This window comes from Perna viridis, chromosome 13, assembly GCF_037379345.1.
Source record: "Perna viridis isolate PV_CMFRI_1.1 ecotype Kerala chromosome 13, ASM3737934v1, whole genome shotgun sequence".
Lineage (NCBI taxonomy): Eukaryota > Metazoa > Mollusca > Bivalvia > Mytilida > Mytilidae > Perna > Perna viridis.
In genome coordinates, this window is record NC_142457.1 from 32,167,522 (window position 1) to 32,239,610 (window position 72,089).

A 72,089-nucleotide genomic window follows, 5' to 3' on the forward strand; every position below is an offset into this window, starting at 1 on the left:
TGGCACAGTCATTTTGAATTAACATGTGGGTTTAAATAGGCTAACAAACCATCTAGCTTCTATCGTCGTCATAAATGTAGTAAGAGTTTCTTTTCAAGTTTGTGTTGTGCACATAAGTAAAACAAAATCATTAGGTATACCAAATATAGGGGTAATAACAAAATGGTAAAATCTAAGCAGTAGTTAAAAAGGAGTAGAAACAAAGGTTTTACAGATGGTAATAACAGGGTAAAAACTGGAAAGTTTCAACCACCGCAATGGTCCTAAATTGGTACAGGCATTTCAAAATGAAATATGGGTCAAACCAGGTTTCATGGCTTGCTAAACCTCCCGCTTTCATACTGGTTTATTATATCCGGTATATTTTAACATAAATAGGCAATAAATGTTATTTCTATAACAGAAGTTACAGTACACGCCTGTCAAGTATTTAATGTTCATTTAAACAATCTCATACAACTAAGCCGTTAGAACGTGTATACAATTATTTTGCCAATATTAGTAAATGTCGTGTTATTTCTAGGTAATTTCCTTTGTGTAAGAAATTCATGTCATTTATTCTAGACTTGACTTTTCATGAGCAACTCGGCGGGTGTTGCTAGAAAAGCAGAGGACGGTTACCCTACCGGTGCACCTGGTCCATGCTCCCAGTTTCTAGTGGAGTACGAGTTGCTCATTTGCTTTTGTTACTTTGTATGTATGATTTTAGTTATGTTCTTCGTTGTGTATGTCTGTTTTCAATGTCCGGTCTTTGTCAATGGATTGCATTCTTTTGATTAACGCTATAATCTTGGTGCCCTTGATTACTCTTTTGAGTTATAAATTATATAAATCGTGATAAAAAGTTTCAGGCGACCATTTCAATGCATATTCGTTAGTTATTGGTGTAACTGTATTGACATTTGATTTCTTATGCAATAGCGGATTTTAAACGACCCACCACGACTTTCATTTAAAATGTTCAAGGCATTATTTATAAAGTGGATTAAACTGAGAATCTCAGAATGTAATTGGTCATCTTTTTCTTTTTGTTACATATTTCAACATATAACACGTATCTTACCACTCATTTGTTCTGCAATACATTTATGTACTATTCTGTCTGAGGATCAGACAAAATATGTTTAAGGTGTGGCACATGTTGTGCATTACCCAAGTGTTTATACCTTATAACCTCCAGGGATACCCATCAAAGTTTTCGTAAAGTTTGCATTTTTAAGATATTGATAGGTTAAATTTAGTTGAAATACACTGAAAAAATGGCGGGAAAATTTTGCCACACATTTTCCTTATTTAAGCAGTCAAAACGTATCTACGTCACAAATGTTTCAGGATAAATTTAAAAAGCTTTTCAGTTGTATTCTCGATGAAACGAATATATTAGAGGCAAAAACAATAAATTGAGAAAAATAATGTCCATCCATTGCCTGGTTCTTACACATAATGGTACTTAAAATTTACCTGTAAGAGGATTAATATAAAATCTTGGCATTGCTAAGACGACTTCTTACACCTCGACCTTGACAATTCGAGGCTGAAGCTCTTTTTGACAAATAAACCCTGATGCTTCCAGGCTAAACAATGCTATGTAAAGAAATCCTAGTAAAAACTTCAAAATTCAAGCGATGGGGTTCCATGTCAAAGTCTGATGAGTTCATCGTTATAACTGTAACTTTTATGTGAAATTCATTTTTTATGATGAATACAAAATTCATACAATGGTTTGATCGACATGACTATGAAACGAAGCAAACTTTTTTTTATTGATAAAATATACGAAATTTGCAAGCAAATTGTGGAAAAATATTTTTTTATTGATTAAAAGAAATGATTGCTTTTCAAAATATGTGATATGCAAAATCAGGTATTTAAAGTACGTGTATGATGATGAAACTGTTGCTTGATGTTTACATGTACAAAAACATTATTGTTTGTAAACTTGCGTGATCACCATTACATTTAATGACACAGTTTATCATTACATATCACGTTTGTTTGGAGGGGATGTGGACATTTTTTACTTGATGAGAATAATATAGCAAGCACCAAGCAATTATTCTCTAAAATCCAAGTACAAACTTGTTTAAGCGACCAACTGTATTCACTAATGACGTATGTTAAAAGACTCATAAATGTAAAAGAAACATGTAGTGCATTCTATGTAAACTTTCCCTTCACTTAGAGCCCATGATTATAGTCTCCCTTGAAAGGATACTGAGGACAGGCTTGCCTGTTACTATATTATTGTGTGTTTTCAATGTTATTACACAAGAGTTAACATTTTTTTGCCCTATTCAGAACATTATGTTTCGCGCTTTGTTGCTTGTAAATTAAATTCCACTTGATGTTGTTTTCTTCAATCCCCATTAGTTTTTTGTTTTTTTGTTTTTTTGTTTTTTTTGTTTTTTTTTGTTTTTTTTTTGTTTTTTTTGTTTTTTTTGTAATTATTCTAATAATGTACGTCCACGACGAGTATCTGATATTTTGCGAAAATCAATTGTAGTTTTCAAATTATATAATCATATGTACCTTGCGACTTTGCACTTACTGCCCTACTCAATCGGATTTTACTTTTCAAATGCATAAATGCATTGTACATTGTGCTATAGATAAGATGGTATCGTGTCATAAAGTTATTCTTTTGAATGTAACATGCAATCCTATTTCTAATTCCGCAGTATAATGTAAAATTGAATTGTCGTTATAATTATTTTGTACTGACAGAATATTTGTAAAAAATATAAGATTAATAGAAAATCCGTTAGGACATTTAAATAAACTATTATTGAGCACTATTTTTTCCAAATTGCTTTTCGTTGTTTTCAATGCATTTACAATGGTTTTAAGAACACAAACTGCCCGAATTTTACAGAACCAACATAATCTGTATGTACGTTCAGTACTTCACAACACTCTCATTAATTTTTTTTAAAGTCTCTATTTCACTTAATCCTGTAAATCTTCTTCACAATTTAAATCAACTTAGTTACTTTTACATGTACAATATTTATGTATGAAGGAGAATAAATTATATTTTATGTACATGTACAAATTTTATTTATTTTATTTTATTTATTTTTTAAGTCATAAAAAGAAAATGATTAAATTAAAAATTATATAAAGAGGTGTCAGTACATGCAATCTGACATGTACACCCAAGTAGGTTACTTCCGACTCTACAAAATTTTAGAATGGTAATCGGAAACATAACGTTATTTTTGCACTGGAAAGTTGATTTTATCCCAAATAAATTTCGCTGGGTCAAAGATTCAGCAAATGCTGTTGGTTGTATAGCGTGCAAATCAAAAATTGTATCACTAGATCACGAACGACATTAAATCACGTGCGATGCTTTTAATAAATTTAATGAATGAACGTCGTCACAGTTCCCCGAATACACCATGACCCACATTCACGGGTATGATTATGCCGGGGGACTGTGTAAACGCTTTGATGCTTTACACCGTCCGTGAGGGACCTTAAATGATAGACAATGTCTTTAAGAAACCCCTCTGTCTGTCGTGTATTACAAATATCACATATAAGTACAAAACCGGGTCTAACGGTATTGAATATATATGTTAGCACGAAAACAACAATTAAACCAAGTATAGGAACAGTCAGCTGATGGTCAGCGTCACTCATATCGTGCAATTGCGTTGTTTTCAATGCATTTACGCGGTTTTTAAGAACACAAACTGCCCGAAATTTACAATGAACTGTTCCCAAGCTAATCACTTTACAATTTTTAAAGCTGAAGAGTTGATACAAAAATAAATCAAGGGAAACAAGATTCTAGCCGAAATGTAATACAGGGACAAAAACCAGAAAGGGAAAAGAAACACACACAACAGAGAACATAAAATAATCAAAATAATACGTACAAACCAATAAAAGTAAATGAGCAACTCGGACTGGGAGCGTAGACCAGGTGCACCGGTAGGGTAAGCATCCCCCTTTCTAGAAACACCCTCCGAGTTGCTTATAAAAAGTCCAGTCCAGTGCAGACAACAGGAAAAAATATCAGTTTTTTTAACTTTGTTATATTACAAAGTTGAAAAATACAATTTGGAATGATTCAGTTTGGTGAAAGAAGCAAAGGAGAAAAGGTATCCGGAATAATGCATTTTTGGTGTAAATGAGAAGTTTTCCCTATTATTGGGCTATACCGAAAAACATCTTCAGGTTTATATTTCTAATCTATTAAGCCAATTAATGTTAGTTAAGACACAAATTGGAAATAGCTGAGTGAGAACAAAAACTATGTGTTCGGTTCAAAATTTTGGAGGAAGATGGCGCTTAAATGTCGGTAGTGGGAGTTTATATATTTCAAACCACAAACGTGATGACTTTTCATTCATTGTGAACTTTCCTTTCATCTGTGGCAACATCCCTTCGGCTCCTGCGTATGGAGTTTTCATATCACAACTCATACGTTATGCCAGAGCTTGTCGTAACTACGTAGACTTTTTGTATCGCGCTTCTGGGACAGGGTTATGTTGCTGCAAGATTGAAGTCATCACTACAGTTTTATGGTCGTCATCATGAACTCGTGAATCGTTATGGTGTATCCATCTGCACCATGAAACTGATTTGTTCATCGTATCATAGTATTCCTTTCCTCTTTCGTGTACCCTGGACTCGAATTTTTATGAGCAACTCAGTGGTTGTCTAGAACAGTAGAGGACGCTTACCCTACTGGTGAACCTGGTTCATGCTCCCAGTTGTTAGGGGAGTCCGAGTTGTTCATTTGCTTTTGTTACTTTATATGTATTGTTTTACATGTAGTAACTTAATGTTCTTTGTTCTGTATGTCCGTTTTCCACGTTTGGTCCTTGTTCCTGGATTACTTTCTTTTGATTTGCGCTAGAACCTTGGTTCCCTTGATTACTCTTTAAAGATTTGCACCTCACAAAATGTTCATTCAAATATGTAGTAAAAACTGTGATATTATGATTAAGCCAATAAGTTACAAACCAATTTAGTAAGTACCGGTAGACAAACCGTGTCTTATTAGCATAATAATCAACTTATATTGAAAAAAAAACGCATGTTCAAGTTAAAGGAAGTGGAATTGACTTCATTAAATTTGTCAGGCGTAATAAATGTTAAATTAAGTAACTATAAAGAAAACCTATTAACTTACGCAAGGATTCTCTGTATGTTAAATAGTGCAAACATTTACATATAAAATTAGGAGATGTGGTATGATTGCCAATCAGATAGTCATCCATCAAATTCGGAGCAACGAACAATTAAACTTCTACAGCTCACCACATGGTTTTCAATGATGGGCAAAACCCATACTATTAAACAAGCTGTAAAAGGCCCCGAAATAAATAATGTGAAACTATTCATCAAAAAACGAAATCAACCTTATATATATATAAAGAACGTGAAACGAATAATAATAATGAACATGTAAAAGATGGACAACCACTGGACTTCAGTTTCCTGGACAGGGGTTTGTGGCGGGGTTAAACATGAATGTGAGCGTTCATCCATCCCTGACAAAGCTCGAGATAACAACGTTTTATATTCATGTGTTTGCACGGACGATATATAAACGCTTTCGGAAAGAGAGACGAAACATTTGATTTGGATAATATTGCATTTATATTAAGTTTCAATACAAAATGGTTTGTCTAAAATATCAGAATGACTTCTGGGAAATATTTAAGTGTCAATGGAAACATCCAAAGAAAAGTAATATTTAAATAAAAATGTAATAACGTGTAAATCACCGGAAGTGAAATCGAATTAATCCATAACTGTTATAAAATCTGATGTTAAGAACTCATGCTTGATTGCTTTTATATTAAAATGCGTGTTATTTCTATATTTTCTAAAGAAATCATGCAAAGTAATTGTATTGATTAACTAAGTTCATTAGAGAAAAAAAATTAAAAGAAAAAATAAACGTGAAGCCACTCCATCATACTTGCAAGGATTATTAAACCAAAAAATGTGTGAATTTTACTATCAAAGAAGTTTTCTGGATCAAAATTAGTAATAAATTTTTACATCTTTTATGTTTTGTATTGGTTAATTCTATGAACACAATTCGGTTTTTCACCTAATATTCGTTAAACATAATGTACTAAAACGGGAATAGATATTTCTACATACTACTCTATTTTGCCACTAAAAAGCTCGCTGGAAATACAAAGAATTGCTTTCTACATATATCAAACGATAAAATTATACGGCATATATGTGTCTTATATATCAGTAGTGGCATGCAATCAATGGTACATAACGGCATATTCTCAAACTTTTAGTTTTTGTCAAAACCTAAATCATTTAAATCTTCAATGTCAGTGTGAAAGACAATATTAATGTCATAACAAAGATGCAACCTTGTTTTTGAAAAAAAATATTTTTATACGTTTTTATGATGTTTCACAAATTTAAACAGTACTTTATAACTTTTGAATATCCTAGTATAAATTATTTTGAACGGATGTTTAAAAATTGATCATTATTCACATTTACATGAATGTATTAGTGGAGAAAATACCGTAAAGCGAGTCATTTTGTGTGTTGCTACTTTTGACGTATACCGGTGGCTTGTCTTAAGAAAACGAATTCTGTGAAATATTGTCTTTATTTTAAGGTATTTAGTGTACCCCTTACAGTCGGAAACTATGCTTTATGTTTAACTGTATATACACAAGCCAAAATAACCAGCAATACGGTATTCTGTGAAGAACCAAAAGAAAACGTTACTAATCTTTACAATATGATTGCTGCAGGAAACGGATTTTTTTTTTAATGAACCCTGCTGGCCCTGTTTATGTGTCTGCAAAATTGAAATACTATTAACCAACACAGATAAGAGATACGTATTTGAAGAAATATTCCTGTCATTGTCCAAACACGCTGGAATTGTCAAACCAGAAAGAAGTATTTTACTTATTGAATAATGGTCAAAGACATTAGAATTAACTGCTTTTTTTCTCTACTAATTTCAAAATCCCTAAAACACTGAGTCTCCAATCTTTGTATTGCACATGGTAGAACCTTTTTGTGATGGATTTGACTCCCTGTTTCGATTGTTTGGCTTTGAGTACTTCTTGTATACAACTAATTTTTCATTTAAGATCTTCCTATGAATTTAAATTTGATACTGCTGATAATAGATTACTCCTTGAAACACGAGTACAGTTCATCGAAATTTGCAATATGATAGGTATTTTTGTATTTAACAAATACTGGTTCGATGCCACTGCCGAAGGACCAACAGTCTCCGCGAGGTATATACTCACAGATTAGTCAGACAGGTATTTTTGTATTTAACTTCTAAGGTACACCGGAGCTAAAAGCCATTATTCTGACGTTTTAATGCGCCATCGTGAGAAATAGAAATAGGACCAAGGAAATGACAAAAACATTTTATATGTTATCTGAAAATGTTTTATATTTTGCAAAATATCTTAGACGAAGAATTTTCATTATGTTATTGATAAATCGTTTTGCTCAAATTACCTTGATACTTACAAAATTCAAACAAAGATCATTCGTCATGCCCTTTTACATTGTACCGAATTGATCAACTAACTTGCAATAGTTTCTTATATTATACGTCACTGTATTATCACGACAAAAAGTTCGTTAAAAAAAACGAAGAAGAATGTTTATTCGAATAACACAAATAATATAATTTTAGGTTACTCACCGGAAGTTGGTTCGAGTAAATGAAGAATTGTTGTCAAATCTTATTTAACAAAGTCATATTTATAATCACATTTTCCTCTCTGTTTGGAAGATGTCATACGAGATCATCTTATTGATTTATTTATAGTACATTTCACATGACAATTCAAATGTTACTCCTATCTATCTGACAACTAACGAGATTATTTTATTTAAACATTCCTTATGATTTGATTTATATTTAATTGATGTATTTATTAAGAAAACTAAAACTCTTAAACATACACTTAAAACAGTCTTTTATATTCATTAAATTTACTTTGTATAAGCAAGATATTGAAAAAGATGATATAATAGATATACACGCCATCACAAAGCAAAACAAAAGAATTTTTGTCCTGTTAAAAGCTATTTTAAGATTTGTTTGCACTACAATCTTGTACAAAAAGACACTTTGTAATAATTTGCGTTTTGTTTATCTGAATGTATTGTGCGGATGTTAAAGTTATTTTTAAAGCTATCTGAGTGATAGGAAACTAAATTTTAAATTCATCAACCTTCCAGAAAGCCATCTCTCATCAGGTATGCCTCAAGGTTCAATACTTGACCTCTGTTATTTGTTGTTTTCATTAATGATAAAGCTGATTATATTAGTTTTATATGCTGACTTTTTGAAGGTAATGCATTATATAACTACACTGATCGCAATTGTACGCAAATAGCAATGGTCATTAGTCGTGATTTAAATGAGTTGAACAAATGGGCAAAATATTGGCCCCTGACTTTCTATAAGATAAAACTAAGATAACTTTATTCTCCACAAAACAAAATAGAACAGCAAAATACCGATGTATATTTTCTCTTCTAATGAACTTGATTCTTATAGAAAAAAAATCATCATAAACACCTAGGTATTACATTTACTAGTAATGCAAAGTGGTCAGTGCATATTAAACTTATAAATATTGTACAAGAGTAATCAAGGGAACCAAGCGAAAAAAATCTTGATGTATTACGGAAATTGAAATTCCAACTGAATCGTAACATCTTGGAAAAACTACATTTATCTTATATTCTTGACATTTTTCAAATATGCCCCTTAAGTATGGGACAACTGTTATGTTTTACGCACTAGAAAATTAGAGCAAACCCAAACAGAGGCGTCAATAACTGTAACTGGGCTACTGTTGTTTACAAACTTTGAAAACACATATAAAGAAGAAAATTGGGAGACACTAGAAGAACTTCGAAAACGTAGGAAATAACAAATACTCTATAACATCGAATAGCATGCACCTGAATGTATGTGTAGTAACATATTTTGCATATGGGCATAGAAAGCTAAAGCTACTGATAACCAAATAAGTTGTTCACCAATGTTTGTCATTTGTATGTTTTTAGACCATGTAGCCATATCGACAATCCTTATTTAGAGTAATATACATGTCCTCCAAGACTCCAGAAAAATTTCTATTGAAAATTAATGATTTCTCATTGATAAACTTTGCATCTTACCCATCAGGAAAGATAAAGCTTGATATTTTTTTTTAATCTTGTTTTTGGATATTTTAAGATGTGCATATTCAAGAAGTTAACCAGTAATTTTAAATTAATTTAATGTTACTGGTATATGTATGGAAAAGGGTATCATATGAATCAATTTATAAAAAAATGTTTTATTTTCTGTCTGACTTTCCGTAAAAATACAATATATACAAATGGTGGCTAAATAAAAAATCCTTGTAAATAATTAATAGATTTACCTATTTATTTATATTTTATATTACACATTTTCAGCTGATTATTATTTCATTTTGTTCAGAAAGTTAAATAATTTGCATTATCAAAAACTGTGTTTGAGAGTTGTGACGAAAATTGGTTTGAAAAAAAAATTAATGTTTCAATTGTTAAAGCGGCAGTAAAATTGTAACATCACGAATAGGCCTGCAGCAGCGCTAAGCTTGTCGTAAAAGGCGACTAAATAGTGCTCAGAACCTTAGCCGGGGGATACGGCGCTCTGACCACAGAGCAACTGGGATGTGTGCTCCAGGTGGTGGAATGGGGTACCCCTGGCGTGTTACATGCTGGGGTTGTCAGGCTATAATACGGAAAACCTGACCGCAAACCATAGTGGTGCACCGTGTTGGGAAAAATGCCACGGTCTTCGCACGTTAAAGAACCCTACTGTGGTATTCTCTAGGAGAGGAACCATAGGGCTCCGCCACAGGAGGCTAAATTGCCCAACCCTACCCACCTCCCCTATTTCCAGTGGCAATCAACATTTGTCGACCCCATTGTCCTTGTGTCTCATCCCTTTTTTCATTTCATCATCATTTCATGTTCATTTTATCATCAATTTCATGTTCATCGTCTGAATATAGCTGAAATATTGCTGCTCGGACGTTAAACCCCAACAAACAAACAAACGTATTTTATTACATGTGTATTAATTGAATTCCTATGTAATCCGTTTTGACATAAAATACGCACTTTAATTTATAGAAACAAAACAATCAGCTTTACAAACTATAAATACAATAGCAGCCAGAAATGAAATGCATTTATTATCGTTTAATATCTAGAAAATATCTGGACTCCATGTACATCTTTAAAAAAAATGTTCCGTCAATAAACGTTAAATTGATTTTATTTTATTGCACAAGGAGGGCTGTTCTGTGGAACTATTCTATTTTCAACATTTGTGTTACTGGTCAAAGTATCAGACTTAAGGATGGAAAATATTTTAAAATTTTATAAGTTATAAGCGTAATCAAATGAACCAAATTCTAACGTAAATCAAAAGAAATGTAATCCAGAGACAAAAACTCAGACGGGGAAAACAGACATGCATAACAAAGAACATGCACATCGGCCGAGTATCAGACGCATTGAGCTATATGCAAATTTACAGTTGTATGCCGACACCTACTGAACGATGGAACCGAAATAGTGTATGTATGTCCTACTGATCAAACTGATATCCAATAAGTCTTGTAGTTTGTTCCCTGCGATCTTGCGGTCAAGCACAGAGCTTATTGAAATTAGGCTGATATTCAAATTCAATAAAGAATAAATCAAAATAAGCATTGGTGTATCCACAAAAATAGATAAAAAACGAATATGTTGAAACACAGCAAATGCACCAGCGAATAACCTAAATACAATAAATAAAATATCAAATGCAGCACATCTCCGTATTAACGTTGTAAGTATGGCAGTTAAAAAAAACAGGCAGGGGTTGATTCGTCATATATTAATATAATCAATAAACTTTTCAAATGCATTTGTTACGTCATAAAAACAACTCTTCTTATTGTCATTCCCTCAGATCGGTTATATATCGTGTACTAATTTTGAATATTTATTGTGTAAAAATTCTTTCAAAAAATTTTCCTGTATCTTTCTGTAGTAGAACATAACCAAATTGTAAGTGTTAATATCTCCATTGGACAACTATTATTTGACTTTTATTTCTTAATACAGTTTCTATGAGGCCTTCAAACAGCTTTCGAATAAAAAATGTTTGGAATTTAGAAATGCATGAATCACTTATCATAAGTTTGTGCCTGGTTTTATGGCAGAGCTACACGTAAATATTTATATAGTTCAATTGAACTTGTATAGAAAACCTTGCTCCGGAAATAATTAGATTATGAAACATTTTTAGATACTTAATGCACGTCTTTGGAGCGTTTCGTAATATTTTACCTGCAGTTTGACACATGTTAAGAGTGTAATACTAAATCAAAAGGTTAAAATTACGAAGGGACCGGTTAATAATGATGATAAAGAATAAATATTTAAAAAATTACAGTTGTACACAATAAATGAACAAAATGTAGAAGAGATATATGATAACTATACTTTATTTTTTATTATGACATAAACTTGAATACAGATGTACGAACTTCCACAATATAATTATATAAAACTGCATCACTGGATTTGCAAAAAAACAATAATGGAAAATTAGAAAAATGAAGATTTTGACAGAGTTATCTGCCCTTGAAATTTTCATTTTCAGTGCATTTCAATGAAATTATAGCTCAATTTTACAAAGTAATATGTAAAATCTTATCTTTTTTCCTTGATTCTTATGGTGCAAATAGTCAAATAAAACTTTCCAAATGGTGGGTTTTTTCATACTTTGTGTCACCCACTGCCTTATTCTAACAAAGACTGACACATAAGTTAGAAATTAGCATCTATATTTCATTCTTAATTACCGTTAATCAGCTTGTTTATTGGACTAAACGAAAAACGCCTCGGGCAGTGTCTTATGGATTAAAGCAACCGCTACTAACAGCCTAGGTGTACAGGTAAAGATGAAAGGATCGCCATGATACTTTATCTTGTCCAGTGAAACCTGTTATTTTATCCGTCCAGCCTATTGAAGATTTTGACCTGAGCGTTTACTTACATTTTTTTTTTTGCAAGAAGCAAATCTTGTCATTTCATTCAGCGAGAATCACTAATTACAATTGAATTATTTTGGTTCTCCCTTCTTTTTAGATATTCAGAGAGAATAAGCGAAAAATTACTGAAGACAATACAGTTTCACCCCATACCCCAACCAGAGTTCCTATTCACGACCTTTGCAATTGACAAAGTTAATACAAACGATTCTTACCATCCAAGTTATGAAACATTAGAAATAACTAATTTGTTCATGTGAAAACCTACTGATTTCAATTTAAAATGTTTCAATTTGATATTTAACTGTTTTATATGCGCAGATGTTCCCTAGTCTCTTATGTTTGTTACGGTATTTCGGGACAACGCTAGTTTAATTTTGTTCATGAATCTGTGTTTGTTATAAGTCACAAACACACACAACAAATACGCAAATATTATTGTTAAATATCAGCTTCCGATCCAGTAGTTGAAATGGCGAAATAATCCATTGAGATTGCGAAATAACCTAGTAGGTTAAAATTAAAAAATATTAAAATTGGACTCCGTTAACCTTAAAACTTTGCACACTTCTGTTTCAATGAAGTTGGTGTATTTTAAGGCAAGCTTGTAAAAAAATCGAAGAAGTTCCCTTTAAGTGTTCTTTCTTTTCTTTTGCCTTTGAAAGACGTAGCTATGTATTTGATTTGCTGCATTATAATGTTGTTATGGCTGATGTCTCTACCAGACTCCCTAGAACACACACTGTGCACCTGCATTTAAGAAATCACTTCCGAACCTTTTGTTAATCCTAAGATTTTGTCATCATTGTTTGAGACTTTTACGGGATACTACTCAATCGCTGTCGGGCAAAACATACTTTAACAACCAAGTACATGATATAGTTCCTATTCCAACTTTTTTTTCTTTGTGTGTGTGTGTGTGTGTGTGTGTGTGTGTGTGTGTGTGTGTGTGTGTGTGTGTCTTGTTTCCTCATCTTCGATTGTTATGTTAACAAAGGAATATAACAAAGTTACCAATCTTATTTACACAAGTCAATATTCAACAAATTATAATCAAATTTTACCGTAACTGTATTTCATTACCCGGGATGCTATATTGAACGTGTAGTTGGTTTTTGTTACATGTTTTCACACGATGAAAAATAACAGCTAACGGCAAACCAAGGGGCTTCAATGAATGTCGAGGAAATTCTAACAACCTAAAAACCTAAATAGACAGAAAAGCGAGCAGCTCAAATCCCACCAGATATCGACTTCATAACATTTGGCAGTTTCTGTCTTTTGCAAGACACCTCCATCTTGTACGAGTTCAAATCCAATAGAATGGACAAAAAAAAACGATAATGTGCATTAAGGCAGTAGTCATTCTTGTAACATATATGCCATAACAATCAACCAGGTCATAATGATTATTTTTGCATTGAACACAGAAAAAAAGATATTACTCAATTGAAACTTAAATTCTTTTGAACATACACAATTATACATTGATGTAACGAAAATTGAAATGGTTAATATGTCAAAGAGACAACAACCCCACCGGGTTGATAAATGTCAGCACAAAACTATCCATGGGTCTTCAATGGACGAATGGGAAACCTTCACACCACAATTATGCAATTATACAGTAAGTTTTATATTCCATTGTCTCCACATCCCCGGTCAAAAATTTCTTTTCCAACTTTATAACTATCTCATGAGAAGAAGGATTTCAAAGATTATGCTTTTCAATTGTTTTAATGTTCAAGCATTATAACAGGAAATTATTACTTATATTATAGGAATAATGGCATTTGTATTGTGATTTTATCACGGTACTAATATTAACCGTGATGAAGTCACTATTTAAAAAAAAAGTAATTTATTACTTTTATCCGTAATTTGCTATTTATAAAAGAAAATGATGTTCGTTATCTGAACTTTGATATTACCCAAAAGCATTATTGGAATGGAGACTATTATATCGGATGACCACTAATCGCCATGACTTGTGATACGGTCCAGTCAAAACTTAGCACGTGCGTCAGATGATGAAAAGATGTAACAGGGCAAGGTTGCAACGCCACAAGATTAATTTGTTGACATCTGTTGTGCATTATTATCAGGATTATTTTGAGGATTCTATAACTTCTACAATGGTGATTTACGATTTGGCCAGTTCTCTTGAAAAAAAGTCACCCTTGTGTATGATGTTAGAAATGCTCAGAGTCCAATGGAACGATAAATATTGTCAGTTATCTGGTTACCATACATGTGCTATGTTTGATGGTGAAATAGTACTTTATAGTAACTATTTTACAAGACAAGATAAAGATCAGCTGCATAACTCGTAAAAGAATTATGGTTTTTCTACATTGTTTTTCTTCAGCATGAGAGAGGACGGTTTACATGTACATGTAAGACTGCAACAAATCTAAATAGTGGTTTTATTTTATTGATTTATTATTCCATTTCAGGATAGATGTTAAAGATATTTGAGATATTGTTGTACATGTACCGTATTTCTTTTGTATTTGTTTTAAAGTATTGTTTATTGCAAGTACAAATTTGCCAGTCGTTGGAACGTCATAGAAAAACGTGTTTTTTTTTACCTCCTCAAAAAGGGGATTTATACGCGGGTAATTGCACATATTTGTTGTAAACTGACCCGATAATTTTTTGTATCAAGTCAGGTTGCCGATCTTATAAGCATTATCTGCAAGTACACATCAGGGAATTCTGCTCAAATTACCGATAAGTTGTGTTTATAGTGCTGTGTAATTGAAATGCATTTAGCCAAATGCGTAAATAGCGCACGTCAGACAAAACCCTATATAAAACTTCTGCTGCACAGTAATAACTCCCTTTTACATGTAAATTTGTACAGTAAATTGGACACTGGCTTACTCATGTGTATAGATACGTGAATTGTAAACATTTGCACGTCCCATTCTCTGTTGAATAGGAAGTATACCATATGCAGATACCGTAACGTTGAAAAATGAAACGAATTGTCACACAATAGTTTATTTTCGTGGTCTATACAATGACGAAAATATCGGGATGATACCATTGTTACATGTATCTGACGTGCAGCAGTAAGTACATTTATATGAAAGTGTAACCAGGTAGTTTGGGTCAAAGTTCATACACCTGTCATCGTCTGAGGTCATTGTATACCAATCATTTACACATTCAGTTTCAGTGGCACAACTGAAATTATAGACTTAAGGCTTAAGTTTTATGGTCAATTATCTTGATATTTAACATATAGTGTTAAAAAATACAAGCGTTTGTCCTAACTTTATAACATTAAAAAGCGATATTAAAATCTTTAAAAGATTATTTTTTTGTAAAATCAATTTAACATGTGACAGTCACTGCATACATCGGGTGTTCAATGAATTTCACAATGAATCCTACTGAAAACCAAATAGTGTTATATGATAGCTCTAAAATTGTAAAAACAATCAATTTACATCATTTACAATACATCCCTCCAGAGAAGCAGGGGCCGCTTCCCCTACCAGTGCAACTGGTCCATGATCCCAATTTTCAGTTGAGTCCGAGCTGTTCATTTACTTTTGTTGTTTTGTACGTCTTATTTTTCCGATGCTGTCGGTATAGTTTCACTTTTTACCCTTTGATCCTAAGGACGCTCTTCCATGGAAATGCAAGTCACCTGATACCAATTCTGTTTCCCGATTGGTCAAATACTGATAACATAGTGGTGTTCAAAAAATGCTATAGAAAATTTGAATTTGCGTTCGAAAAAAAACTTTAATGGAAATTTGAAATTGCGTGCTATGTGTTATTTTCTTGAAAGAAATGTAGAAACTTAGAAGCAAAATTTTGCTGCGTCGGCTCTTTTTTAGTACTTCTTGTTATTATATGTAACAACTTTTCACTGTGATGGCGTGAACTATAATTTCTTCTTTGTTTACTTGATTTATATGTTTTTAATTAGTTTTCTCACCTGTAATTGTTGTTGTTGTTGTTGTTGTTTTTTTTTTTTTTTTTTTTTTTTGTTTCTCCAAATATATTTTTGTTGAATATAGAATGTTCGAATTTATTTAGACCCAAGATACGTTTCACATGATGTTTTCTACTTCTTTCAAATTTTGGTTAGAACAGATTTTTTATTTGTTTTTGCTAAGATAGAAAACAAACCCTTTTCTGATATTTCTGGTACCGTCAGCGTTGTTTACAAGCTGTGTTTTACAGAACCGTTTTGATGGATCTGCACATATTATCGGTTTCTGTGTGACTTTACATATAAAAAGTGGGCCAGTACATTCCTCACATGTAATGGCTAAAAATGTTTAGAAATAGTTCAGAAAATGAGAATTAAGTATTTAAATTCTCTTTAAGTATTTAATGTCTAGGTATTTTTATGATGGTAAAACAATCGCAAATATACGTATGTTGTTTTTTTTACTCAACGAGACGCCTCTTAATTTAAATACAACATAAACAAATGATATTGCTGGCGTCTCACAACTATATTTTTTTCTTTATAAAAAGTATTATTTCTTTTCGAATACCATAATATATATTTGAAATTAAAAACAAACATATTTCATTGCGTTAAATGATATGTCAGTAAAAATATCATACTATTTCAATGAAAGTATCAAAAAGTATCAAAACGTGAAAAAAGTGTAATGTGAAATTAATTTGAACTGAGCCTTAAACATTTTACATCATCATTTTCATGTCGGATTAATGGGATTTTAGTGGCAAGCTAGCGCACGATTCACACGAATTTCGTTTGTGCCTCTGCGTATGAAATAGTGAAATAATAATTCTATGGTTTACGGTACATGTAACACTTGTCAGTTTTTGCACGTGTATCAAATAAACTTTTATTTATCTTTAAACATGAAAAAAAAGTCTTAAAGTATTTCTTACAACTTTACTTATTTTTTTTTCATTTATGTTAACCGTTTAGAAAAAAAAAATTAACGTACGTTTGAATGTAGTCATAGGCGGTGGCGGCGGCGTTGTTGTTGTCGTAACTTTTTCCGTTGTCATCAGTGACGTGGCAGCATTTGTACTTTGAATACTGCCATTTGTTGTTGTGTAAATCCTTATTGTGGTTTTAGGTTCAAACAAATTCTCTAGGTATAAGAATCTTGTAAATCAATGTTAAACAGCTTTCGGAAGTACAATGTGTATGACCTAAATACCTTAGCGGAAGGGTTAACGGCGGCACACCGCTTGAAGGCAAGTTTATTCTGTTTTTTGTTTTTAATAAATGTAGTCATATTAAAATAAAAATGTCTGAATAAGGGGATAAAGCTTTCCGTGTTGTTCACATTTCTGGAAGTATCTCAGTTTTACAGCAAGTTAGCTACAGCTGCCAAATAATCTATATATTTTTAACAGATAGCTAAAGGCACTATTTTAATGTTTCAAATTTAAACCAATAAAACTGAAAAAAGATGAACAACACATCATCTTGATTCGTATTGACGAAGATCGTACCTGATAGAAATCTTTTACTGTAATTTAAATTGATTTTTAATAAGACGTTTATTCTCTATCTCATCAGAAAACTGTGTAGATCTGTAGCATAGTTTTAGAAGTATATTAACAGTACAATGCCATTATCTTGTTATTGTCGTACTGCTTAACCTGTAAAAAGAGAGCCCTTTGGTTTTATTTAATTGAGCCAATTGAACCAATTGTTCGGATTACCCAAGTTCAAAAACTTATGAATTAATATTACCGGACTTTTCAAAATTTCTGGTTTAGACAGACTTTCTTATTTGTCAACATACTATTACAATAATTCGTTGAACAGCATCCTGCAGACAGTTCTCTTTTTCCAAATATAAATTGGTCGCAAATCTATAAACAACAAAGATTAATATAAAATAAATATACACCGTTTGTAAAACAATATGGTGAACACTGTAACTTAAAATGATTTTATTGAAGATTTTGATTAATTGAGGAGGTGGATAGCACTTTAACCCGCTTTATCCACCAGTTAAATATGAAATGCCTCGATCAAGTGGCTTATTTCATATTCCTGGTTTATTTTTGACTGCTTGACTGTGCTAGTTTAACGTATTGATTGCTAAACTTCTGTCCGATTTATTCTTACAAGTTCCATACTATTATCATTACCATTACTTACCGTTTTAGGTGCGCATCCTAATGAGTATAACTGGGGTCCATTAACTGTGAATAGGCTATGGCCCGTACATATCTGGAAAAAAATAAAATCAAGACCAGTTTCCTTTTAAGTTGTGACAGGGTTTGATTTTAACCAATATGAAATTAAGACAAAATGTTTTCGTATGAAAACGATAAAATTTAAAACTGTTCTGTTATTTTTAATAAGATATTCACAGATTATTCTAACATTTAATTTGATCATGAGTTCATAATTGTAAATAATGTTGTGACGTCATAACATACCATCAAATTTACTTTTCGTGAAATTCGTGATGTAGATGAACGACCTAATTAACAATCAGTTTTATGAACTAGGACTCTACGTACTATTCTGTGTTATATTAACTAGGACTCTAAGTGCTATTCTGTGTTTTATTAACTAAAACACTAAGTACTTTCTGTGTCTTATTAACTAGGACACTAAGTACTATTCTGTGTTTTATTAACTAGGACTCTAAGTGCTATTCTGTGTTTTATTAACTAGGACACTTAGTACTGTTTTGTGTTTTATTAACTAGGACACTAAGTACTATTCTGTGTTTTATTAACTAAGACACTAAGTACTGTTCTGTGTCTTATTAACTAGGATACTAAGTACTGTTCCGTGTTTTATTAACTAGGACACTGAGTACTGTTCTGTGTTTTATTAACTAGGACTATAAGTGCTATTCTATGTATTATTAACTAGGACACTAGTACTATTCCGTGTTTTATTAACTAGGACACTAAGTACTATTCTGTGTTTTATTAACTAGGACTCTAAGTGCTATTCTGTGTTTTATTAACTAGGACACTAAGTATTGTTCTGTGTTTTATTAACTAGGACATTAAGTACTGTTCTGTGTCTTATTAACTAGGACACTAAGTACTAATCCGTGTTTTATTAACTAGGACACTGAGTACGGTTCTGTGTTTTATTAACTAGGACTCTAAGTGCTATTCTGTGTATTATTAACTAGGACTATAAGTGCTATTCTGTGTCTTATTAACTAGGACACTGAGTATTATTCTTTGTTTTATTAACTAGGACACTAAGTACTTTTCTGTGATTTTTTAACTAGGACTCTATTTTGTGCTGTGTAATATTCAGGCTGGCACATCATTATTTTCTATTTGGTCAATTTGTACTTCAATATATTTAATACATATAAAGTATTTATATATACGAAAAATGTAATAAATCTAATTAAAAATGAGAGTTGCAGGAAAATGGGAAGTGTATACCATTCAGTTATTGTAGTTCTTACCTCATCTCTTCGACATTCTACGATGCTGTTACAGCTCGGCAAATCAGAATTACTACATCGATAACATATAATACCTGTGAACAAATTTACAATTGGATGATATAGCTACAATACTTTCTGTTTAACAGATTCCCATATGACAAAATTAAGTCTTAATACTTTATGGATATAATTGGCTGTAGCATCATCAGTTTTCAAGCATTTTTTCCCAGTGTGATACACATTTGTTCATAATATCTGCGATGTGTACTTTTTGATAAAGCTTTAATCGGAAAATTGACTTGATACAAGAAATTTTCGGGGCAGTTTGAAATAGGCTTGCGCCAATTATCTTCTTCGGAATTCCCTTTTAAAGGCCAAATGAAATTACGTTTTACCATGACGCTGTAACGGCGGGCAAATTTGTGCTCGAAACCGTTAATGTAATCAATATTGTAAACAGATATAAATGAAATGCTGTACATGTATAACAATATCGCATATCTCCTAAAATGTTTTATGAAATAATGTAAATCAATCAATACTGTACTTTTTCTAAAGCAACAAGTAAGATGTTTGCTATATTCTTCAAGGGCTTTGTATCGTTTATTATCTTACCTAGGATCAAAGTTCATCTTATGAATTATGCAACTGATGTTAATGTATTTTAAGCTAGTTACAATAAAGTACTATAATGAAATAAAACATAACCAATGAATAATAATCAGATAATTGACAGTGTTTATTTATCATCATTTGAACTTCAAGTTCAAGCTAGTGTAGTTTTATTTCTTACATTTTAACTGCACAGTAGTGACCTCATCTTTACGGTTTTATCAAGAGGAATGAATGAAAAACTGGCTCGGACGTCGCCTAGTCTAAAAAGACAACAGACCGGACACAGTATTGTCTTGTAAGACTGCGGTGTCCAAAAATGGGTTTAATATCACGCTCATATCTGGTATGGATCGTGCCCCGACGATTCCAAAAAAGTGTAACGTATTGCACGTTCTGCTGACCATCTATTCCAGTACAAAATTCTGACTATTTTAAAGTAATCAAACCCTGTTTATCACTTTTAATGATATATTTGACTACAACGATAACGAACTACAGTATATAACATCAAAATGTGGAATTAAAACATGCATCATTCTAATAACCGACTCATTCCTCACTAGTACCCTTAATAACAAAACCTTTTACACAAGAAGTAATAATGACTTAAGCAGCAAATCGATCAACTTCATCTTCAGATTATAATGCAACTTATGTGGTTTAATGTATATCCTTGAAACACAAGAACGTTTGATTAGAGATTTCCACTAAATTGACGAACGAACGGACGTACCGATAGGGATCGTCTGTTTTGTTATGTTAAATCACCTCAATTGTAGTAGAAATAATGCTCAAACTAAGGTTTAACTCATTTCGATTTCATTAAAATCATAATCAAGATTAATGTAATGCCTCTACAAACTGGGTCATTTATTTAGACTAAAAATGAGTTAATATGTAATCAAGGGAACCACGATTCCAGCGGTAATCAAAAGAATGTAACCTAGGGACAAAGACCAGACATAGAAAACAGGCATACACAACAAAGAACATAAAGTAACTAAAATCAAACATCCAAAGAAACAAAAGCAAATGAGCAACTCGGACTCCTCTAAAACCTGGGAGCATGGACCAGATGCACCGGTAGGGTAAGCGTCCTCTGCTTTTCTAGCAATAGCCGCCGAGTTGCACATAGAAAGTCAAGTCCGAGATAGACAAAAGATGAAAGGGAAACTATCACACGTTGAACAAATCAAATTTCATAGTGCAGGTGGATACACCGTAGCGATCCATAATTTCTGTGTGATGACTTCAATCTTGTAGCAACATAACCCTGTTCCAGAAGCCTATTTTTTAGATTTCTAGCACGATACAAACAATCTGCGTAGTTTCGGCAAGCTCTTGCATCACGTATGAGTTGTGATATGAACACTCCATACGCAGGTGCTGAAGGGATTTTGCCTCAGATGAAAGGAAAGTTGGCAACTCTGAATGAACATTCATCACGTTTGTCGTAAACTTTTGTCAATAGTTTTCCTTCACCATCGATTTTTAAGTGTAGGTCAAGAAATGAGGCTGACCTGACAGTGTCTGTCGTATCCGTTATCTCAAGTTCTTTGGGGTAGATGCGATGTATCAAATCCCCAAAATTAGGATTGTTTAAAGATGATACGTCATCTATATAGCGGAAACTAACATTAAAGGACCTAGCTAAACGATATTCTTTCTTTCGGATCAGATCAGCTATAAAATCAGCCTCATAAGAGTGAAGAAATAGGTCATCAAGTAAAGGAGCACAATTTGTTTCCATTGGAATGCTGACCTTTTGTTGAAAAACGCGTCCACCACACTGAACAAATATGCTGTCGATTAAGAATTCCAGCATTTTGTAGATATCTCCTTCTGTATATTTGGAAGATACTTTGGAATTATATTTTACAAAGTATGAGGAATCTCTACTAAAACTATATATTTGTATATAAGTGTACCATCTATTTTGGATAAACAACGATGTATAATGTTATTAAGTCGGGATTTTAACTGAGTATAGAAGTATACACTGTTGAAAAATCATAGGTTTTAATGTTATTATATTCTGATAATAGTCTTGAACTAATTGTGTCCAAAAGATTTTTCGATTTTTTCAGGATCCACATTGAATTTATACCACTACGGGAGTGACAAGTGTTGTGGTAGAACTGTAGACCCTCTTTGTGAGTATAGAAGTTTAAAGTTTTGAAAGACGTTTGGTGGTACATTTTGCAGATCCAGCTATGTAATGATATCATACGTATACCGTTCATTTGGTTACGAAGAAATACGTATCGCTAGTTTTATTGAAGGGGAGGAAACTTTAAAATATTAATTGTCGCCCATTATTCTTTAGCTTTATTTATTTTCCTTATAGCGTTCAAAATATTTCTTATATTCTACTACATAACCAGAATAAAAGAAATAAACTTAATGCATTTTGAGTTTCTAAACTGTAAATTGATATTTTTTGTAAAATATTAGCAAAAGCTACACATCATTTAAACATCATAAAGGCAATGCATGTAAACATTATTAAGGCAATGGTGGTGCACGACAAAAATCGTCCGTGCGAGACCCGACATGGAAGTCAAGAACGTTAAAACCCCCGTTAGTAGTGCTACAATAAAAAAAGTTTAGAAAAGTCGAATTATTTCGCACTTCTTCCGTAGACCTACTTCAAAGACAGTGTAAGAGGGGAAACCGTTAGAAATATTATAAAAGAGATAGTGGAAAAACCCTGCCAGATTCACTTGGAGTCTGGCAGTATAGGCCTGAGCGTCTACATATCAGCCCTGCCCGAGTTCTTTGGTCAGATATCCCGAAGGTTGTGCTCTGCTACCAATCCAATACCAATTGGTTCTAATAACCACTAACATCGACCATGAGAGGCCTGTATTGGCCTTCAAGGTCGTTAAAAACTCCCAATAATCAAATTACTATTACAGTTACTGATGTCCAATAGCCATTGACTATAGCTTATCTGCACTTATGACATAGACATGTAGTTCATATCTCGATTATTGTGTTCTGTCTATAAAATCATGGATTTGAGCAAGTTACAGTCATTCGCACTCAAGATGCATTGCACAATGTAAAAATGTTTAAAACTGGTGTATTTGACAGGGGTATTTTGTAGAGTTTTTAGATATACATACCCCTGTAGAGTAGACTGGGTGAATTACTTCTTTTGTACTGAATTATTTCACGAAGGATGAATATCACCCGAGACAAAGTCTGAGTATGGTGATCTAGTGCATGTATAGCACTGCAATCAATATTTGTTATATTATACTGAATATCAAGTGTGTGTTCGGACAAATTCTCAAGAATTTGTCAGAATGTATTTCCATAAATTAAATTTTCTTTCTTTGTCTTCTTTGTTGCTGTCACCAAGGAGAAAATAATTTAAGACATTACATTTTGGGCGAAAAGTATAATCTGCACCTGTATAGGGTTATTTTATTGGAGCGGAAATGGCCGATGATTTTCATTTACAATAAAGATCTTATAGTTACCGGAATCATTTAAAATAACAGTAGCATTGAAGGAGATAATAAAGACGATAACTCTGATCTACCGTCTATGTACTGGATTCCTAAACCCCACATGAATCCATACAAAAAACGCTACATAGCTGTATCTTCAAAATTTACTACCAAATCTCTTTCAAAAATTTAAATTCTATACCCTAAGCTGTCAAAGAGAGTCTCCAGTACTACCACGAAATGTGTTACTCCTGTAGTGAAATTAGTTCAAAGTGGATCCTGAAAAATTCGAAAAACCTTCTGGAAACGGTCAATTCAACATTATTATCAGAGTACAATAGGATTAAAACCTATGATTTCTCCATAATCAGTTAAGACCCGGCTAAAATAACATTATATATTGTTTTTACACCAAAAAAGACTATAAAAAACAAAATACCATTTATTCTTATATTAATTCTCCGCCACTTTTGGCAGGCAGTGGTTATTCGTTACACAGTTTCAATGAGAAACTGAGTTTTCTGTGAAAAATATTGGTTCAATAAATATTTTGGAGTAAGGAATACATTACTTAATAATTATATCTACTGTATTGATTTAATGCAAGGCTGTACTTTACGCCAAATACAATTTTGGAAACGAATATTTAAACCAGAAATTTTTTTTCGCTACAACGGAAAACATTTCGTTATACGGAATAATGGATATCGACATTTCTTCATTCACAAAAAAATGAGACCAATGATTTCAAATACTTTAAACTACCATTCTTCTTGTATTTAAGTATATCTTTGCCTAAGAACCAATCAGAGGCTTCCGATTATGCCTTTCTCAATCCCAAATATTATTTGATTGGAGATCCTTCGGTAGGCCTTGTGCAAACTATATTCAAAAATAAAAGTGCGTATGATAGTTGCCCACAGAAGATACTAACACTAAAAAATTCTTTATATTCTTCTACAGTAAATTACGAGAAACATTTCCGCCAAAACTTTTCTACTATAAGCGGTAGAAAAAATAATAAACAATATATGTAGCACATCGTAGAAAATGAAAATATGGGGTTGCTTTTAGGATGAACCAAATGTTACAGTTTAATTGGTTATCTTCAGATATAATGAATCACCTCTGCCTGGATTTTAGAAAGAAACATACTTAACAAAACCATTCTGTTAATAATCCGTGCAATGTTAAAATATTAAAATACGAATGTCCTCTGATATCACTATCCAGAGGGTTGAAAAACGCAGGTAGATTGAACCATTGAACCAAGTACGTTCAACAAAAATAATCAATTTAAGAGAGTGTTCCCCTCAATATTTAACATAACAATTATTCAAATCAGAAGGGAAAAAAACATACCATTACATACAGAAACAGATATTATGAAAACTACTAACTCCAAAGAGAACATATTTGAAATAAATACGTGAGAATGGTCTAGATGTAGGTTATCAGGTCAACTTAAATTCCAAATATAAGTCTATATATGATTAGAGTCTTACATTCCGGAAAATTGTCAAACATCTTATCTTTACATACAAATGACTATATCGTTTTCGCTTTCTAAACTAAATATAACATTTCCATTTCTGTGTAAAAGGAAATTATTTTCTGAATAATTTTCTTTACTTAATTTTGTTGTACTTTCAGCTGCTTTGTATGGCTTCTTTCTTTCATTCATTCTTTCTCTCTTTCAGGGAATCAATTTCCGTTTTCCTTAATTTTACAACTTTTAGTTATATACAGAATTAAAATTTTTATTTTATTTATGTGAAATACATGTATGCGTAAATTATGTGAAATAAATAACTGTCTATTTGGAACTTTTGGCTACATTTACCAGTCCATATTATATTCAGGAACTGCCTATGATAGAAGTAATTCGTGGTGTAGAAAAACCAACTGAAAAAAACAATTCTTTTTCGGTCTACATATGCTATATTTTCATGCTGGATGATTACATTTGTTTGATTTCCACTACAATATTGGCTCCCTTGATTATTCTTATACGTAACAAATTTCGCGAGTGCCAAAGAATGCAGTGATTAAACGAGAGTTCCGTACACGAGTTTAATGCGATTGCGTTCTTCGACGCGGGGAACATATTCACGATTATCACAAGAGTGAATGTCAGCGTCTTTTATAATGTTGCTTCATAATTGAAATGTGTATAATGGCTAACTATTAATGGCGGCTAAAAACATAATGTAAACAAACACCTGTCATCAATGGTGAATGCAACATGGATACACACATCAAGTAACATGTACACTTAATTAGTTGCATGTTCATATAAAGTGCATGAGCAATAGAATGAAACTAATGGAAAGTTATTATTGACATAATGTACATGGTTTTAGCTTGAATGATTTATAAATTTGTTTCAGCACATGAAACATCGCCAGATGAATTATTGAACTACAAATGTTTTGTCTAGACTCTTTCCATATATAATTGATATGAACTTTTTAGAACCATTAAAACAGGCTTCAATTATTCTATGTTTTAGTCGATTAAGTAATTTTACAAGAAAAAAAACTTTCTTTTTAAATGCACTGTAAAATAACTAAACAACACATAAAATAGTTTCTGTTCATATAATTGTTATTAAAACAGACTATAAGCCGTAGTTTTAAGGTAAAATTCTTTTGATTTTTTTCTTAGCAGATCCACTTGGATAATTGTCAATATGGTGGTAATTATTTCCTGCATAGGTGATAAAATCAAAGTCAACATTTCGTGTACATTTCTCAGGCATACCGATATGTGCTTGCATAAGACTATGTGTAACTGGAACAAGTTGACAAGCATTTGACATTATTTTTGATTGCTTGTATTTCAAGTAATGACACCTAAAACAGATGAATTACTACGCTCGTTAAAGCGAGAATAAGTTTAAGCTATTAACATTCCTGTGGTCACACTGATTGGCATAATTTTGGTATTTTTCAACTTCTTTTTTGTAATTGTTGTATTAACGAACACAATGGTTAGCTAATGTGACGAAAATTCGGGACAAGATTGTACCATCTTTTTTTTATTAAACTATAAAAGTAGTTTATCCACATAGGCTGCTCTTTGAAAAAAACGTATGTAATATGACTGATAAATAGGAAAAAATGGTGCATATTTTAAAAAAAAAACCGGAATTATGCTTGTGTCTGAGATATCACAGGTTTTAGCATTTAATTGTCTTGTTTTATTAAAATTTTGACTTGCCTAGTCTTTGTTTGTCTCTCTTTGTCATGATATAAATATTCATGTCCATCACTATCCCGTCCAATGCAAATACCAGGAATGTTAGATAGAATAAACAAAGTAATGCACATAAGCTTTGATATCTTTAAATCGCCGTTTTCGGCACTATCTGTCCGAATGAAATCTATTCTTTATTCATTCACATTTTGTGTAAGATACAATGTACATGTTCGATTCGATTTAATTGATTAATTTGATAGTTATGTATTGCAATAACATTGGATGTTTTAACTTAGAAGCCGTTTCGTTTTGTTTATATACTGTATCGAATACAGTATTTATATTGGATATAACTTCCGGTGTTAACATTGTCACGTGTTCAGAAAGGAATCCCAATCAATGACAAGTTAGCGGGAATATCAGCGAAAGTGAAAATAAATTAGTTATTTTACAGTGTGACTTACCGATTTTTTTGTAAATGGGGAAAATTCGTAATTTGTTCTCATCTATATAATAATATCACAATAAAATACGTCACCTGCTATTTTTCTCAGTTTGCTTCTGACAAAAGTACATTGCCAATCGCACAAATGCTATGTATTTTTTCCCACAAATTCTTAATCGTGTAATATATTTTAAATAAACATGTTACGTCTTTTGCAAAAATATTGTCTATACATACTTTTTATTTAACAGAAAAAAAATGTGCCATTTAAGGAGATGGACCTGAAATGATGGATATAATTCTTGAAATCAGTGGTATGTTTGCATCATATTCAATATAACCAAAGCCTATCAAGCTTTCATTTAAAATCAGTCCATGTTACTTTGACGCTTATATGAGATTGATGTAAAATGCTGAATACAAACGTTTCAATGATTTGTAAGAGTTGTGTCCCTTACCCTAGGTCTACCTCTTTAAAGTCAATAACATCAAATTAATTCAAGAACGATCACTCCTTCAAAGTGCCAATTTTATGCTATATTTGTGATCAAGAAAGAGCAACAACCGAATGACAAACTAAATATGTACATGTGGTTTGTTTCCCAATTAGAATTTATTAAGGATTTTTATACGCTGAATCAACTGATATTTATAAAGACTCCCACTTCATACTTGATAATTTACATTATATATCTACGGTTAGGTTTTTATATGTCATACGTTTTAGGCAATTGGATTTAATTTAATATTTGAAACGAGTTGAAGTACTTTGAGATTCAAAATAAACGATAAGGTTAGACTATGAGATATCACCACTTTGTCTTCTGTGCTGTTGTGACAACTGATTTTATAATGGCAATTTTGAGCTGCCTATTTGTATTGCAATTTACAGAAAGAGTAATCAAAGGAACCAAGGTTATAACGGTAATCGAAAGAAAACAATTATTCGTAATGGAAGCGGGAAGTTAATCTATAAGATCTGGTTTAATCCACATATTTCATCGGAAAGTCAGAAATATTTCGGTATTTCAGATGTTCTAGACTTTCGTAATTTTTGCCTTAATATGGACTTTCCTTCTTTTGACTACTGCCTGCAGACTTGTCCATCTGCTTTGATTTTTTATTCCCCTTTATGTGGGAAAATGTCTATAGATAAGGCGATAATATGCTAGACCACAGACCCGTAATTATTGATAATAATCATTGATTACATCGAAGACCATACATTTTTAATCACATTTTTGTTGTAGCTTAGACCATAAAATTCATGACGATATAAAGAACCACTCTAATTGTAATAAGGGCACATGAAATATAGGGGAACGAAATGTGATTTATTTTCCCGCTAATCTCCAAACCTCGTGGTAATGCCTAAATGTTTTCAAGAACACCAGAATCCTTGAAATTAGCTTCTCAAATAATTCTTTGTAGTGTATATTTTATTTAACCTGTCTTTTTTAAACTTTCCCAACTTTCTAAAGTTTCTTCTAATACACCTCACTCTGAGTTATTGATGCAAGTGATATTATGGCAAGACATCCAAGTTTTGGGTGGAATTTAATGTCGGTCTATATAGTACTCTTTTTTTTCTTACTCAGGTCAAATTTCATTATTTATATTGAACCAAATAAGTAATACAGGTAAGGGGATTCTAGAAATGTGATACGGAATCGGAGATTCGATATATGTAAAACGGGTTAAGGGATTTCGTATATATGATACAAATCAACGGATTCAAGATATATGATACAGGTAAACAAAAAGTGATTTATTTTATTCGGGTAAAGCAATGATTTCTTGTTTTGTGATGCTGGTTAAAGGATTCCGAGATAAAGAATTCGAGATATATGGTACTGGTACGTGAATTAGATATATATGATACGGGTTAGAGGATTTGAGATATATGATACAGGTTAGGGGATAGATATATGATACGGTTAAGGGGATAAGGGTAACAACAAAATCAGTGAACACCGATCTATAAACAAGTTTAGTCCAAAATAAATCTAGCAAAATAGATTTTATATCATCCTGAAAGCTGGTACCGTAATAATACTGACTTGGTACAGGCATTTCAAACGACATAGTGGGTTGAATCTAGATTTTACAAAACGCTTAGTCCCCTCTTGAATATTCAAGTGGTGATTAAAAAGCATTTACATGCTTTGTGTCACAATCAGTAAATCAGCGTTACATCAGCATAAAAAACCATTTACCAAAACAAAACAATCATTACTTATTATTTTGAAAGAAACTGAGTATTTTTCAACCAAGCACTGATATCTAAAAACGAATTTGGTAAGAGGCCTTTTGAGACGCATTGCCTCATACCCATATTGCAGGAGTCTGTTACGCAGACGTTTATAGCGTGCATGGAAATCAGAGTAGTTAGTACTTGCTTTAGCGTCGCGAATCAATTGTGAAATATAAACACCATATGCAGGAGATGAAGGTAAATTGCTGAAAAGATGAGGAAAAATTATTATTAAAATCAAAGTCGTCTCTTTTATTATAAATCTAAATGCAGAGGTGACCACTGTTGTCAAATATCGAGATTTCCTTTACCTCGAGCTCTGGTGGAACTATTGAACGTACATGTAACCATTTAACAAAAGAAAGGTTGTTGATGGATAAAACATCATTTAATATATATTTATGTAAAGTTAAATGATTTAACATATTTTTATTCTTAACGAGATTCTGAAGTATGAATACAAAAACAATCAGCTACAATTGAAATATATGCTACTGATTAGGGGATTCGAAATATATATATGAGATATATGATACAGGTAAGGGGGTTCGAGATATCTGATACAGGTTAGGGGATATGTGATATATGATACGTGTTTTTCGTTATTAATCAACGGATTTGAGAGATCAGACACAGGTTAAGAGATTCGAGACTTATGATGCAGGTTAAATAATTTGAGATGTGTGATACAGTTAAAACTATAAGATTTGATTAAAGTGCGAGATTCATTTCGAAGTACAAAAATGTCATGTTTTTATTATATTGATAAGCAAACTATTGTTATCTCCATAAGCCGTACAATAAATATGTATTGATTATAAGATGTAAATTAATTGTCTATATATTGATCAGTTACATGTTTTTCAAGCACTGCAATATAGATAATGTCTGGGTGTAATCATTTGCACTTCTACTGCATTTAAATATTAGTGTTTATAAGAATCAGGTTGTGTATAAAAAATAGTGTTTAGTAACTCATGATCACAGCTTTGACATTGCTATATAAATATTTATACCATTAGTTTAAAGGAATAACGGAAGATTGTCACGATCGTTTTAGTAAAATGTGTAATACTTCTAATACTAAATACATAAACATTTTAAGGTCAGATACTCGAGTAAAAAGCTAAATTTTCAAACTTTCCAATGAAAAATGACCAAACATTACCAGTGATGCTCAAATAAACAAGTTATCATTTCAGATAGATAAGATTTCCATGAGTAAATTTATTTTGTCAGATCGGGGAGGAGCTGTTGACATACTTATTTCGGATTTTTACCATTATAACTAATTTTTATAAAGACTTGTAATTTAATTCTCCAAGATTATTATCATAACTTATTATGACACTTTTGTTCCAAAGCCAATTACCTGATGGCAAAAAACAACGGTAATATGCTTGATTGTTAAGTACTTTATGAATAAAAGATGTACCGAACGAATCATTAAATAGATTAGCATTTCAATTTTTTGTTATATTTCATGCTTAGTCAGAGAAAAAGAGTGCATAAATTTATATCTATACTCTATACTTCGTTTTAATCAGAAAGTTGAGATAAAACTTTATTAAAATGGAATCGCGAATATGTTACGTGTTGATGTTTTTTTCATCAACAAAATTTAGTTTATCTCAATTTGAAAAAAAAATTACTCAATATAGTTTACTGAGATTCTCTCAAATTGTGTCGGAAACACCGTTCTTAAGCGGGCTTGCTGTATCTTCAGAAATAGAATGTGCCTTTGCCTGTACGGGAATCGGAAGATGCTGTTCTGCATCGTTTGACTTTGTGACTCGTGAATGCGACCTTTTTAGCCATTGCACTCCAGTAACAATAAGTAACGTCGACAATAGTGTGTTACTAAACCATTCTGCAGGTAAGGAAAATTTAATGCCATGAAAATTCTGTTTACTTGGGGATCGTGTTGTGTAAAAACATTTTTTTGTTCTGGTTGGTTTGTTTGTCTTATTTTTTTCTTTTTTTTTCTTCTGTTTTGTTTGTTGTTGTTGTTGTTGTTTTTTTTTTGTTTTTTTTTGGAGGGTGGGGTGTTTTTGTTATTTGTAATGTTTATTCTTTGTTTTAGTTTTTGTTTTCGTTTTCGTTTTTGTTTCTTTTTTTTTTCATTTATTTATTTATTTATTTTTGTATTTTTGCTTTTTGTTATATTTGGCGCGGGGTAGTTTTTCACTTATCTTGTTTCAGAGTCAGTGCGTTTTTTTTTTTGTTTTTTTTTTTTTTTTGTTTTTTTTTTTTGTTTTTTTTTTTTGTTTTTTTTTTTTTGAGTGGCGTCGTCAATATCATTTATGGTTAGATATTTTTCTTTTGTCTATAACTTCTAACTTAGAATTGACTTTTAAAGCAGAACATTGCTTTGCATTTGAAAATAAGACTAAAGTTTTGAAAGTCGCTGATCGTTCAATATTCTATGCCATTGATTTTCATCTGCTTTAAACATCAAGGGCAAATTCAATGCTCTACTTAATTTCAAATCAATCATTGATTTCCCCATTTTCACCATAAACCCTGGCGTAGATATATGTTTGGACTTGGTTCAAATTTTTTTTAAAAAATCACAAATTTTAGTGAACTGAAATTTGGTCATTTTAGGTCGATGTAAGGAAGATGATTGATAATTCACGTTTTTTCACATTTCTGTTTCCTTTTTTTTTCCTTTTTTTTTCGAAAATGAACTATAATGTGTCGGTTTTTTAGCTCATCAGAGTTTGCGTTGTAATTTTTTTATATGTATCGACTCTAAATAAAGCTTTTGAACTTTGAACTTCGCTGTGCAACTCAACAATTCGTAAACGGGCTAAAAGTGGCAAACTTCGAGTGACCCGACATGCAACGAACTGAAGCGACAAATCGGGTGACGCCTTAACCGTGATAATCCTGTTTCCCAGTCAAGACAACCAGGCGTTTTTATATTACAGGAAGGCCGATGACAACCGATCATTTCATCTTTTACTGTACACTTCACGCTCTCATACGAGTAAAAATACACACGTAGAATACATATGAATTGTATTAAAGAGGTACATTTTGATCTCGTATGAAGCTAGAAATGACGGTTTTATGGCACATATCTGCAACATAAGGTGACGATGTAATATATATTTATGCATATCTTGTACCAAAGTACAGTACTGAAATTACAAGTGCAAGAAGTCGCTAACAATATTAGCGATTAAAGTAGCACTCGAGCTGAGAATCATTTAAAATGTGAAACATGGTTAGAGAGCTTACTTATTTTGATTTTTAATATTTTGTTCAAAATGATAAAGTAAACAAAAAATAACATGGGGGTTTTCATAGAATGCTTGTTCATAAGAGATTAAAATATATATAGAATGCACTGTAGAATTTAAAATTAAGAGTGATAACTCAGTACATGACACTGAAATACTGGAATTTCAAAGTGATTAACTCTTAAGAGCAGACAGATTGGAATGAATAACTTAATAACAAAAACAAAAATGTTTAACATTTTTAGGTGTATCACATGTTGCCGAATTTGCATGATTTTTACAAATTTGCTACTTAAAAAGAACTCTTTCGTGAATGACCGATTCGAAGTATTTTCTATTATCAAAAATAATTTCCATCGAGCATTTTAATTTGGTAGTGTGTAAAGCGAATGAATATATATTCTAGTGTTGGGCTTTAAAAGGTATAGTTATCTAGAAATCGTACGCTTTAATTATAATAAAGAAATATATTCCGTCATTATCTCACTGCTGTGTCTGTTCTTACTCTATAAATTTCCTGGAAAAAATTATCCTGTAAAAATTTCAATGTAACGGACAGGTGCATAAAGTAATGCGTTCTAATCAAATGTCCTTGTTTCGATTCGCTAATTGTCACTAGTGTATGAGCGTTAGGAGAACAAGATGAGTTCTCCTTTCAGCAATATAAAGTCTGCAAAGTTGGGTTGTATCTACATAGATATATCATATCAAAGGACCAAAAGAGAGCGATGCTATAAAATGTTAACAAATATAATACGAATTTAAACGATAAAATAAAACCTCTGTTTGTTGTTGATTCATATGCGATCTTTATTTGATTTAATTAATCCATCTGCGCCATGAAAACTGATTTATTCAATGGGTCATAGTTTTCCTTTCCTCGTTTGTCTACCCCGGACTTGACTTTTTATAAGCAACTCGGCTTGTGTTTCTAGAAAAGCAGGGGATGCTTACCCTACCGGTGCACCTGGTCCATGCTCCCAGTTTTTAGCGGAGTCCGAGTTGCTCATTTGCTTTTGTTACTTTGTATGTATGATTTTAGTTACTTTATGTTCTCTGTTGTGTATGTCGGTTTTCCATGTCTGGTCTTTGTCCCTGGATTACATTCTTTTGATAACCGCTATAATCTTGGTTCCCTTGATTACTCTTTCACTTATTTCATACCAGATTTTATAAATATCGGACATAGGTATCATACATTCATTAAATTCACTTTATATTTATTTTTATTCATAAGTGTAACAGACCACCTGACCAGATTTAGTTTTTCCTTCGGTCATTGTACTTTGGAGAAAAATTGTATAAGAAATTTGCATTTTGCAAAGTTATCATTCTAGATCTTAGTGGAAATTTATTAATTTATTGTACGTTTTTTTTATATAAAACAGATCTGTATGTAAACTTAAATGAGCAACTCGGCGCTTACTCTACCGGTGCACCTGGTCCATGCTCCCAGTTTTGAGTCCGAATTGCTTATCTACTTTGTACATTTTACATTTAAACGTATGATCAGCAAATCATTATTGAGCTCAAATATTCAATGCATTTAGAGTAAAGGTTGAAGTGAAAATAATGATAGAGAAAGGAGCTTCATATCCTGTTCTAGAATCGCTTTAACGTAATGATGAAGTCAAAAATTGATCAAAATAAATTCATTTAAAGTTATCTTGATTGGATTATGTTTAAAATCAACCCGAAGCTCTGAACTGTTACTTATAGTCATGTACTGACCAGTAGAACTAAAAACCAACCTAGTCTTAAAGAAGAAGATTATGTTACCGGCAAGTCATGAATATCGAAACTTATCTGTTAAATGTTCATGAAAATTAAATTAAAAAAACAATATTTTCCTTTTCTTTACTAATCAAACGAATTACATGATTAGGGAATTTGAATTTCTCGCGTGTATGGACGCCAACATGGTCGGTTTGTAAAGTGAAGGTAAATAGGTAGTTGATTACGATGTCCGAAGAAAGCGCCAATTTTGGACTTTTCACCAATAATTTCAATTTCAAATACACAGGAGAAGAGATTGAGGCAAAACAGATAAGCAAATGTAAGAAGATCGTTCGTGTTATCGGTCAAAAACTGTTTGAAAATTTCTCTTTTATCATTTGTGCAACCATAAGTTGACAAGATTAACATGTTTTGGTGATTAGAAGAACAAGATCATAGAAATATTTACGGAATATTTTTTGTTTACATATTAACAAGCAGTATTTGTATCAGTACCAAACCGACTTTGTGACGTCTGGAGCTAATTGTAAGCAATCGGTAAAAATCAATTAATTTGTATATGATCAACATTATCGATCCTTTAGATAGAAGAGTTTTGCAAGATTGCTATTCACATATATCTCAAAGATTTCGAATTTTGTATAGCTCTGTGCATTTTACAAAGACGCATTTTGCATTGAAGGTTATTTATTTATTTATTTATTTATTTATTTTTTGGTTACATGTGTGTGATTTTTATCAAAAGAGCCTACCTTAATGTAAAGGTGGTCTTTCCCTTTAAAGAGAATATACATTCATCACAAATCACATGTCAAAATGGGCAACTTTTTATCAGCACTATTAGAACCAAATACATTTGTACTAAGGAAGTTTAAGAATCAAAACAATAATTGTAAGATGTACTCAAAACCATAATTATTGAAATGGGAATGCCAATCCATCAAGAATAAGTTCTACCAAAAAGAAGCTATATTATGGTATTCCAAAATTATAACACAAAGAATGAACGAAAATGGCTCCCTGTGACTATGTTGACCGCTATAACTTTGCTTCCCTTGATTACTCTTTGACTATATCGTGCCGCATATCGGGAATGAAGTGTCGACTAGGTTGGACAGAGGACAGAATGATGTGTAGTAGTGATGTGGTATGCTTATCTGTTGGCTGTTTCTTGGGTGAGATAGCACGTCAAAAATCCGGCTCAACTTGTCAGACTGGTACAAAGTAGAGTTCGTTCAATCTAGCAGACATTTTCCCCTGTAATGCATGAGATGTCATTTTAATATGTAATATCAATGCTATGGAATGTTTCACCATAGTCAACCAGTCAATCTTAATTGTATAAAATTTAACTACACTATAAAAACAATGAAGTAAAAAAGTGTGAAAGTTTTATTTATAGTAGACATAAAATATGTACAATATGACATTAGTAACATGAACTCAGTAGATCTCTTAAAACCAACTATGGATATGGATATTTTAAAGCAAGAAAAAACAAGCACACGAATACACAAGACATACATAAAAGCACCATGAGTTTGGGTTTTCGAGCTGAGCAGTGTATGAGCTGTTATTAACATCATATATTAATCTAAGTGCACGTTGCTGTACTTTTTAAAATTTTGTTAGTATTGTGTACTGTGCCGTAGTAGGGGATAGTACCTAGATTAGACATTATAAATGAGTGCAATAAATTGTGAATTGTGTATTTTGTTTAAGTTTGTACCTATTCGTTACTACTTTTTTTACAGATATTTGATATGTGGTTGTTGGAATCTAGTTTTTAGAAAATTGTGATACCAAGCAGTTTTACCTCTCCCTCACATTTTATGTTGTTACCAACAAACATGAAAATAGTATTTTATCAGTAAGTTTAGGTTCAGTGGCAATTGAATTTTTTCTGGCATTGCTTGCCTTTTGTTGAATGTGATACACATTTTTTATGATGTACATCTTGAATTTAACTGTAACGCTTTTTTTTCTGTTGGACAGAATGGTATTCATAATATTTACAGCCGTTAATCTTAGTCCAATTTAAGCCAAATTGTTTTTTTTCTACAGGAGCATGGTCGTTGTCCGAGTTTCTCATTTACTTTTATTGCTTTGGATGTATTATTTTGGTTATTTTTTGTTTTTTGTTGTGTATATCTGTTTTTCCTGTCTGGTCGTTATCCCTGGATTATATTCGTTTGATTTTTACTAGAATCTTGATATCCTTGATAACTCTTTAAGTAAATTTTGATACCAAGCAGCTTCACCATTCAAAATATTTTCAGCGGATTAACTAAATCCCTAATGTTTTAGTTGTAACAGTATCAAATTATGTGGTAAGCTGTCTGAGGATTTAATTAGATCCATACATATGGGGGACAGATATCTCTCTTCTATACTCACAGCTGTCAAAGAGTATTTCCAGTCTTATCATAACACTTGTTACTCCCGTAGTATTAATTCAATGTGGATCCTAAAACATTCGAAAGATCTTCTGGAAACCCTCAATTCAGGTTATTATCAGAATATAATGGCATTACAACCTATGATTTTTCAACACTTCTATTCCCCATACTCAGTTAATATTCCGACTAAAAAATTGCATTGTTGTTTCTCCAAAAAAGACTGTACAATTAGAAACAAATGTATAGTTCTTGGTAGAGATTCCTCATATTTTATAAAAAGAATAATACCAAATCATCTTCCAAATGTACCAATAAAATGTTTACGAAATGCTGGCAAGTTTTGATCGACAACACATTTGTCCATTGTGGTGGACGCGTTTGTCAACAAACGGTCGACATTCAAATAGGAACAAATTGTGCTCCTCTACTTGCTGACCTATTCCTTTACTCTTATGAGGCTGACTTTATAGCTGATCTCATCCGAAAGAAAGAACATCGTTTAGCTAAATCATTTAATCTAACTTTCCGCTATATAGATGACGTATTATCGTTAAACAATCCTAGTTTCGGGGATTTGATACACCTTATCTACCCAAAAAAATTGAGCTAAAGGATACTACAGAGACTGTGAAGTCAGCCTCATATCTTTACCTTCCTTTAAAGATCGATGGTACAGGAAAACTATTGACTGAACTTTACGACAAACGTGATGACTATTCATTCAGAATTGTCAACTTCCCTTTCATCTGTAGCAATATTCATTCAGCACCTGCGTATGGAGTGTTCATATCACAAATCATACGTTATGCCAGAACTTGCCGTAACTACGAAGACTTTTTGTATCGCGCTAGACTTCTTACAATTAGGCTTCTGGAACAGGATTATGTTGCTACAAGACTGAAGTCATCGTTACCGAACAGGGTTATGTTGCTACAAGACCGAAGCAATCATTACGGAACAGGGTTGTGTTGCTACAAGACTGAAGTCATCATTACAGAAATTTTATGGTCGTTATCATGCATTTGTGGATCGTTACGGTGTATCCATCTTCACCATGAAAACTGATTTGTTCAACGTGTCATAGTTTTTCTTTCCTCTTTCGTCTACCCCCACTTGACTTTTTGTGAGCAACTCAGCGGGTGTTTCTAGACAATCAGAGGACGCTTACCCTACCGGTGTACCTGGTCCATGCTCTCAGTTTTTAGTGCAGTCCGATCGATTGATTGATTATTGGGGTTCTATATTCAGGCGATGAACATGAAAAGGATGATTAAATGAACCTGAAATGATGTTGATGAAATGAAAAATGGGATGGGACACAAGGACAGCAGGGTCGACAAATTTTCATTGCCACTAGCATTAGGGAGGGGTGGGTAGGGTCGGGCAATGTAGCCTCCTGTGGCGGAGCGCAAAGGTTCCTACTCCTGGAGAATACCGCAGTAGGGCTCTTTAACGTGCGAGAAACGTGACATCTTTCCCAACACAGTGCACATCTATGGTTTGCGGTTAGGTTTTCCGTATTATAGCCTGACAACCCTAGCAAGTAACACGCCATGGGTACCCTGAGGTGCTCATTTACTTTTGTTACTTTGTAGGTATTATTTTAGTTATTTTATGTTCTTTGTTGTTTCTCTTATTTCCATGTCTGATCTTTGTCCATGGAATATTCTTTTGATTACCGCTAGAATATTTGTTCACTTGATTACTCTTTATCTACCACCTTTCCACAGTCTTTAGGTATTTCAGTAAGGTTGATTGACAGCCATAGCCAGATTGAAAAACAGCAATACGTCTGTAATAAAAAGTTTTCAAAAATATCTTGAAAGTTGGATTTTAATGATTGTTTCAAATATGTTGCAAGGTATACGCAAACAGGCCTGCAGAATCGTTTATTAAGACTTTTTTGTAAATCGATAGAAAAACAAGTTCGGTAATTGGTTTGGCATACTGTAATATTTTGCCATCAATACTAGTTGCCTTCTTTACATTGATTTCAAATTTACGTTTAGTAGCAAAAGCTACAATAACTGGATGCAAATTTTGATTATCAGATATATTTCACGCAACTGAGTTAAAATTAACTTCAGTGTTTGTGCCACCAATAAGTTGTACAAAACTCACAGAAAGTGGTTAAGTGTTTCTGTTTTGTCATATCTTAGTTTGTTATTATCGTATTGTCTTTCTGTGGGCTGGTATCTTTTTCAGGTTTGTTAGAATTACATCTAGCATGTACCTTTCTTGACAGTATTTTCAAATACAAAAATTAAAAACATGCTTTTTTGTTGTCTAACATATTCATGTCACAAAGAAGCATATAAATGTCGTATATTTTAGTGATCACATGATCACATTCAAATCATCATGGAATTTATTGTCAGTCAATTTTTGTTTGTTTGTATGCACCAATTAGATAGGCATTGTGTATTACCAACTGTTACCACTATGTCTCTGAATTCTGCTTTCTTTTACATACTATCACAAGCAAGGTCTGACCATGTGTAGGTTGTGAGGCTTGTCCCATGCTGATATCCGTCAGCTCTGTAAAGTGAATAAATATCAACATTAAACATGGCATTTGAAAAAGATTCATCTATTTTGATTTCCGAGAGGAATAGAATATCTACAACATTCTTTTGCAGTAAATCGACCACATGTTCGTACTTATGCCTATAACTATTTATGTTATGGTATGCACAACTAATGTGTTGGGGCACATTTTTTCAGATTAACCAATTTATCGAATATATTTGATCAAATGTTTATAACAGAGTTGTTACCCGTTGGTAAAGAGAGATTATGGTGTTGTACCGGTGCGTTTCATTCCTCGTTTTGATCGACAAACGTATCGAAAAAGAAGCTTGTTAAAGTACATGTTCTACAACACTAGTTTTTGATAGAGTTTGATGGTGTATGGTATTCAGGTGAATTAATGTGTATACATTTGATATGGCACCAACGGTTGCAATTACAATCATCACATACTATACAGTATCAACAAGGGTATCTGAGAGGTCCAGGATTTACAGATACATCTCCACTAAAAAGAATTAAAAGACGTCAAATTGCTTGGTGCTACTGGATTTCTTTTCTTATTTTTATTCGCAAGATGACCTCTTTTGTTTCATGGCCGCCATTGTTATTTTTCATTCGAGGTCTAACTTATTGAAGAGCAAAGTTATTCAAATTTATTAGCTCACTTTCTTCGGCAATGTAGTTTCCACATTTACTGCTATCATTGTACTGCAAGAAACATAATTAGAGATAAGTAATTTATTACTAAGTTTCATACAGTGCATTATTTTAGCAGAGACTAGTAGTAACATATCATGATATAACTAGTAGGTATAGCTTGTGAATCTGGATGGAAGAAGTTCAACGACCATTGCTATCAGTTCCAATGTCAACAGAAGCATTGGGGAAAAGCTAAGGTACGTCGTTAACAGGTTGATTAAAAAAATAACCTATTAATATTATCAAAAGTACGTATGGAAGTCATCTGTCTACTAAAAAAATGTAGGTATTGATGATATATTGAAATCACCTTGCCTGTCTGCCCGTCCTGTACTTATTTTTCGTAGATATTGATAGGTCAAATTTTGTTGAAATGCACTGTGCGATAATGGCGGGAAACATTTTCCTGCAATTTTGTTCTTATATAAGCAGTCAACGAATATCTACGTCATAAATGCTTCAGGGTAAGTTTAAATAGCTTTTTAGTTGTTTTCTAGATGTATTGAATAAATATGGGGCAAACAAGATCAAATTGAGAATTATGATGTGCCACTTATTGCCTGTATGTACAATATTCATTAATCACAATAGTCAGTTATATCAAATGTATTTTATTTCGTAAATATGGCTAAAAACATCATCAAGAACTTCTTTTCAAAAAAATATTGTTGTAAACCACCAATGCATGTATTGATTCATTTTTATAAATAACATTTCACCATGGCAGTAGAATATTTGAATGATAGTTTAACTAAAGACCATCAAAATTACAAAAATTACAAGTGATCAAAGAAGGAATGTACAGACATTCCAACCTGTCAAAAAAATGTTAAATACCACTCCAGATAAAAAAAATCAATTAAATGGCGATGCAAGGTTGGACAGCCAACACACTTTTTTTATTTTTGACACTTTATTTAAAATGCAATATCAAACAGAAAATAATATGTAGCATTTCCCATGGCCCTTGTTCTTATGAGATAAAAAATTACAGAATGTATTGTAGATTTCAAAGTTAAGGAATTTAACTCTGATTATGTCACTATAATAGATTACAAATTAAAATTACCTACGTGATACTAATAACAGACAAATTGGACTTAATAACAAAATAAAACATATACGGATACATTAAAGCAAGAAGAAACTATACTCGGCGTCACATAAATAATATACTGTAAAAATTTGAATAAAAATATTTTCTACGACTTTATTGACACCTACCGTCGTTTAAATTGTCTTAAATGACTTGCTCATTCGTTTAGCCAAATGGCTTCTCCCTAAATATTGAATAGTTAAATTCCGGTCAGGTTTTAATTCTCGGTGCCAATATTTACATTGTAAAAAGTCGGCCATGTTTACAGTTGCTAGGAGATGTTGTTTACGTTTAAATGGTTTGTCCAAAAACCGAAGAACCCAGAATGCATTTCGGCGTTATTTCTCGGATTTATTTCACACGAACAACGTACAATACCGAGAAGTTGATCAAGCAGACGATTGTCACCGGAGTTCGACGGAAACTTACGAACTTCGTCTGTAAACAAATCGTCCCGTAGAAACCAACATGGCGGATATGAGTAAGGGATTTTCCCGTAAGGATTTGTTACGCATGATTTAAGCTATTAAGCGACTCGTTGGTTCTAAGACGTCATGCATATATGCGAACTATCTTCATATTAAATAAAAGAGAGACGACTCTTGCGGTAAGTTCTGACGGTTTAAAAAGTAGATCTTCAATTCGAAAATGTGTTGTATGTGACGTCGAATATAAGGGTAATAAAAATACCAAAACATCAGAACAGAGAAAACCTAAGGGACATAAATGTACCGACACATCAAAGCATAGAAGGGACATAATTATACCGACACATCAGAGCAGAAAAAGGACGTAAACATACCGACACTTTAAAGTAGAGAAGGGATATAAATATACCGACACATCAGAGCAGAAAAAATGACATAAACATACCGCCACATCAGAGCAGAAAAAGGACATAAACATACCGACACATCAGAGCAGAAAAAGGACATAAATGTACCGACACATCAGAGTAGAAAAAGGACATAAATATACTGACACATCAAAGCAGAAAAAGGACATAACTATACCGACACTTCAAAGCAGAGAAGGGACATAAATATACCGACACATCAAAGCAGAAAAAGGACATAAATACCAAGTACCTGACTACAACGAGAAAACAGGGAATGGAGATGATCCATATTGGAGATAAAATACAATTACAGTAGATTACAATTGAAGATAATAAAAAAAACAAAATCAATTTAGGAAATTATTACATGCAACCATTATTATATATAATATTGAGTGTTCGGTTGATATATTTTAGTTTGATATATAACCAGTTTTTAAGATGCTAGTTGTCATTATTGTGGTTAGACAGTGGTCACAAATATTAAAACATCGCAATATTTTCAAAGTTTACTACAATAAATTTTCTGCAATTTACTCACTTCAAGAAAGACAAAAAACTTTTTTATCGTAGGCAGATTGTGAAGAACTTGGAGCACATCATGTTGCTATTGAAACAATAGAAGAAATGGATTGGATATGGCAAGAATACCCCTGCACGGATGGTAAGTACTAACAGACCAATATTCTTTCATATCTATCGGATTAAGAAGGCGCTAGTTGTTAGTGGATGTCTGTACTGTCTTATCCCTACTGTAGCTGTTTTAAATCATTCAGAAGTTCAACAAAAAGCTTAAATCAGGGATTTAAATCGTACACTTGCATATTTGGACATGACAAATCGAAGCAAACTTTAAGCAACGAGGAACACACTATGCATTTATAATTTAAATGATATAAAAGCATAACGTTTTAATTCAATTTTGGAGCAATATTCAAATTATAACAATTGGATTAAATCAGGTAGAGTTATTAATTGATGAATATGCTCAAAAGCACCATCACTTACCTTTTAAGTGTACACAGACATAATCCTAAATTTATATAAAAACTCATAAATCGATGCGAGACGCAATTTGCAAGATTCGAAACTCTTCTCTGCTCTTAAATCTGTTTTAGCGTACTAGACTGGCATGTCTTGATCGTTTGTCATAGTGCAAATACTTTTTCATGTAAAGTTATCATTTCAACAAAACGGATAAATTTTTAGACATGAAACTTTCACTGACAGGATGATACTTCCTCGTAGGCTTAATCTAGGGTTTCAACTTGGTACATGATGCATAGTAGATGGTGGTAAATCATCAATATTTTGAGTTGAGCTGTAGATAACTAAGCAGACTTTTTGTATCGAGCTAGGCTTCTTCTGGAACAGGATTATGTTGCTACAAAATTAAAGTCATCACTTCAAAAGTTTTATGGTCGTCATTATGGATCGTCATCGGCACTATGAAAACATATTTGTTCGCTTACCCTACCGGTGCACCTGGTCCATGCTCCCAGTTTTTAGTGGAGTCCGAGTTGCTCATTTACTTTTGTTACTTTGTTTGTATGATTTTAGTTACTTTATGTTCTTTGTTGTGTATGTCTGTTTTCCATGTCTGGTCTTTGTCCCTGGATTACATTCTTTTGATTACCGCTATAACCTTGGTTCCCTTGATTACTCTTTCAACGTGTCTTAGTTTTCCTTTCTTCTTTCTTCTACCCCGGCCTTGACTTTTTATTAGCAACTTGGCAGGTATTTCTAGAAAAGCAGAAGACGCTTACCCTGGTCCCTGATTCCAGGTTCTAGTTGAGTCCAAGTTGCTCAATTGAGTTTGTTACTTTGTATATATTAGTTTAGTTATTTTATGTTTTTGTTGTGTTTGTCTGAAGTATATCACCGATCTTCGAATTCTTACCTACAAAGTAAGACCAGTGCTTACGTCGCTGAAATGTTTTCAGACCCTGATAAACATCCTACCCTTGTATCAGAATATATCAGTAAAAATTATGCCAATTTTATCTATCATTTTTTTTCAGACATCACGCTTTGGACAGATTTGTATGATCAAAGCAAAAGAGGAAACTGGGTTCACAGTCAAACCGGACACACCGCAAGTTATCTTCCTTGGTATCCCCTAGAACCAAATGACATTGACGGCGTGAGAGAAAATTGTGGTTGTCTTAGGCGGAAAGAACTCCATGATAATTTTTGTTTTATGTATGAGAGGCCGTCTTTGTGTGAAAAAATCAAAAATGAAAGATGATAAAATGTTTATTCTATAGGCCTTGTGTCAATTCAAGTTTGTAATGTTAAGACATTCAAAACCAAATACCAGTTTGTAATTTGTTTGCAATTTTTGTGTAATTCAATATATCATGCATAGTTATCGAAACTTGCAGTTTTTTTATCTCTTTTACCAAACTTATTAGTAGAATTAATTGAAATGATTAAAATCCTTTCTCTATAACCAACACTTCTTATACATGCTTATGATTTGAAGCCAAAGACCTTTTCCCGTGAATCCACAGGGTCACCTTGCGAGCTTACAATCTTTGGCTATTGAAATAAGACATTTAAATAAAGCAAGTGAAAGTAGACATTGTGCTAACCCATTTTGCTCTTAATAGATAAGAGAAATTATTACCATCACAAAAACTTTAATAAATAATCTTAATTTATTTACTAATGAAACAAGAAATCGGTATGAATTTTCCTATGGTAGAAGTATTTTGTTATAATATTGTCAACATGAGGCTTTACCTGTTTCTATGGTCATGCACAGTGAGAGGATTACATTCGAGTATTTGAAGTGTCAAAATAATTATTCGTAACAGACATGGCATAAAATACCCTTGAATGATTTTAGCTGTCTGTATCTGACTGCTTTCTTTGAAACACAAAGATTTATTGTCAGATTTCCAATCCTACACGAATTCAACATCTAAGAATTATGGAACAAAGTTCAGTGTGAAATAAGGCCTTATAAGAAGAAAGAAATGTCAAGTCTCACAGAAGATCAACTTTCTGAAGACATAGCTATATTAATGCTTGGCTTTGTACAAGAGAGTTTACCAGGTCGAGAGATCTACTGTATAGGGTGTTGTATACATGTACTCGTATACGTATACACCCTGAATGATGTACCTATCAAGTTAATAAAATACCTGTGGACGTCAAGTTTGCATGTTTATCATTATCTTTACAAGTTTGTCCGGATATATAAATAAACTCCTTTCACCGTACAATAAAATGTTTACATTTCGGTAAAATTCGCCTAAAATTTAAATATTTCAAAGTATCAGCAAAGGGAACTAAAAATATGAAATATTTTGATGCCCAAATTCTCATGCAAATTAACAAATAAAACAAATCGCAAAAAGAGATGTTTGCCAAAATATATTTATTTTTTTTATCCATGATTATCTAATACAATGTACTACATTTTAGCATGCCTGATATGACTTTGGTTTCATAAGCTACATTACAGTCTGTCTATCCGATACAGATTAACAAATGCAAACCTTGTATAACACCTTCGCGTGCAATTTACCGCATCAGGTGTGATACAGACCCATTAAAAATCATTCCGGGGTCACCGGACCAAATTCTGAATTTTGTAATTTTGTCCTCTTTTCCCTTATATGGGTGGCTGAAAAAATCAAAGTTTTCTACCGGACAGGTCCGACGGTCCTGTATATTTCAATGGGTCTGGTGATAAAGATATACTATATCATGCCCTTTTATCCATTTGTCAAAATTGCAACGTCATCATAGAGGAATGCAACATCTGATAAAAAATTACTTCATGAATATTTCTCTTGAAATTTATTATATTTAAAAAGTCTAGCATATTAAATTTTATTGACCAAAAACATTGACGTACTACATTATGAACTCTTCAATTTTCCGAAAAAGTTTTTCTTCAATAACAAGATGTTCCATTCATTGATTATTGTCACAATTATTTATTATAATCTTTAATAACTAGTAAAAAAATATTGAGCTACAAAAAACATTACTTGGCTAAAAAGGAAAATAAACCAGTTATTTGATTTAGGATCTCCCTTCTTTTAAAATGGTATGTGCCATATCTGAAGAACTATGTTTTCATGTAAATGGTGGAAATAAGACATTTCACAAAGACTATAACCAAATGGAAGAGTAATCAAGGGAACCAAACACATTAAAGAACATAAAATAAGTAAAATAATACATACAGAGTAACAAAAGTAAATGAGAAACTCGGACTCTAAAATTTTTAGAATCTTTACCCTGGTGTTCATTCGCCAAAAGAAGTCTATCTAAAGAAAACAAAGCTGCGTGCAGTCTGTAGATAACATATCAGCAATACAAAGTAAGCCAAAACCAAAGAAATGGAAGAATGAAAAGTCGTATGATTTTCTTGAAAAAATAACACTCTCAAACACTGAAAAAATAAATACAAGAAAAGACCAGATACAAGATATCACAAGAAAAAAAATGATGACATTGGATTCAAAATTGGAGAAACTCTGGTCGTAGCTACAAAAGACACATTTGGAATGCAAACTAACTACCGATTGTATCTTTGGATGTACATAAACACTGCTGCTACCATTAAGAGTGTGACTATAAGACCAATTTAAGCAGACATGATGGACCAGAATCAACGGATTACCAAAGACAATTATCGCCTACTCAAAGATTCACTATACTATCGATGGTAAAATTCAGAACAATTAATCATAACCTCCCAGGATTCAAAATTTCCTTTTAATTTATTTGTTTAAAAAGAGATATTTGTTCTGCAATTACCTTACCAATGAATTGTTTATATGTTTTAAAAATTATATTATCTTTCTGTATACTTATGGGATACATGGGGGATTTTTTTAGAATAAAATGATATAAAAAAAAATGGAAGCATGGACCAGGTACACCGGTAGGATAAGCGTTCTATGCTTTTCTAGAAACATCCACTGAGTTACTCATAAAAAGTCAAGTCCGGTGTAGAGGAAAGAGGTTAGGCAAACTATGACACGTTGAACAAATCAGTTTTCATGGTGCAGATGGATACATAGTAACGATCCAATAGTTCATGATGACGACCATAAAACTTCTGTAGTGATGACTTCAATCTTGGAGCAACATAACCCTGTTCCAGAAGCCTGATTGTAGAAGTCTAGCGGGTTACAAAAAGTCTGCATAGTTCCTATAGTAATATGAACACTCCATACGCAGGTGCTGAAGGGATGGTGCCACTGATGAAAGGAACGTTGACAATTCGGGATGAAAAGTCATCACCTTTGTCGTAAAGTTTCGTCAATAGTTTTCCTTTACCATCGATTTCTAAGTGTAGTTCAAGATATAAGGCTGACTTCACAGTGTCTGTAGTATCCTTTATCTCAATATCTTTGGAGTAGATGTGATGTATCAAATCCCCAATATTAGGATTGTTTAAAGATAATACGTCATCTATATAGCAAAAAGTGAGATTAAAGGATCAAGCTAAACGATATTCTTTCTCTCGGATCAGATCAGCTATAAAGTCAGCCTCATGAGAGTGACGGGATAGGTCATCAAGTAGAGGAGCGCAATTTGTTCCTATTGGAATGTCGACTTTTTGTTGAAAAACGCGTCCACCACACTGGACAAATATGTTGTCGATTAAAAATTTCAGCATTTTGTAAACATCTTCTGTATATTTGGAAGATGATTTGAAATTATTTCTTACAAAGTATGAGGAATCTCTACCAAGAACTATATATTTGTATCAAGTGGTGCCATCTTTTTTTTGAAAAACAACGATGTATAATGTTTTTAAGTCGGGATTTTAACTGAGGATGGGGAATAGAAGTTTACAGTGTTAAAAAATCACAGGTTTTAATGCTATTATATTCTGATAATATTCTTGAACTAATTGTCTCCAAAAGATTTTTCGAATTTTTCAGGATTCACATTGAATTAATACCACTACGGGAGTACTAAGTGTTGCGGTAGGACTGCAGACCCTCTTTGACAGCAGTGAGTATAGAAGTTAGGAAAGAGTGTTGGTGAACAATAGTAAATGAACCGATTGATTACGTTGTCTTGTGAACTGAGTCTATTTTTGCTCCTACGTGGTCTCAGAGGTGTGACATTCTTTCGTATTTTCCCAGTGGTCTCAGTATGTTGATAGACAACGACAAAATATTAATTTTTTTACTTAATTTATTTGTTGCTTAACTCTTCAATTATGAATATAGATCCATGTGCATTTATTAAAGAATTAAATATACCAGTTTTTACCAGACAGAGAGGCCTAAAATTAGGACAAAAAACATGTTTTCACGCTTATTTAGTCTATTTGCTTTATTTTATACTTTTTATTTTTATTAATACAAAAATCACGAAATTGCCAACATTTGCATGTATTATGTGTATGCAGGTGTCATCGGTTCTTGATAACAATGGTTCTTTTTACCTATTTGTTGAACTACTAATTATAAAGTTACAATTTTAAAGTCATTATATGAACTGATCTATGTTTTTATTTTCCCAGAAGATTGGCGAGATTGGATACTTACATTGTGAGAAAAACGCATTTTAGTGTGGTGAATTGATGACTTTATTGGTTCTACGTCCTCAGTTCTCGATAGGGATATGACTTTCTGTACGGAGGGCATTTAGAGACATAATTGGATAGTGAAAATAAAGAAAATAAAGAATTCAATATATTTTATCGATATTTCATATTTTCAGCGTACACATGTTACTTTGAGTGAATGTTATAATTGATAAACTTTGATTTGGCTAAAACATTTTAGTCTAGTCTTATGATTTTTTAATTTGCTGTGATATGGTGTTCCTAGCATATCACACAATATGCGCACCATACAATTTTGTTACTTACATGGTCATGCCTATATCCCAAATGCGCATGACCGCCGAATATATGACCTACTACTTTCAGTAAAAGCTTGTTTACATTCAAAATGTGTTGCGAGAGGTTGGCGCTGAAAGTATCTCCCTCTCGTTATTTAGATTACTTATTTCTCTATTTTTTGCAGTGTTGTAGCAAAAGAACTAAATGTTTACAAAATATAACAAAATAAGGTATGGTGTACATATCATATACAACATGAAAATGTCAGCCCATGGCCACCCTGTGGTCTTCAATAAACGACGAGTAAACCCTCATACAATGTGGAGTCCGGTATTTCTCATTTATTTTTGTTGATTCGTACGTATTATTATTATTTTTTTTTGGTTGGTTGGAACATGTATACGTTATATGAAATATTTATATTTACATAAAATTGGTATTGTCTCATTTACATAAGTTTTATAACTTTTATCTAAATCATCTTCACTTACATTTCCCTATTTTTACAATATTTTTGTTGTGTTGATTTAAATGATATCTGATTTATTATTCAAATTCAAAATTGTGCATATTACGTGAAATATAGACACAAAATAATGCTAATACAAGAACAACGTACATCAACATATTTCATTTTTTTAATTATTTTGAATGTTGAATAAAACATTTCGTATTTTGCCATTAAAGAAATCTACTGTAAATGACAATTTCCTTTTTCAAAGTTTTTAAAGTATTAGCTATCCTGTATTTCAGTTATTCGCTGTTACCGTAGCTATGTTTCACCAAATCAGTTCTTTTTGTCAATTGTTAATCTTGCCTTTATATGACAGTAACAACTTGTATCTGCTTATTTCGTTGTCTCAAATGCATACTGGATCCATGTCATTTTCAGAAACTAATTTACAAAAATCATCATATTGAGAGTTAACGTAGTTATAAAATAAAGGCAAATTATTATATTTTTAATTATCTATTGTGTTATGCAAGTATTTGCCTTCTTTCTTTTTTTCTTTTGTTTTTATTTACTATGTATAGTACAATGTTGGTTTAACTATATGATAATTATTTTTTACCTTGCTGTGTACCAAACACACAGATAACATCAGTTCTAACCTCTCAGGGAACCGTCAGAAGAGCCGACTCTAGGACAGTTCTAACCTCTCAGGGGAACCGTCAGAAGATCCGACTCTAGAACAGTTCTAACCTCTCGGGGGGAACCGTCAGAAATCCGACTCTAGAACAGTTCTAACCTCTCGGGGGAACCGTCAGAAGAGCCGACTCTAGAACAGTTCTAACCTCTCGGGGGAACCGTCAGAAATCCGACTCTAGAACAGTTCTAACCTCTCGGGGGAACCGTCAGAAGATCCGGCTCTAGAACAGTTCTAACCTCTCGGGGGAAACGTCAGAAGAGCTGGTTCTAGGACAGTTCTAAAAGTGTCATAGAACAGTTCTAGAACCAGATCTTCTGACAGTTCTAGCAGAGCAGACTCAACGAAAATAGTTGTAATACAAATGTAGTGTTCTTTCGGCAGTTCTAGGACAGTTTTGTTAGACTTGATCTCATCTGTAGAAGAGTTGGCAATAAGTTACACAGCAGAAAGTGCATCATATATTTTTTATACGTTTTCATACTTATATGTTTTCAATAAGATTTAATATACAAAAATAATATTGTTTTCATATGATTTTCGACAAAATATTATTTTATACAAGTTTTTACCATATTGGTCCTATGTTTTCATACAAAAACATATGTTGCAATTTTTTCTGCATATATTAAATACATTTCTGGAAAATATTTGTTCACACTTATTGTTAGCAAGAATCTATGCATGATAAAATTTATCAAAAAGGTAAAACTTGGACATTTTTTTATATTAAGTCCTAAGAATTCCTTTTTCTTTCCACACTCTTCTTTAAAAAGAACGTTGTATTTTCAAATAATTAAAACAATCATTGTTGATAAAGTTATTAATTATTTGATCCAACTACACGTAACGTCACTTCAAAAGTTCTATGGTTCTCGCTATAATATGTCTTACTGATATAAATATCATTTCCAAATATTTTGTGAACCTTTTCTTTTCCAGACATTTCGAACCAAAAACAACTCCCTTGTTGGGAGTATGTTAGTTGAGAAGTTGTGGAAGTATTGTAGGTGCAGACCACTGTTTGTGTCATATATAGTATTTTTGTGGCAAACGTCTAGTTCATTCTTTGTTTGTCGACATATTTTTACGAGTTGTTCTAAACTTTCGACAATTCTCTTCAATTTTACCATGTGAAAACTTTGATTAAAATAGATATCTATCTTTAATTTTCAAAATATTGTGAGCCTTGATGGAAGTTGTTTTATGACCACTGCTACCAGTTCCGGTGTCAGTTAAAAAATTGGAGGATTACAAAGGTACGGCTAAAAAATTGACTTTGTTTAGCGACCTGATCCTGATATAGGCTCCCACAACAAATATTTTTTTAAAAAATCAAGCAGGATGTTCAAAAGTTTCTTCATGGCAAAAACAGTCAAGGCCGTATTTCGCCCGCAGCATCTGGTCATTAGTTAAGTTTACTTGTTTCGGAATTTAAAAACTAATTAATTGGAGTAACTGTTTTGTATTTTGGCAAATGTTTATGTTTACTTGTCGAACGAAGATTAGATATATGTGAAATTTAAAGAAACTTTTCTTTTATTGAACTCAGATTGTTTATGGATGCCTCTTTCATTTGTGCAACTCATTATGTATGAACAGTGGGTTGGTCTTACTGGACGAATCGGAACGGCAGGTTCAACATCAAGCCCCTATATAATGGGCGACGTTGGCCATTTCGAGCGTCTGGTACCAACTACACTGACGTATTGTTATTTTAGCTGCCTAGATATAACAGGTACCAGTCCATATTGTGACGGCGTGAGCTTTCCCCTACAGTCTCACGGAAACAATACAAAACACTCTGCCAACCAAGCAAAAAAAAACCGTCATAATATCTGGTGAAGAATCATCGTTTCCTGGTAGTTCATGGAAAACTGGGAGAACAGTCAACAGACATCACGTTACTTTGTATGTATGATTTTAGTTACTTTATGTTCTTTGTTGTGTATGTCTGTTTTCCATGTCTGGTCTTTGTCCCTGGATTACATTCTTTTGATTACCGCTATAACCTTGGTTCCCTTGATTACTCATTCATATTTCTGAGATAGGACAGTTTACCTTAATTATAAACCTTATACGAAATGAAGAAGGTTTCTGATCTCTTTAACGGAAACAACTATTTCCTACGCTCTAAAAACACGAAAGACTGTAAAAAGTGGCAACTCTTTATTTGACGATACTAACGATTCCATACTACCAAACCTGTCACGGTTTTTACCAAAATTCGACTCACCTAAGACGTCGAGATCTAGACTAGCCGCACATTTCGTGACACCATTCAGCGTTAATATCAACTCTAAGACATCCAGAAAAGTCAATTTTAAGGTTGAGAACACCAGTTCAAACTTTCATCAGGTGATAGATTTTCGACTCAACCAGAATCACGTGCTGAAAGTCCACAACAGAAATTCACTTCAACACCTTACGATAAACCAGAACCTCAAATTAAATCGGAACATACCTATTTTCCATCGAACTCACCGATACTGTCTAAACAAACGATTTCAAATTCCGTTCCAGATAAGACTGAGAAGATTGCTGAAAAAGAAAATCCTGTGAGTGAAAATTTAGAACGAACATTCAATTTGAACAATTCATTGTGTGGTTATAAGGTAAATAGCTTTTCATCTTACTCATCTAAACTTTCATCTTCATTCCCAAGTCCTTTTCCTATGTCCGCAGGCCTTAAGTTAGATAAATTCGATGGGAACGACCAGGGTGATGCAGCACTGACTTGGTTCCCACAATTTGAACTCAGGTGTGACTTCCATGATTCGGGAGAACAAAAGCGGGTGGAGTCCTTTCCTTTCCAACTTGAGGGACACGCCAAAATCTGGTATAATACACTTCCCGAAGAGACAAAATTGGACTAGGATCAGTTGATTCTTGCTTTCAAAAATAGGTTTAAGAAAGTTACAGACACATCTGATTTATCTACATTAAATTGTAGGCAAGGGAAAAACGAGAGCATTAATGACTATTTAAGTAGGCTTTCTAAGGCAGCTTCCAAAGATAAACTTCCTGATAATATTTTATTGTCAATTGCTCTAAACGGATTATTACCTTCAATAAAGGGTCTGGTCATTACAAAAGAGCCGAAAAACATGAAGGATTTAGACATGCCGCGCAATTAGTGGACAAGCCTTACCCACTGATTCTGGTGATACTAAACATTCAATTGATAACCTCTTGGTCGAAATAAAATCTTTAAAAGATGAATTGAAAACGGTTAACGTCATCCAAACTGATGACAACGAGGAACTCACAATAAATAATGTAAATGCACTAATACCACGTCGTCCAGTCATGTCCCGCTTCCAATAGCGACGACTTTTATCAATCTCGCCGATATACATATAACACTCACTTTTATATGAATCCGCCACATCAGCCCCATCCACCACCCCATCTTTCCCAAAATTGGACAAATTATAGACCTCCCTATCGTCAAAACCAGCCAAGATTTATTCGCCATAATTTCCAACCGTCGTTCAGGCAGAACTTCCAAACAACCACCCGACGACCATTTCAACCACAGACTCGACGCCAACCTTTCCCCCAAACAAACGGTAATAAACACAATGTAGAGGCTGCAATGGATTTTGTAGATCTCGAAATCAAAGTCCCGCTAGAAATGTTTATTGTCATGAATGTGAGAAATTAGGCCATTTTTCTAAAGCTTGCCAGACTGCATTGAGAGGACCGAGATAGGAATTCGCGCATGTCCGGGACATCTCGGATAAGCCACAAGGATTTTCGAAAAATAAGCTAAACAAATCATGTAATGTGGCAATCAAACTGATGACAAAATCGTAAATATGTTTAGTAACTGTTTCATTCGCTGACAATGAAGAATCGACTCTAATTGACACAGGAGCTGCAATTAACGCGATTAATTTTAATTTCTACAAGAATTCTAAGTTGTGCAAAAAGCCACTTCAAAAATCCGATGTTAGGAATATCCGAAGTGCAGGCGGGACTAGTCATGGTGTCTTTGGGAATCTCATCACAACATTTAAAATAGGAGACACTTTCTGCACCCATACATTTTTAGTAATTCCTGAACTGACTTATTCCTTGATCCTAGGTCATGATTTCTTATTGAAACACAAAGCCATTTTAAACTGGAAAAAATAACACGCTTACACTTCAAAATAAATTGATAGATATCGATATAATAGAGCAAAACGCTGGATTAGTCCGCATAATTAAAGCTATAGAAATTTCTCTGCAAAGCGTACAAAACATCAATATTAAACTCTCGCGAACGGCGACCAATACGACGGTCTTAGTAGAGCCAATTGACCGCATGATACATTCAGCAATGCAACCCGCAAGCTGTTTGATTAAAAACACATCCGAAGATAATGTCATGCAGACACAAAAATGAAATCAATTTTGACCTATCTCAAGCTAATCTCTGTACAGAAGAAAAACAAAAATTGGATAATTTCCTTAAAAGCAACAGAGATGTTTTTTGCTCAAGATTTGAGCGAGTTAGGAAAAACAAATGCATTTGAACATACTACTGAATGAACAGAAATCAAACCATTTATGTCTCGTCCATATCGAACTAGTCCACCTATGAAATAAGAAATTGACAAGCAGGTTCAACAAATGCTTGAAAATGACATAATTGAACATTCAAATTCACCTTATGCTAGTCCTGTTGTTTTAGTAAAAAATAAATTATTACATCAAAACACAAAACAAGAATATAGATTTGCAATAGATTACAAACTATTAAATTCTGTAACTAAACCTATGACTTTTCCCAGGCCAAGATTAGATGAGGTTGCTGATGCTATTGGCACAGCGAATGCTTCACTATTTTCCACTCTAGATTTCGCTAGTGGATTTTGGCAAATTGGCCTAGAAAAGGACTCCAGGCTGAAAACAGCCTTTATTACACATGATAATTTGTATCAATTCAAACGAATGCCCTTTGGCATTACACATGCCAGTTTCTCCTTTCAAATGGCCATGAACAAAATTTTACGAGGCCTTACATGGAAGCGTTGTCTCGTTTACATAGATGACATCATCATATGGTCAAGAAATATTACTGAACACCTTCATCACCTCGACCTTATTTTAAAAAAAATACGTGAGGCTAAATATACCCTTAAACCAAGCAAGTGCACCTTTGCTAGATCAGAGCAATATATCTGGGTCACATTTTCTCTAAAGAGGGCATTAAATTGGATAAGAGAAAAACAGAAGCAGTCAGTACATTCCCCATACCAAAAAACCTACATGATTTACGAAGTTTTCTTGGATTAGCAAATTATTACTTTCTAAAAACGCCCCTTTTAAATAAACATCCAACTGCCATGAAGCATTTGATTCTTTAAAAAGACCTTTGTCAGAAGCCACTGTCCTGTTTTATCCAGATTTTGACAAGCAGTTTATATTGACAAGCGATGCGTCCACGCAGTCAATTGGATATATTTTCTAACAAAAAGATGATAAGGGCAATGATCATCATATCGCCTACGCAGGTAGACATTTATCACAATCAGAACGTAATTAATCTATCACTGAACCAGAACTTCAAGCATTAGTTAGTGGTGTTATTTTTTTAATAACTATTTAATCAATAACAAATTCACAGTTTACACGGATCATGAAGCTTTAACGCTAAAAACCATAAAATACACTAATTTAAGATTAATCAGGTGGGCGTTGCGGTGCAAGAATATACATTTGACATTATTCACAAACCTGGTAAGAGTAACAGTGCAGCAGACGCTCTCTCACGTCGACATTATAGTCCAGAACAAAACGATTCCATTGACAGTCCTAAACAAAACCATACTAATTCTACCACTACAAATAATTTCAATACTAAAGAATTAACAGAGGTTGTATTTACATATGACATCTTAGACACTAAAGATCTTAGTCAACCCATTCATTTGGTAGAAACAAAGGACGAAATCTTAACGGAAAGTTCAAAAACGTGTATTATCCATATTTTAAAGACCTTTACCGATTTTTATATGATGGTTCACTATCTCAAAAGCATGGTAGGGCGAAAAGTGTTCCTTATGAAGCGTCTCAATACGAGATGGTAAATGATGTGTTTTACCATTTATTTCAACCTCGAACAAAACCTGAAGTTATACGCGATGATTTAGTATTGCAATTGGCAGTACCAGAAAGATGAGAACAGACATATTGGTCGCATACAATGATAATAATTAACACTAACAATTAAGCGTTGCAAAGACTTATCAAAGTATAAAAGTAAAATATTATTGGCCAAAAATGCATCAAGATGTATATAATTACGTCACTTCATGTGACATATGTCAAAAAGTGAAATGCGACCCAAGCGCACGTAATGCACCCTTACATCCAATGCCGGTTCATGATGCCTTACACAGGTGGCATATGGATATTTTAGAAGGGCTGTCGACCACCAAAGAATGTTATCAATACATTCTGCTGATGGTGGACAGTTTGTCACATTGGCCAGAGGCCATACCAATCGAGAAACAAGACGCAGAAACAATAGCAAAAGTTTTATATAAAGAAGTATTTTCTAGATATGGCGCACCAAAAATTCTAATTTCGAACCGTGGGAAAAACTTCATGTCCATGCTAGTGCAATCTCTTTGTGACATTTTCAATGTTACAAGGTATCATACGAGTTCATATCATCACAAACAAATGCCACATGCGAAAGGATGAACTCTACGATTGCACATAGTCTGAGATGATATTGCTCCGATGAGCAAGCAAATTGGTCAGACTACCTTCCGTCCATCATGATGTCATTTCGGGCGCTTCCAATTACGCAATTTATTCTCCATTTTACACTTTGTTTGGTAGAGATATGTACCTACCGCTAGATCAAAGCGGTATTCCCACGTTAAAACTTGATGAAACGCCAAAAGAATACGTTGATGATTTAATAAAGAAAATAACAATAGTACAAAAATATGCAAAAGAAAATATGGAAAAAGCACAAAATATAAGTAAGCAATACTACGACAAGAAAAGTAGAGAACCTAGGTTCAGAGTTGGTGACCATGTTCAACTTAAGGTGCAACAAATAACCCCGGGTAAGAAAAAGGAATTGCACCCAAAGTGGACAGGCCCATACTATATTGTACATGAAGGTCAAAACAATACATGCAAAAAACCATCATTTAACATTTCCAATCCGCTTAAACAAGCGTATTATGAAAATATTAGTAGAAGTCATAAAAGAAAACGACCACGCTAGGCAAATCAATTAGCGGACCACAATTTGTTGTCAGTATAGATTATCTGTGTCATTGCGTTCCTATGTTTTCCGTATCTTTTGTACATTATATTGTTTTATTTTATTTTTTTTTTTCAAAAAGGGAGTTACAAAATAAAATTACAAATGCGCATATCTATTTTAGGCATGGAAAGTACTATTGGACTGACCATGATGCTCCTAGTATTAAGTATGACAGCTATTGTATCGGCTAGAAAGGACATACACAAATTAAATTATGGTATAAATTTCCAGATGGAGAAAGACATCAACTTTGCCACAGATACTTGACTAAATACTTTTGAAATTGATCTTTATTTAAGTCACTCCATTTCTATACCTGTCAACTATTGCAATAATCTAGAACGTCCAACGTGTGTGATGCTAAATCAACCGATAATTCAAATCATGAACATGTACACGAATGTCCAACATCATATTTCCGACACCATTGAACTATTAAGAAAATTAGTTCCCGTTATTCTAATTACTTCTGTCACAAAAGGGAGAAGCCTCTTGCATTTCGTTGGAAAGCTCGGAAGCTCCCTTTTGGGAGTTGCTACTGAATCTCAGGTCAATAGCCTAGCCAATCACATCAATTTATTAACAAAAGAAACAAATAAAATGTATAAAGAAATTGCTCGGTATGGAGGTGACTTCGATTCATTTCTTACTCACGTCGACACGCGTGTTAGCCGTTTATTTCAAGGTTTATCTATGGATAGCCTCCAGGTATTTAAATTTCGTGAAGAGCTCGGTAATGTCACAGTACAGTTTTTATCTTTTTTCTCCAATTGTATTAGGGTACTTACCGAACATACAGATCGCGCTCAGGTTGTAAAGAGCTATATTAGTGATGTGCGTATTGCAATTAAAGATCTAGCAGAAGGCAAATTATCACCATATCTCATTCCACCACAAAAACTAAGTGAAACAATAAGAGTTGTACAAAATATGTTAACAGCCAATTTTACAGGCTACACACTCTTAACAACGGACCCGGTTTACTACTACAAATATGGTAAATTTGTAGCTTTCAGAAATGCAACAACACTTCACCTATCATAACAATACCCTGTTACAACTATTAAGATGAAATTCAATGTTTTCCACATTTCGTCATTTCATGTCCCAGTCCATAATACCACTACACAGTCTTAAAGATCTTCTGGACTATTAATAATCACAGAACAATTTTATGCCAAGCTCTCGAGTATTTTACTATTGATCAAAGCACCGATACCATCCCTAGACACTGTCTCTCTAAACCGACTTTCCAACGGATTAATTATACCACTAATGATTCTGTCCGAGATATCAATTTCGATAACCGTGACCCAATCAAACAGAATTACGATTTTAGATTTATTCAAGAGGAAATTAAATCCCATATCTTACAATTGTCATGCAATGAACTTTTGATTTACCGCGTACCAACCATTACCTTTCTTTGCATTGGTGTGAACGATACTATTCCTGGATGCGAATTTTGTGTTATAAAATTGCCATGTCATCGCGAAGTGTACACTGAAGTTGCACATTTTTCGCCTTTTGTTTCTGCATGTCATAACGACACCACTAAATCTAGCAGTTTTACAAGAGTTCTTTCATTCCTCTCAGTTAAAAGACATTCTTGCAAACACTACCTTTGATGACCCTATTTCTGTAGACGTCCCTGACTTCCAAGTTTATAAACATAAATTTGCCGATTTAATAGCTAATGATAAGAAAGACGATTTGAGCCTCAAGAAAATAGTCGCAAGAGTGAAAAACAGGAATATTGTGTATTCCAACCTAGCAGATTCCATCTTAGCAGGTGAAGTTGATATTAACAAAAGTTGACCGACTCTTAATGATTTGTTGTCACTTGTAGCTTTAGTCTTGGCCTCTCTAAACACACTCGCTACAGTTTACCTCATTTACAAATTTCGTATTATCGCTGCGGCATTAACATTTCATAAATCTTTACGCGCAGAGGATTCTTTTATCTTCACTTTCCCTACCACCGAGGTACCACGAATAAATCAATGGGCTCAAATAATGCGTAATAATATTGAATGGGATCACGTACTGTTCGCCATTTCCTTTTTTGATACTTTTGGGAACTTGCATTTTAATTGCATATAATATCAAAATGACTGCCTCCCAGACCATGATTTGTTTAGAAATTACAGATGGAAAACAGTGTGTTTTAGTGTCATACCTAAAATTGCCGCTTTGTACTACTTCTTATCATTTTAATCTACCTGATTCAATCGATAATTTTTAGTTAAGATGATCATTTTGCCCGAGACTTAGTGTAGAATGGCCAAATTTTACAATTATTGACAGAACATCCAGTCGTTTGATACGTGTTCCATCAATAATAAACATTTCATATTTTAATTCTAAAAAGATGAGAACCATACTCTCCCATCCATTTTTCGCCTATATAGTTGTAACTCTAAATGGTATAAGGTATCCGATTCAATGGAACGAACCAAAGAAAAACTCGACCGATATTTCCAGTGATATTTCTGTTAAGGGAAATGAGGGTGACACTATGTCCTTAAAGATAACTCCGCCAATGTACTCAATTATCCGTCTTTTACATAACATGCACTTTTATTCGTTTACAACTCCTCACACAATTCTATTTTCGTATTTTACAGATAAACGATGGCTACACCACTACTAACTCTCCTCTTTAGTAACGCCTTTTATTATATTCAACCCTTTGAAAAACGGCTATTATCCTTCTTCCCAACCTTGGACAATGCAGTTCGCTTCGGTGTAGAATCATTTGATTGAACTGATTTTACAACAGCATTCTTTCATAAATTAGCTACAAAATTAGTTTTTTCATTTGATTTTAAATTTAATAATAACAGTGAACTTGTAGACATGGTCAGATTTTGTGGACTATTAAACACTTCTAGTGAGGATTTACAGTTTGTTTTGGGTGATTTAAAACATTATTTATCCTAAAGAGATGGAAAGGAACACTTACCTTTCATTCATTCTCTACTAACAAATGGGTATCCTTTTATCGCCAAAGATTTCGGTCGACATATGCAAATGCCGCTCTACTTCTTTATTGATGAGTACATTCCGTACAGGAAATTCAAAAAAATATATCGGGACGAAGTTAATTTATTCAATTACAGACTGACAGTGTTTCTGGATTGCTATTGCCCAATTTGTTTAAAATCACATCGGCGTGAATTACACTTTAAAGAAGAAGATATACAGTTTCCAAAACAAACGAAACTTAAAGATTTGATTTTAATCCCAGGATAATAATAGATTTTTTCACGCTCTTTCCCTATGAAGTCATGGTTGGCTAGCCTTTGACTCCACATAATTCATAGACGTTATACTTTGCCCATACTCATATTCATGATACAAAATACACTTGTAATTGATTGTACATGCACAAGCAACGAATATCGTTCTTTCGCATACTTGTCATCAATGACCTTACGTGTGGTCTTCCACAAGGAGTCTGTTCATTCCTGGACCCACTCCGAATAGGTGATATGGTACGCAGTTGCAACGACACTCGTTCAATTGTTGTAATTTCATTGATGACAACCAATTTCTGTTATTTTATATATTTGTGTTTGCCTATGTGACAATATTATAAATATTATTTCTTCTATGTATATATCTTGTTGACTTGTAATTCTTCAAAAAAAATTACTTATTTGATCTTAACATTTATCTTATATATGTATATATACCTTAACCTGTCATTTATGTTGTTATTATAGATTTATTACATGTACGTTGATGATTTTATGGATTCTTGTGTTTTTCAAACAACTGAGGACAATTGTTAACTAAAAAAGGGGGGGTGTTATTGTGATACAGAATTTAGGTCTCGTGTACTTAACAAAAAAAATATTATTTTTAACTAGGTCAGAAAAACAAGATCGAGCAATTTCATTACTTGATTAATCCCACTAGTCATTCTTTCGAAATAAATTTAGATGAAAGTGATTTTAGAGTTCAAATGATGGCATTAATGACATCTCCAGATAAATTAATACCTTTTTTTCTTTTGATATTGGGAATAGGTTCTGATAAATTAAAGGATAGGTCTAATAACTCTTCATGCAAAATTGATAAGTTGCGTGATACAGTGACCGAGTTAATCGTAACTGTGCAATAGTTTTATTTATATCTTTGTACTTAAAGAATTAAGGCTTGAGTAAGGATATTGATTAATAAAGATGACTTAAAATTACCTGTTTCGAAATTTAAAAATTAATTAATTGGGTTAACTGTTTTGTATTTTTGCAAATGTTTATGTTTACTTTTCGAACGAAGATTAGATATATGTGAAATTTAAAGAAACTTTTCTTTTATTGAACTATGATTGTTAATGGATGCCTCTTTCTTTTGTGTGCTCATTATGTATGAACAGTGGGTTGGTGGACGAATCGGAACGGCAAGTTCAACATCAAGCCCCCATATAATGAGCAACGTTGGCCGTTTCGGGCGTCTGGTACCAACTACACTGACGTATTGTCATTTTAGGTAAAGTGTTATTTTTGTTATTAATTTTGTATTCAGGTATTTTATTTTGAGAATACTTGATGATTTAATTCTATTTATTTTTAAAAATACTTAATTTATTTTATGATATTATATTATTGAATTTATATCTTATATCTATAAATTATGAAATTTTTAGTTTAATAATTTTTATGTTTAAATATGAATTCTTTCAATTAATTACTATTGAATTTCACATATATTTATGAATTCGAAAATAAAGTCTGGTGCCAACTACACTGACGTATTGTTATTTTAACTGTCTAGAATTAACAGGTACCAGTCCATATTGTGACGGCGTGAGCTTTCCCCTTCAATCTCACGAAAACAAAACAAAACACTCTTCCAACCAAGAAAAAAAACCGTCATAACATCTGTTTTCATCGCCGTCTATTTAGACTATTTCTAAGACATGATACTTGATGCTTGTTTGTTTTGTACATTTATTTAAGTTTGAGTAAACACATCATTTGACTTTTTGTACAGCTTTATTTCATTTCTCAGAAATGTTATTTATATCAGTACAAAAAGAAAAAAATATATTTTATAAAACTAGCCATTAGGGTAATAGTTTGTAGTTATTTTGACATACTCTATTGGAACTTGTCGTTGTTGCATTTTTTCTTTATAATTCCTAACTATTTGGATCCAATACTACTGGTGAGACTGAGAAACTCCTTGGATTACGTGTACAGCGTACTGAAATTGGCAGTATGATTGGTATTTTAGTATTAAAAACAGCAAGACGGATACGTCTGCTAGTGGATCAAATGTCTCCAAGGGAGTTCACCATCCCAGTAGTCAGAATTGCATATATAATTTACCGAAATTTGCTGTAGCACAAACTTCGGAACTCCCTAGAACACTTGAGGTTTTATTCATTGTAACAAACACGTGACTACTACTGTAGGTTGTAACTCCTTTGACATACTCTGGTAAAACTTGTCGGTGTTGGATTTCTTTTCCATTTTCGATATATTTTTTTTTTGGTTTACAGTACTTCTGGTGTATCATTTACATGTATTTTTAATGTTGTTATTCCTAAGTACATCTACATTTGGTTCAAAGTTATTCCTTTTAAAATATCTACTGCATATGGAAGTTCGCAATTTTTATATGATTGGTCTATTTTTCTATTCAAAACAAAAGACCTCTAACTCCAATGTAAACATCCTTCGAACAGCTTGCTTATCTATTGAATAATAAATGTCAAAGGGAATAACAGCAGTATTATCTATTGAATGCAAAATATCCAACAAAATATACCTGATAATAAAAATATGTGGACAATTCAGATACATGTACATAAAAATCAAATCAGGGGCAATCAAGATAATCAATGATTCAAAAGCTAATCAAAATGAATAAAATGAAACGATAACGAGTATACTATAAACAAAAACACACAAAAAAAGAATATGAAATAACCAAAATTACATACATATAGAAAAAAGTGAATAAATATTCCGGACTCCACTAAAACTTGAAGTTCGGACAACGTACATCTGTGAGGCAATCATCTTTGCTTCTCCCAGCCGCCTATTTCCTCATGAAAAGTCTCGTTCTTGGTAATCGCAAGAATAATAAGAGATATGACACGGTGTGTAGATCGGTTACATGCAGGTAGAAAAGAATGAATTAAGTTCGTCCAATATATTATTGAAAAGACCATAAAACTTTGAGTAGTGATGATTTTGAACTTGTAGCAACTTTTGTTCGAAAAGCGTAACTGTAAAAAAAGAATATATCGCGGTGTGAAAACAAATAAGAGGTACAATTTACATATATAGTGTAGCTAACAGAATTCAACGCTAATAGATATTAAACTTAAGCACTTACATTTTGATCTTGCACAAAAATTCCTGAGGTGAGGTGACATCGGGTGCTCCGGAAGGATAAGCATGTCCTGGTCCGCAAATAGCTACACCGTCACAGTTGAATTTCACATAGATTAACATATTTGTCCAGTGTGGTGGGCGCAAGTTTCAACAAACGGTCGGTATTCCAATAGGAACAAATTGTGCTCCTCTACTTGCTGACCTATTCCTACACTCTTATGAGGCTGACTTTATAGCTGATCTGATCCGAAAGAAAGAACATCGTGTGGCTAGATCCATTAATCTCAGTTTCCGCTATATAGATGATGTACTATCGTAAAACATCTTAGTTTCTGGGACTTTTCATATACATCGCATCTACCCCAAAGAACTTGAGATAAAGGATACTACAAACACTGTGAGGTCAGCCTCATATATTGACCTACACTTAGACATCGATGGTAAAGAAAAGCAGTTGACCAAACTTTACGACAAACGTGATGACTTTTTATTGAGAATTGTCAATTTTCCTTTCATCTGTGGTAACATACCTTCTGCACCCGCGTACGGAGTTTTCATATCACAACTCATACGTTTTGCCAGAGCTTGCCAGAAATACGCAGACTTTCTGTATCGCGCTGGGCCTCTTACGGTCAGGCTTCTGGAACATAGTTATGTTTCTCAAAGATTGAAATCCTTACTACAGAAGTTTTATGGTAGTCATCATGAACCCGTGAATCGTTACGGTGTATCCATCTGCACCATGAAAACTGATTTGTTCATCGTGTCATAGTTTTTCTTTCCTCTTTCGTCTTCCCCGGACTTGACTTTTCATGAGCAACTCGGAGGGTGTTTCTAGAAAAGCAGAGGACGCTTACCCTACCAATGCACCTGGTCCATGTTCCTAGTATTTAGTGGAGTCTGAATTGCTCATTTGCACCTAGAGAAAGAAAGACGATCTGTATGTAGCGAACCGGAATGAATTATACATAAAACTTGGATATAAGGAAAAAAAGACGTCACACAAAAACAAACCTAAGCACTAGCAATATGAACTCTCGAAAAAAAATCGGGCAGTAACATCAGGTGCTCCGGACGGGTAATCGGACAGTAACATCAGGTGCTCCAGACGGGTAAACAGGTCTGGGAGCTGTACCTGCCATATGGAAAGAGAATGTATTCCGGTAATATTCGGATCTACGACACAAGTAACGAAGAGGTCCCATAAAAAACAATTCACTGTGGGGCAAAATCATTCAATTCAACAAAGTATCATGATGTATACATAGTGAATCCTGTTGAAATTGTTGAAAATTTACTTTTTTCGTATTTGTCAGCTTCTGGTATAATCAATATTGAAATTGTGAACAAAAAATAGGGTTTTTTGTGGTCAAATTGTAGCAAAACACGCTTTTATAAATTTTACACATAGTAATACCAGTAATACTTGCGTAATACTTGCGTGCTTAAGTGCAATTTAATTAAAATAAGACATATCAATTGTTCCATTCAGTCACTGCATGTCGGATCTAACAACACTTGTTACTTGCCCATTCTACTTGTACTTTCTATTCAGATTAATTAAGCAGGGTCCTTGGAATTCCCTTTGAAGGATATTTTCTTTTTAAATCAAGAGAGATGAAATCTAATTGACTGATCAGAAAAGTCATCAGAACTGAAAGTAGAATGGAGAGTTGTCTGATCCTCAGGTCCTATATGCAGTGGTTGAATGGAACAATTGGTAGGTCTTATTTTAAAATAGATCGACTAAAACTGGTGATTTTATTGAATTCTAACGACACAAAATGTGCTCCGAGAAAAAGTCTTAACACAAATGTATTTTATTTAACATGTTCAAAGAGCTCGACAACTCCTTGTTCCGACTGAGTTACTATTAAAAAAAAAGTAGTTTTTCGTGTTTACGATCAAGTTCATAGAGGTATATTTATTACGATTTTGTACTCGTGACCTAAAAGTAAATGAACTAGTACGAATTCGTACTTAGTGTGTCGCTTTCTGTTTAAAGAGATTAAATCTGCTTGATGTTTGTTTTTCAGCCAAGTAATGCATAAGAACATTTCAATGAGTATGAAATCCTCTTACGACTTTTATACTTATGATAGTCATGCCATATTTTTCATAAAAAAAGATCTAGTATTGTTTCAGGAAATCAAAACCTTTACAAGATAATCTCTTTTTATCTTACTGGCACTAATGAACTCGAATTTCCTACGTATTTTGACGAGTAAAGCTGTTTGATATTTCAAAGCAAATTTATTTGTAAGTTCGATTGTATAACGATATGATATCCTATCAAGTCTGTTAAGCTTTTGCTTTATTCACTTTGCATGAACTTCACTTGAACTCTGTCTCAAATTTTATTTACTCCATTTTGGGTGAAAATCACGTGAATTTCGTGTGAACATAATGTAAAATAATTGATTCTGTTAAGTCAGGTGTAAGTTGTAACTTACTAGTGCATAGTCTGAGTATTGTCTCTTCAAACTATTGTGACTTTATCAACTGCCACATTCAAGTTGATATCATGAATTATGATTCACGTACAGTCGAAAGAGTCTATCGAATCTATAGGCAGCATTTCCCTGTGCTTATAGTCTTGTGTGAGTCGCTGAGTTTTTATAGGAAAACGGCATAATGGTTGCAATTTCTAGAAATGCATATTGGTTGAGAAACGTCAACTTAATACGCAAGAGCCGTTGAATTGTTACTACAATGGAAATGGTAGTTGACTTCGGTTTGTCATGGAGGTTTGTTTCAAACTTCTGTCTTTAGCCAATTTCGAGATGAAGGTCAAGATCAGAGGCAGACTTCGGTGAGTCAGTTTAGTCCTTGTCTCATGGCAGTGTAAGATAAGATCAACAAGTAGATGTGCACAGTTGGTATCCATCGGAATGCCTATTGTCTGTGGAAACGCTGTTCACCATCCTTTACAATTTTACTTTACTTTTCCTTAATTCTGATGGTGCAAATCGTCAAATTACATCGGTATATTTGTAGTTGGATTCAGAACTTACAATTAAACTGTATTATGTTTTTTATGTTACTTATGAATATGACCCAAAATATCAACTTATATTATAGTAACATAAAAAAACGTATTAATATATATATATAAAACGTCTCACAATGTGACGACTCTATTCGCTACACTGCTCCGTCGGATCAAATTGATACAGGAAAGATAACGTTAACTTATAGAAGGGTCTGAAAAATTCCCAACGATGTTAGAACTGTTAAATTATGTACGAGTTCGAGTCCCGTGGAGGGAAACACCAAAAATTTGCTTCACAAATTTGACAGTACTAACATCATTGGGAATTTTTCAGACCCGTTTATATATATATATAGAATGTGACGACTCTATTCGCTACACTGCTCCATCGGATCAAATTGATACAGGGAAGATATATAAACGTATAGAAAGGTCTGAAAAATTCCCAACGATGTTAGAACTGTCAAATTTGCGATGCAAATTTTTGGTCGTTCCCTCCGCTAAACTCGAACTCGTACCGCTGTGACATCTATGGCAACACCGCCTGTATTAAGTCCAGCGACCTAGACCACTCGTCCAGCTAGGTTATATATCCTAGCTGGCCGAGTGGTCTAGGTCACAGCGGTACGAGTTCGAGTCCCGCGGAGAGAACGACCAAAAATTTTCATCGCAAATTTGACAGTTCTAACATCGTTGGGAATTTTTCAGGGTGTTTCTAGAAAAGCAGAGGACGCTTACCCTGCCGGTGCACCTGGTCCATGCTCCCAGTATTTAGTGGAGTCCGAGTTGCTCAATTACTTTTGTCACTTTGTATGTATCATTTTAGTTACTTTATGTTCTTTTAGTCAAGTCAATCTATTACACGACTCAAAGTAATTGCTACACAAGTTTTTTCTTTTGTATATTGTAAAGTTATCATATAGGATCAATATATCAAAAATATAGCAAAACATAATTTTCGGAACATGCTTAAAAATAAGAAATAAAAACCGTAATATTTCGTCTATTTTTGTTTCCGAAACAGGCTTCCATAGATGACGTCATATCAGCGGTGACGGTATAGAAATCAAAACTGGTAGGTTTATTAACGGTTATGCGTACACCTTTCACATTTACTTATATATTGTTGATTCAACTTAATTCTACAACCAAAATATATTAACAGACTGTAAATAAAGATGTTTACGTCAGTAGAAATATATATTTTTACGGTTAATAAAGTTATCTCCGTTTGTCAGCACCATAAGTTGATAAATACGAATTACAGAGCGTTTAAATTGATATCAAGATAAATAAACTTTTTATCTATATTTTATAGCATTAGTTTACCAGAAAAAACACTAAGTTATATTAGTTAAGTTCAAACAGTGCTTTTATAAAGATAGTTACGCACGTAAAAAAAAGTATGGAACTCCAAATTAACAAAAATGTATTGTAATTAACGATTTATTTGTAATTGAACTCATAAAACTGTGAAAATTAGTTATCTTAATGTCCTATTTTCATTTTAGCAAATCAGCAAGACCTCAGCAGTTTCAAAATGAATTATTCGAGTGAAATAGAAATTTTTAAAAAGTCAGTATATGACAGGTATGTGCTGTTTTCTGTCGAAAATTAGAAAAAAAGCACAATTTTCACATCGATGGTAAAATTAATCTAAAAATATTTCACATTAGAAATTATAAAATTTTATTATTTTCTAATGCTGAATTTCATGTTTTTTATGATATAATTACATGAAAAAAAGAACAAAAGAAAAAAAAGCAGAGCAAACCAAATAAACAAAACAAAACAAACAAACAAAATTGACAATAACATGAAACCAAATAAAAATTAAATAAAAAAACAAAAGAGGAATTGAACAAATGATGTAAAAAAAGTAACATAAATAAGTCCTGCAAGTTGAGCCATTTCTAATGGATTTTCCTTATTTCAGGTTGAAGATATCATTAGGCAAAGCTCCAGGAATTAAATATGCTAAATACTTATATCTCAGGTATGTATTTTCGTTATATTATACACAGCATAACAGTGTCATATCTCATCTATATCTTGTTTAAATTTTGAAAAATACGATGGAATCATTCTACAATATGTGACAATAAATAGAAACTTCCAACATTTGTTTTTTAAGAATATAAAAGAATACACAAATCCAAGAAAACAAATTATAATAAAAAAGTAACTTATAATATCAATATCTAATATATGGAGAGTAGAATAGGTAAAAACATATCTAAACCATATTGTATGACAAATGATAAATTCAATGCGACACATGGGTCTCCAATGTACGCAATAAATAAGCTGGTGCCAACGCTTTAAATACATACACAGCGAAATAATTTCCCGGATATTTGCTATCTCTTTTTTTATTTCAGGTTAGAAGAAATCAAATAAATGGAAACTTGTGTTATTTGCAAGGAAAGTTTACTCGATGGAAGTAATACCGTCGAGCTGCGAGAAAAGGGAAGCACAGGCATCAACAACGTCAGTCGAGAAAGAGGAGATATAATTTTTACAAAAGCTGGCCTAGTTGTTCACGATCACTGTAGACGAAATTACATTAATCCCAATGTTATCAAATCATTGAAGAGAAAATCGACGTCACCTATTTCATCGCCTCCTTTATTACGATCAGAAAAGCAGTTCAGCTTCAAGGATAATTGCCTCTTTTGCGGAACGTCTATACAGGACTACTAAGCCAAAAAGAAACTCTTTGATACACATGCTGTTCAAACAACAGAATTTCAGACAAAAGTGGAGAAGATATGCAACGAAAGGAATGATGTTTTCACCTATGACCGACAAATTTCAGATAAAAAGAGGACGACCAACTTATCGACACCATTATTTTCTAGAGATTCTTCAATACTTGGAAGAAAATGAAGATGAACAAGTTACCATCAAAAATCTGGTTGATATGATGAGAGAAAAATGCGGAGAAGAAGCATATACTCAACAGTACATGAAATATAAGTTAAAGGAGCACTACGGATCATCAATTGTGATCACTGAATTAAACGGAAAGGAAAATGTTCTCACATTCCGTCAAAATACATCTAACATCTTGCATGACTTCTTCAAAGAATTAATGCGTCAAAAATCAGATGAAGAGACCAAACTGTTTCTAATCAATACAGCAGCTACCCTTAACAAAGCTGAGATACGCTCTATGCCAGTCAGTAAGAAATTCTACCCAAGCATAAATGACATCTTGACAACTGACTCTCATGTACCAGATAGTCTTACTACATTTTTAAAGACGATTTTTCGGAAGAGGATTCATGAATCAAGGTCAACGCTGTAGGTCAAACAATACTTCAGGCAGCCAGATCCAGATTAACAATCGAACCTCTACAGATTGGTCTTGCAGTACAAATGCATCACATGTTTGGCTCAAGGTTTCTAATAGACACGTTACACAATATGGGGTTTTGTTCGTCTTATTCTGAGGTTCAGAAGTTTGAGCCCTCTGCAGTTATTTCAAGAGAAAATGAAGATATTCAGCCTTTAGATACAACCTACTGTCTGCAGTATGTAGCGGACAATGTGAACCATAACATAGATACAATTGATGGAAACGATACATTTCACGATATTATTGGGTATTATATCTTGTCTTACTTCAGGATTGCAGAAATCTCCACTAAACATTCCAAGATTAGATGGAAGATCGAGATTCTTAATGATGCAATTCGACCACTTAAGTCACCTATACCCGGTTGGTCTTGTACTATGCAGATGGTACAAAATGGGAACTATTCAGGCATTTCAGATGTTAAGTTCTTGCCAATGATTGATATGAATCCAAGCGATATGAGTTGTATATACTCTACATTGATGTGTATATCAAATGAAGCTGCATGCTACAACAGAACACCAATCGTTACTTTTGACCGGCCACTGTATTGGAAAGCTGTCATGATTACCTATGGAGAAGACTGTAATAACATCATCGTTGGTCTTGGTGTTTTTCACACTGAGATGAGCTTCCTTGGAAGCATAGGATAGATAATGTCTGGGTCTGGGCTGAGAGAAATTCTTGAACTTGTTTACGCACCCAACGCAGCAACGCATATGGTATCAGGAAAAGCAGTATCTCGTGCGGTTCGAGGATTTTTGCTTGTTGACTCTGCTTTACAAACTCATATATCAGGAGGAACATTCGAGGTAGATCTGACTGAAGATGAAAACATGAGTTTTGATTATAAAGATAACCGCTTAGGCCAAACATGCGACTTGTATGACAAAGTTATCGAGAAAGAAATTTTCATAAACCAAATGCTTGAAAGTGAAAGCTTCAAACCCATCGAACAACTGGTAAATGAAAAAAAGAAAGACCTTGAAAAATCCAGGACATCAAAATTATGGCTATGCTTTTCCGAGATGGTTGCTATCTTAAAACGATTTCTACTAGCCGAGAGGACGGGAGAGTGGATAATCTAACTATACTACTGGAGATGTTACCCTATTTGGCCGCAGCTGGACACAACCTATATACAAAGTGTGCATACTTTTATCTATCCCAAATGCAAGATCTTGAAGTTCATCACCCAAATGTTCACGCTCATTTAATGGAAGGAAAACATGTTGTACGTAGAACTGATAGATATTGGTCTGGTCTATCAACTGATTTGGTAATTGAACAGGTTCTGATGAGAAGCGTAAAGTCAACAGGCAGGTTAACGAGAGGCAGAGAGATGGGAGAGGCTCAACGTGAACAATGGTTATTATCTATGCCAAAAAAAGCTGAATACAACTTAGCAATGCAGATGCTCACTGGAACAGGGTATCGAACAACACGTAGAAAATTCAAAAGCAAGAACAGACAGAGATACCAAAGATAAAAACACTATCCTTGAATTCTTAAAGGAGAGGAGTCCATTTACGGATGAAAAGACATTACGTAATATTGAAAGTGGAATGGTAGATGATTCTGATGTAAACGTAGATAATGCAAGGGAAGTTAGAGAGAAAATCGTAAATGGAATAGCTGGACAGACAATATCAGAGATATCGTTTAAAAAGAAAGATCAAGTCGTTACCCTGGAAACAAAAAGATCTACAAATCCAAGCATTATACAGCAAACCCAGGTTGCTCCTCTACTTATGTTTCAGCGTTTAACTGCCGTTGGACAGGATATGTTAACTAATACATCAGAGCTGTTTTCATATGAACTTTCGAGTTTCCCATCATCCATGTTTGAAGCAAACGGCCTTCCAAAACAAGCGGGAAAGCCACACTAGGAGATGCTATTTGGACTATGGGAGATTGCCAGTCATCAGATGTACCCTAAAATAATGCCATACGTGTTATTGATGGAGAGTCCCTCTTACACAGACTACCATGGACTAGAGGCCAGACAGTCTCCAATATATGTAGCAAATATGTGGGTCGCGTGAAAAAAAGATTTTACAATCCAGTGGTTGTCATGGATGGCTATAAAACAGTTTCAACAAAAGATATCTCACATACGACGCATTAAAGGTGTTCAGTC

General features: G+C 33.2%; 2 protein-coding genes and 1 pseudogene across 2 annotated transcripts; 2 read left to right on the forward strand and 1 right to left on the reverse strand.

The window, feature by feature from the left end:
• Nucleotides 1-15,064: 15,064 nt before the first annotated feature.
• On the reverse strand, nt 15,065-24,996 carry LOC148600348 (uncharacterized). The gene is made up of 7 exons (XM_088559477.1): nt 24,901-24,996; nt 19,484-19,557; nt 18,196-18,267; nt 17,834-17,903; nt 17,021-17,170; nt 16,221-16,362; nt 15,065-15,263 (listed from the first exon to the last, which is right to left on the reverse strand). The coding sequence occupies exons 1-7, from the start codon at nt 24,950-24,952 to the stop codon at nt 15,077-15,079; spliced, it is 747 nt and encodes a 248-aa protein (XP_088415603.1). The 5' UTR covers nt 24,953-24,996; the 3' UTR covers nt 15,065-15,076.
• Nucleotides 24,997-30,988: 5,992 nt separating this feature from the next.
• Nucleotides 30,989-44,353, forward strand: LOC148600349 (C-type lectin domain family 4 member E-like). Its single transcript, XM_088558607.1, has 4 exons — nt 30,989-31,314; nt 40,165-40,250; nt 42,561-42,651; nt 44,009-44,353. The coding sequence occupies exons 1-4, from the start codon at nt 31,011-31,013 to the stop codon at nt 44,233-44,235; spliced, it is 708 nt and encodes a 235-aa protein (XP_088414733.1). The 5' UTR covers nt 30,989-31,010; the 3' UTR covers nt 44,236-44,353.
• A 7,201-nt stretch (nt 44,354-51,554) lies between these two features.
• LOC148600350 (uncharacterized) lies at nt 51,555-53,678 on the forward strand (annotated as a pseudogene).
• Nucleotides 53,679-72,089: the final 18,411 nt, after the last annotated feature.

Excerpts from the sequence above, each read along its gene's own strand:
- LOC148600348 (XM_088559477.1), bottom strand. The coding sequence starts at position 24,952 with ATGTTCTCTTTGGAGTTAGTAGTTTTCATAATATCTGTTTCTGTATGT. Across the intron at positions 18,268-19,483 it reads TAGAATGTCGAAGAGATGAG|ATATGTACGGGCCATAGCCT; the intron begins GTAAGAACTACA and ends ATTTTTTTCCAG. Across the intron at positions 15,264-16,220 it reads ACCAGAAATATCAGAAAAGG|TTGTGCCACTGAAACTGAAT; the intron begins GTTTGTTTTCTA and ends CTATAATTTCAG.
- LOC148600349 (XM_088558607.1), top strand. The coding sequence starts at position 31,011 with ATGGAATCGCGAATATGTTACGTGTTGATGTTTTTTTCATCAACAAAA. Across the intron at positions 31,315-40,164 it reads GTTACTAAACCATTCTGCAG|GTATAGCTTGTGAATCTGGA; the intron begins GTAAGGAAAATT and ends TATAACTAGTAG. Across the intron at positions 42,652-44,008 it reads AGAATACCCCTGCACGGATG|ACATCACGCTTTGGACAGAT; the intron begins GTAAGTACTAAC and ends ATTTTTTTTCAG.